This window comes from Equus asinus, chromosome 17 (assembly GCF_041296235.1).
Source record: "Equus asinus isolate D_3611 breed Donkey chromosome 17, EquAss-T2T_v2, whole genome shotgun sequence".
NCBI lineage: Eukaryota > Metazoa > Chordata > Mammalia > Perissodactyla > Equidae > Equus > Equus asinus.
The window spans coordinates 24,674,710-24,746,798 of record NC_091806.1 but is presented as its reverse complement, the minus strand read 5'-3'; the positions used below and the strand labels follow the sequence as shown (position 1 = coordinate 24,746,798).

Genomic DNA, 72,089 nt, shown 5'->3' with positions numbered 1-72,089 from the left:
TGATGGTGATGGTAGTGGAGGTGGCGGCGATGTATTGCTGATTTTTGTAGTACGGGAGGAGTTTAAAATTGAGAGACATAGAGGTTATCTATCTGTCTATAGAATAGCTCTCTATTATGATAAAAACAATAATGAACACACTGAAAATATTGTTCTAAAATCATAGAGAAATGAGTGATCTGAGAGTTAATAGCTGTCGACAAAGGTGAGGAGTAGTCGGCACTACTCACTTTCTCTGTAGGGAGTTTCCTCTCAAATTTCAAGACTTACTCTAAAACTGTAGTAGTCAGGACTATGTGTTATTAGCACATAGTTGGGAAACATGACCAATGTAACTGAATAGAAAGTCCAGAAATAGATCTACATGTGGAAGTAACTTGATATATGATGTAGATGGAATTCCACATCTGGATTAAAAAGAGGAAGCTTTTCAATATTTGTTATTAACTTAATTAGTTAGTTAAATGGGAAAAAGCATCATTGCTTACGGAAATGTGTAATGCTAGGAAGTGATTTAATACATATTCTTTATATTTTTATGTCGTAATTTATATAAAAGGTATGCATTTTATTGAATTTATCATAAATTATTTTAAATATATACTATATAAAAATAAGTTATAAGTTGTTATATTATATATGTTAATATGTCTCAAAATTATAATTTACAAATTTCTGTATACTAACTATTACATAAGATTAAGCTTGCATCTTTTTCTTTAGGTTGTTATTATTGCTTATTTATTTATTCATTTATTTTACTGTGGTAACACTGGTTTAGAAAATTATATAAATTTCCTGTGTACATCATTATATTTCAATTGCTGTGTAGACTGCATCATGTTCACCACTCAAAGACTAATTACAATCCATCGCGACACACATGTGCCGAATCACACCTTTTGCCCTCCACCCTCCCCCCTTCCCCTCTGGTAACCATCAATCTTCTTTTTTTGTTTGTCATTGTTTTTACCTTCAATTTAGGAGTGAGATTGTATAGTATTTGATTTTCTCCCTCTGAATTATTTCACTTAGAATCATACCCTCAGGGTCCATCCATGTTGTCACAATTGGCTGGATTTCATTGTTTCTTATGACTGAGTATCATTCCATTGTATATATATATCACATCTTCTTCATCCATTTGTCCCTTGATGGGCACCTAGGTTACTTCCAAGTCTTGGCTATTGTGATTAATGCTGCAATGAACAGAGGAGTGCATGTATCCATGCATTTGTGTTTTCATGTTCTTTGGAAAAATACCCAGCAATGGAGTAGGTGGATAATACAGTAGTTCCATTCTTAATTTTTTGAGGAATCTCGATACTGTTTTCCATTGTGACTGCACCAGTTCGCACTCCCTCCAGCAGTGTATGAGAGTTCCCTTGTTCCACGTCCTCTCCAACACTTGTTTCCTGTCTTGCTAATTATAGCCATTCTGATGGGAGTGAGGTGATATCTCATTGTAGTTTTGATTTGCTTTTCCCTGATAGTTGATGATGTTGAACATCTTTTCTTGTGCCTGTTGGCCATTTATACATGTTCTTTGGAGAAATGTCTGTTCATATCTTTTGCCTATTTTTAATTGTGTTATTAGTTTCTTTTTTGTTCAGCTGTATGAGTTCTTTGTATATTTTGGGTATTAACCCTTTATCAGATATGGGTTGCAAATATCTTCTCTAATTTTTAGGATATCTTTTTGATGCTTTCCTTTTCTGTGCAGAGCTGTTTAGCTTGATGTAGTCCCATATGTTCATTTTTTCTATTGTTTCCCTTGCCTGGTCATATATGGTACTTGAAAATATGCTGCTAACACTGATGTTGAAGAGTGTAATGCCCATGTTTTCTTCTAGAAGTTTAATGGTTCCGGGTCTTACATTCAAGTCTTTAATCCAATTTGAGTTAATTTTTGTGTATGGTATAAGATAATGGTCTACTTTCATACTTTTGCACGTGGCTGTCTGGTTTTCCCAGTGCCATTTATTGAGGAGATTCTCCTTTCTCCATTGCATGTTCTTGGCAACCTTGTCAAAAATTAGCTGCCCAGAGTTGTGTGGGTTTATTTCTGGGTTCTTGGTTTTGTCTCATTGATCTGTGTGTCTGTTTCTCTGCCAGTACCATGCTGTTTGGGTTACTATACTTTTGTAGTATATTTTGAAGTCAGACAGTATGATAGCTAAAGCTTTGTTCTTTTTTCTCAGGATTCCTTTGGCTATTTGAGGTATTTTCTTGTTGCACATAAATTTTAGGACTCTTTGTTCTATTTCTGTGAAAAATATTGTTGGAACTTTGATAGGGATTGGGCTGAATATGTAGATTGCTTTAGGAAGTATGGGCATTTTAACTTTGTTAATTCTTCCAATCCAAGAGCATGGAATATCTTTTCATTTCTTTGTGTCTTCGATTTCTTTCAACAATGTTTTATAGTTTTCAGTGTACAGATCTTTCATCTGATTGGTTAAGTTTATCCCTACATATTTTATTCTTTTTGTTGCAGTTGTAAATGGGATTTTATTCTTAATTTCTCTATCTGCTACTTCATTGTTAGTAAATAGAAACACAACTGATTTTTCTATGTTGATTTTGTATCCTGCAACTTTACCATATTCATTTATTATTTATAAAAGTTTTTTGGTGGATTCTTTAGGGTTTTCTATATATAAAATCCTGTCATCAGCAAATAGTGAGAGTTTTACTTCTTCTTTCCAATTTGGATCCCTTTTATTACTTTTTCTTGCCTAATTGTTATGGCTTAGACTTTCAATACTATGTTATAAGAGTGGTTAAAGTGGGCATCTTTGTCTGGTTCCAGTTCTTAGAGGGATAGCATTCAGTTTTTCTCCATTGAGAATGATATTAAGTGTGGGTTTGTCATATAAGGCCCTTATTATGTTGAGGTACTTCCCTTCTACACCAAATTTTTTCAGAGTTTTTACCATAAATGGATGCCATATCTTGTCTAATGCTTTGTCTGAATCTATTAAGATGATCATGTGATATTTATTTTTCATTTTCTTGATGTGGTGTATCACATTGACTGATTTGTGTATATTGAACCATCACTGCAGCCCTGTAATAAATCCCACTTGATCATGGTATATGATCTTTTTAATGTACTGTTGTATTCAATTTGCTAGTATTTTGTTGAAGATTTTTGCACCTATGTACATCAGTGATATTGGTTGTAACTTGTTTCTTTGTGTTGCCCTTGTCTGGTTTTGAAATTTAGGGTAATATTGGATTCATATAATGAGTTAGGAAGCTTTCCCTCCTCCACGTTTTGGAAGAGTTTGAGAAGGATAGGTCTTAAGACTTCTTTGAATGTTCAGTAGAATTCACCAGGGAAGTCATCTAGTCCTGGACTTGCATTTTTATTTTTCGGATGTTTTAAATTACTGTTTTGATTTTCTTACTGGTGATTGGTCTATTCAAATTCTCTATTCTTGATTCAGTTTTGGAAGTTTGTATCGTTTTAAGAATTTATCCATTTCTTCTCAATTATCCTATTTGTTGGCATATCACTTTTTGTAGTATTCTCTCATGATCTTTTGTATTTCTGAGGTGTCCACTGTAATTTCTCCTCTTTCACTTCCCATTTTATTTATTTGAGACTTCTCTATTCTTTTCATGGGGAGTCTAGCTAAAAGTTTGTCAATTTTATTTAGCTTTTCAAAGAACCAGCTCTTCATTTCATTGATTTTTATCTATTGTTTTTTTAGTCTCTATTTGATTTAATTCTGCTCTGATTTTTATTATTTCCTTCCTTTTGCTCATTTGGGGCTTTGTTTGTTCTTCATTTTCCAGTTCCTTTAGATGCAGTGTTAGATTGTTTATTTGAGATTTTTCTTTTATGTTGAGGTAGGCCTGTACTGCTATAAACTTTCCTCTTAGAACTACTCTTGCCGTATCCCATAAATTTTGACATGTCATATTTTCATTTTCATTTGTCTCCAGGTATTTTTTGATTTCTCTTTTAATTTCTTCCTTGACCAAATCATTGTTAAATAGCATTTTCTTTAATCTCCACATATTTGTGGCTTATCTGGAAGTTGATTTCAAGTTTCATACTTTGTGCTCAGAAAAGATGTTTGGCATTATTTCAATCTTCTTAAACTTATTGAGACTTGTTTTATGGTCTAATATGTGATCAATCCTGGAGAATGTTCAATATGATTTTTAACATAATGTGTATTCTTTGGTTTTTGGATGGAATCTTCTGTATATATCTACAAAGTACATCTCATCTAATGTGTTGTTTAATGTTTATCTTCTGTTTGGGTAATATATTCATTCCAAACCTAAAGACACTCATAAACTGAAAGTGAAGGGATGGAACAATATACTCCATGCAAATGGCAATGAAGAGAAAGCTGGGGTAGTGATACTTAGGCCAAAAAGACTTTAAAACAAAAACTATAACAAGAGAACAAGAAACAAAGAAAGGCACTACATAATGATAAATGGGACAATCCAACAAATTAATATTTGTTAAAGTCCTCTACTATTATTGTGTTGCTGTCTATTTTTCCTATTTCTAAATATTATATTTTCCTATTCTAAATATTATATATTTAGATGCTCCTACACTGGGTGTATAGATAGTTACTGCAAGTGTAATATTAATTTGTTGGATTGATCTGCCATTTAGTCCATTGAAATTTAAAGTAGCTATTGATACGTATGCTCTTATTGCCCTTTTGTTATCTTTTTTCTGAATGTTTTAGCAATTCCTCTCTGTGCCATTCTTCTCTTGCTCTCTTCCCTTGTGGTTTGATGGCTTTCTTTAGTATTATGTTTGGTTTTCTTTCTCTTAGTTATTTGTGTCTTTATTATAGGTTTCTGGCTTGTGATTCCCATGAGCTTTGCATATAATAACCTACGTATATAGCAATAATAAGTTGATGGTCTCTTTAGTTTGACCTCTTTCTGAAAACTATTCTCTTTTACTCCCCTCCTCCCACATTTTATGTTTTTGATATCATATCTAACCTCTCTTTTTGTGTTTGTGTATCCCTTACCCTCATAGCATTGAAACTGATAGTTTTAATACTTTTGTCATTTGACCTTCATATAACCTTGTAGTTGGTTGATCTGCTACCTTTACTCTATTTTTACCTTTACCAGTGATTTCATTGTTTTTTTTTTTTTTTGATAATTTCCTTATTCCTGATTGTGATCTTCTCTTTCCCACTTAAATAAGTCCCATTAGAATTTCTTGTAAGGCTGTTTTCTTGGTGATAAACTCCTTTAATTTTTGCTTGTCTGGGAAACTCTTTATCACTCTTTCCATTCTGAAAGATAACCTAGCCAGGTAGAGTATTTTTAGCTGTGGGGTTTTTCCTTTCCTAAATATACTTTAAGTATATTATGCCACTCCATTCTAGCCTATAAGGTTTCTGCTGAGAAGTCACTGATAGCCTTATGGGGTTTCCTTTGTATAGCACTTGTTGCCTTTCTTTTGTGACTTTTAGGATTATCTCTTCATCTTTAATTTTGAACATTTTAATTATAATGTGTCTTTGCTTGGGCCTCTTCGCGTTTATCCTTTTTGGTGCTGTCTGTGCTTCCTGTGCCTGGAAGTCTGTTTCCTTCCTTAGCTTAGGAAAGTTTTGAACTATTATTTCTTCAAACAGATTCTCTGCCCCTTTGTCTCCCTCTTCTCCTTCTTAGACACCTATAATACAAGTGTTTGTGTGCTTGATGTTGTCCCAAATCTCCCTTAGACTATTCTCATCTTTTTAATTCTTTTTTATTTTTTTCTGTTCAGCATGTGTGATTTCCTCTAGTCTTTCATCCAGGTTGCTGATCCATTCTTCTGTATCATCTACTCTACTATTGAGTCCCTCTAGTGAATTTTTCATTTCCAGTATGTATTCTTCATCTCCAATTTTTTTTCATTTTTTAATATTTTTTACATTTTTCAATTCTTTGTTCAATTGTTTCTCACTGAGTTCATCCATTATTCTCCCAAGATCAGTGAGCATCCTTATGACTTTTTGTTTGAACTCTTTGTCAGGTAGACTGCTTATTTCATTTAGTTCTTCTCCTGGGGTTTTGTCTTGTTGCCTTAGTTGGAAGGTATTCCTTTGCTTCCTCATTTTGCCTCTTTCTCTGTGCTTATATCTATGTAGCAGGTGGGTCAGTTAATCTCCTGATCCTGGCGATGTGGCCTTATGTAAGAGATGTCTTATGAAGCACAGCAGTGTGCTTCCCTCTCGTCACCTGTTCAAAATGTTCCAGGAGTGACCCTTGTATGGCCTACATGTGTCCTTCTGTTGTTGCAAGGTTGCTTTTGCTGCAGGTGCCCATGGAGGCGAGGCTGTTCCTCTCACCAGCTGGATGTAATTCTCAGCTACATACGGCTGCTATTGACCCTTCACTCATTTTATCAGGTTTAGGGAGCACCAGAACAGTTGGCTTCAAGGTCTAAAGTACATTACTGCTGTAGTTTTTCTCTTAAGTGAGTAGGCCCCCTGTGTAGTTGGGTGCTAGGCTCAGGGTCTTACAATTACAGTAGGCCTCCAGCCTGCAAGGCTGTTGTCAGCTCTCTCAGGATTGCTGCTGAGTGGAGCTGGTCCTAGGAATGGGAGCACATAATTGTTTCAGTCTTTGTGAGGTAGGCCCAATCCCCTGTGAGGCTGTTTGAGAAACACAAGTCTTCTGCATCAGACAAGTCCCATGGCCTGCATGTCCAAACCTACCATCAACACAGTCCTGAGCACCAGTTTCCCCATTACAGAGACCATCACACACTCCACCAATGCCCCGCACACTCCATGCATTCCTCACACATGTCCCGCCCTGCAAAGATGGACCCACTCACCTGCCTGCATAGGATACAGACACACAGTCTTTACAGGTCTACAAGTTGCCTGAGCACTTGCTGTTGGATGGGCCAACTATTCTTGTTCCAAGAATAGTCGTAAATTGGTTTTTTTGTAGTGGTACTTGTAAATAGTTGTAAATAGTGTGTAAATTGTTGGGAAGAAGTGAGTTCAGAGTCCTCCTACACCACCGTCTTGACACTAATCCCTGAAGTTTACATCTTAATACTCTTTTTTCCATGGTACAATTTTGACATTAGCAAACGTCATTAACAGAGAATTTGTCAGAGGCTGTATAAAATTTCTTACATCCTATGAGCAGACTCAGAATAGCAGTGTAAGAGCACTTCATTTTTTACTTGCCCTAAGAATAAAAATAAAATTAATAGATCTGATTAATTTTCTGCTTGAAGGTATAGCAACACAACAACAATAGTGATATTCGTTGGATTCTTATATTTCATGCACCATATTTGGATACTTTCCATATATGATCTTATTGAATTCCAAAAATAATGCTATGAAATAGACACAATATCATTTCATTTTACAGTTAAGGAAGAGATGATTTCTTTGAACTTCTGGTTTCAAATCTATGTATAAATGATTAATTTCCAGATTAAAAATCATAGAATGTGACAATTAGAAGAGACTGATAAATATCAATGACAACAGTGCCTGAAATAGACAATAATCAACAAGAACTTGTTAAATATATGGATGACTAAATAACACATTTAATTTGTTGTTCCTATCACTCCTCTCATGTTAGCAAGTTTTCTAAAAGTAAGTCTGAAATTGAACTCAGAGTACATTTCCCTCAAAATGTAATTGAGGAAAAGGTAGCTTACAAATAATAGTTGATATTCTCAACAATCCCCTGAGATGACCATATTTTGCCGTTGAATAAACTGATCCTGAGGGGAAACTTCTCTAAGCTTCCCCAACTGAGAAACAAATAGTAAAACTGAGATTCAGAGTCAGATCTGAATAAATCCAAAACCAGTCCTATACCCACCAAACCACTCTACCTCAATGTGAAGAGTTTTTTGTTTTGTTTTCAGTAGACAAGGAGCTGAAGAGAATATTTTAATTCAGATCAGAAAATTTAAATTCAGGTTGCATGAATCTTGGGATGGCAATGAAAAAGAAGCATACAAAATTATTATTCACCTACATAAAGGAATTTATGGACTTATGCTTTTGTTAACAGTCAAGGCTTTCTTGATGAGGACAGAATTGTAAAGAGCACGAAGAGAGTGTATTCCTTTCCAGGGTTGGATATTTCTTGGCTTAAGAAAATGCCTGTCAGGTGATTTCCACCAATCATCTTCCCTGCCTGAGCAGGAGTGGAGACCCTTCTGCCTATAAATTGTTTCCCAAATGTACTGTATAATTATGAGTGGATCTCAAGGAAAAAGCATTGTTACTTATATTATTCAGTTTAGTTTCCTTAAATCTTTTCACTATGGTTCAGCATTCACTTTCACCCATTTATATTCAATGAAAATGGACATATACTGTGTGATCATTTCTGTCTGGTGCCATTAAAATTATAGTCTCAAATTCCCGCTCAGAAAGAATTTCCCTCAATAGGCTTGTAATGTATATTTATGACAAAGAGCTTCAATATGATTTTACTAAATGAAATCAATCATCTATTATTCTGCATCGATTACATTAGGATGAGAAAAGGCATAGTCACAGAGAATAATCTGTAATTGGCCATAGACAAAGGCAAAGGCAGAAAGAGGAAGAGATTGGTAAATTCTTACTCTTTCAAAAGAAAATAAGTTGAACATGGCCTCTTTACCAGACGCTATACTAAGGTAGTAAAGATAAAAAAATGATAAGATAGTCCCTTCCTTTAAAAACTTTGTAGAATAGTGGAAGAAACAGATGCATATAAATATACTTATTACCACGTTATAAATTCAATGGTAGAATGGTAAACTCATGGATGAACCATAATGTGGTACCTACACAGCCTGAAAGCATTCAGGAAGACTTCCTGAAGGTATAATGCTTTGGCTAAGTTTTAAATTATAAAGGTAAAGGAAAGTGTGGAGGGAACTTCGAATTGGATAGAAGAAAAGTCCATTAAGTGTTCACTGAAATTATCTTTGCTAACCAAAGAAAATATATATATATTTTTTTTAAGAATTTTATCAACCAAATTACAACATCTCATTCTGTCAAACCTACGGGAATATTGGCCACACATCAGGTGGCAGCAACAGAAATGTGGAAATCAAAGAAAAATGTTGCAATCCATTTGCCTTGTTAACTACAGGAGTCTGCAGCACCATCCAATAAATAAAGGAACCACTTTCCTGGCATCAACTCTTCCTATTGCTTCTCCCATTTATTAGGTTCCAGCCACATGTCCTTTCTTTCTGCTACTCCAACAGGCCAGGCTTCATCCATGAAACTTTGTACTTGTTATGGATTTTCCTGGTTACACTTTCCAAAGCTCTGTATATGTTTACCTTCTTGTGATCATTTAGGCTTCAATTCAAATGTCACCTTCTCCAAGAGTCCTTTCTAATCCATTGAAGTTGACACATTAGTACAACCCTCACTTCTGATGCTGCCAAGTCATTGTCTTCTATTGTCTGACTTTGACTTCTTCATGACACTTACCAATATCTGAAATTTTTATCTATTTGTTTAGATGCCTTGCTATCTGACCTCCAGCCTAAAATGCAGTAAAGGGCTTTTTTGTCTTATTTATCACTGAAACTCCAGTTCGCAACATATTTCCCAGTAATCACATAAGATCAATGAATAAAACATTTGAAATCAGTGGTAGCAATTACTATCTCCAAATCACAGCTCTGCAACAGACCTAGAGAGCAAGCAGTGCAGAATCCAACAGGTGGACAAAAGAGCTCCAGGGAGAAAATGTGGAAATTATAGATCATCTATTGGTTGTCTCTGTAAGAGTTGTGTTTCAGTTCTGTGGGAGTTTGGGGAAAAGTAGATACTAAAAGAAAAACAAGTACGGATAACTATTAACTCTGTGAAAATCCAGTAATTGTGCAAGAAGAGAATTGCATTCACAGTATCACTCATAGTGTTAGAAATTAGTATTAGCAATTTTCATAGTTTACTCATAATATGATTCAAGTATGACTAATGATATATTCAGAGTAATTTTAACAACAAATATCAATTTGAGAAAAAATTTAAAATACCACCATATTATGCAGATAAGAAGGAAGTGGTGGTTTTGGGGAAGGGATTTCGGGATTGGTGGGATAATAAACGTTCGTAAGCACACTCAGACTGGCTCTTGTTCTTGGTCACTTGTCAGGTTCACGTCTTTTCCTTTTCTAATTATCTTCCTATTCTCTTTGTCTATTTCTCTTTTTGGTTTCTGTCATTACATTTCTTACCCATCACCAATTCTACTTTGTCTTTTTTCCACAATTCACTTAACCTTACATTGTTTTTTTCATCTCAGATTTTGCACTCAATGCCAAAAAACAAACACTCACCACTTATCTAAAAGAATTTACCAGATAACTTAATTCGAAGTTGAGACCTTGTACTAGAAGTTCTTTTCCTGATAACAATCATTTCTTCCAAGCCATACCAGATACGATTTCTTAGGTTCTTTGTAAAAGGGCACTAATGGAAAATTTAAAAGATACACGTTAATTAATTCTTTGTAAGATGTAAAAAGTCAGTGCTTCCTATTTTAGAATGACTAGATGATATTGGAGAAAAAAGGGAAATAAAGAGAAATTTTTGAAAAGTTGCACAAATGCAAATCTTTTAGCATGAATGGGAACCAATGAAGAGTACGGGAGAGTTTTCAAAAACTCTTCTAATATTTTTTCAGTTAATTCAATAAACTTTGCAGAAGCTAATTCAGACTTGAATAAGACCACAGAAGTGACTTAGTCCGGCATATTCATCTATACTAATGAAAACAGATCAAAGAGCAAAATGACAGCACAGAGCCACAGACTGGATTTGACAGAACCTGAGCTAGAAGTCGTACCTCCCTCATATCCGCATTAGTGTTTGCTCCTTGAAACCACAGTTGGTCTTTGTGAGACAGCACTTAAAAAACAAAGCAAAGGCAAAATAAATATAATAAAGAAACCACAAAACATTCCTTTTCATTATTTATTGTCAAACTAGATTTGCTACAACAAAACAGTAGGTTCTCTCTAAGAGAATGTAATGAAAGAAAGTAAACAATTTTTATCTATCCCTTTACAACATAGACTTGTCCCCCTCCTCCACTTTTCCACCTCCCACTGGCTGTAATATGGATGTAGTGATGAGATATTCTTGGTGATATGGATGAGAAGACAGAAAAACAAGAGTCAATAAATCAAAATTCCTAAAATTGTGGCAATGCTGAACTCAAATACCAGCACAGAATTTTATATAAATGAGAATTAAACTTCTGATTTAACTATTATTTTGTTTTGGTCTTGCAGAAATTGAAATCCTTACCAACTAATACAAACCTATAAGATCAGTGCTCAAATAAAAGAAAAAAGATGACTGCTCAAGATTACTATAATGTTGACTATTATATAAGATAAAACAATATCAAGTTAAAATTATTTAGAATTTAATTAATCCCTCAGAAATTATGCCCGAGGATCATGCTGTGACTTAAAAATTATGATGACAATGCTTAGATAACACTGATGCTAGCCTCTCAAGACCTTGTAAAATTGTCTTAAACTTCCTTTCCATCCATTCAATGTCATTTAGAAACCAAAATGTACATAAATACACACACAAACACCTTGCAATTCTATGGAATGCAGGTAAAAGAAAGAATTCGGTGAAAAAAGAATAAAAAATGAATTTTAAACATTAGACATATTTATTCTTTAAATTCCCCACCTGTACCCTAACCACAGAGGGTTTTTCCACTGTCTATTCTACAGACCTTAGTACCTAGCTTAAGAACACATCTCTCGCTTCTCTAATTTCTTCTCCCACTCCTATTTCTCACCTCTATCTCTTCTTTCCAGGAATGACTTCAAGAATTCCGTATTATCCTCCCCATGTTATTCTGAGAAGCTTACCTTTTGCTTCGATGTGTTTGCACGTATTTTCATGTGGTTATGTGTCTCACTATCTTTTTCTCGTCTCTTACCAGAGAACATTGAAACATCGTGTTGTGCCCTTCTATGTTTTCATGCCTGATTCTTATGTCTTACCTTCATTAATAATGTTCTACCAAGATATCTTTGTGTTTTAATTTTGTGCTAAAATGTTTCTAGTATCCTTAATATTAATATTCATCTCACAAAATCAACCTGTTGGTTTGGAACAGGGCAGATTGGATTTGAACAATTACAGCTGTGTTCCATATGATGTCTACAATTGCACACAACTTAATCTATATGAACCTCAGGATTCTTACCTTAAAAATGTTCTCTCAGAGATTTTCTGTGAGGATTTTAGAAGTTATAATGTATGTAAATATCTGAACATCTGTGAGGCATATAAGGACATGACAAGAAATTTTTAGTTTTTGAATTCCCATTCTTTACTGTTTAAAAGAAATAAAAATTCTCTAATTATGAGAATTGGTACTTTTCCTAAAATGAACCGTAATCCTTTCTATGTAGTCATTTAATTATTTCTAACCACGCACTTACTCCTATCAAATGAAACATTTGATTCCAAGTGTAGATAGTAATATGTTGGCTAGTTACTAACACACACAAAGTAGGCAACCCTACCTGTAAGAAGTAGAAAAACCAATGGGCTTTCAAAAATAAGTGAGGGAAATTGTTGCTTGTGTTTATGAATGTTTTCCCTTTTCCCTAGGGCATTTCAAAAAAACTGAGATGAGGCAATCAATTCTGCCAATTAAAAGTTCCTTGAAATAGCTCAGGAACTTTTAACTTGGAAGTTAGGAATTGCTTAAGCATCTCTTCTGTGGTTTCTTCTTCATCTATTTTCATAGTGACCTTGTCTACTACTTGCCATGCATTGCTGGGCACCATTCTTCCTCACTAACCTCCATTATTCAGCACAAAGAGCTGCATTCAAAAGGAAGTAAGTTACTCATTCATTTTACTGGTCACCAATGCAGCAAGACCATATTCTACAACATGGTATCATTGCAGTGATCACACATTAATTAGAAAAAAAGGGACATTTTTACAGCTACTTTCTTTTGCTCCTACATATTGTTTTGTTTTTGTTTTAGAAAGCTCCAAGGGCTAATGAAAGCAATTGAAGAAACCTAACTCATGCAGACAATTTACTTTCCTTTCCTACGTCATGACATGCTTTGTATAGTTGGTGAATATCTTAGTGGTTAAGTGCTTTTGATGTATTTGATTAATAAAGTAATTAACTTTCATTAAACTCAGCATACTAAACATCTTCCTCATGTATAATATTATTAGAAACTCATAAAAAGAATCTCTGGTTAAACCCATTATACAGTTGAAGGAACTGAGCCTTAGAAAGGGTAATCAGTTTTCTCAATTTGAACCACCTACTAAGTGACCTGGCTGAGATGAGAAAGCAGACTTAACTACAAATCTCTTGTCTTTAGCCATTGACATTCATGGATTTCCTCATAGTTAGTTCATCTCACTTCAAAAAATGTGTTAAACATCATCTCATTTTATGAGAGGATTAAAAATCCACTACAATGAATCAAAAATGCCCATGCCTTCCAGATTCATGGAAGGAATTTCTAATAAATCCATTATACCATTTGGCTAGAAAGAGAATTAAATAAAGTGAGTATAGTTCCAGTGAGTAATATTGTTTACACAGGGTAGCCCGTTATCTTTAGGTGAATTCTTTCAGCTTCTTCCTTATTAAAAATATGAGTATATATATTCTAGATCGTTTTCAGTTCAAATATTCTACCTTCCAAATGTCTTAATATCAATAAAATTAAGAAAATGAAAGACATAGTGAGATAGTTTATTGGGGAGTGTAGTAGACACAGTTCTTTTTGTTTCTTTGTTTTCTTCCAAAGAGCTTAGTGGGGCTCAGCTTCTACTCCGCAATTTGGGAGATAAGGGCGATTTCTCAAGATGCTCTTTAGGACTTTGAAAACAAGGAATTGGGCAGCACAACACTAAATATGTAAAGAAATAGGGCCCCAAAAAGGTAGCAAGGGAATAGAAACAGATAAATAACCAATTTATATGGTACTCCTAAATCCACTTCCTAGATGGAAGCAAAGAGCTAACAATCTTGGAGAGGAATAAAAATGGCTTGGGAAGAAGACTCTTATTTGGCAGATTGACAAAGGTGGCCATTCATGCAGTCACTGTTGACCTTGGTTAAAAGAAGGTCATTGCTCTTCACAGCATCCTGTCTTTCAAGACAAGGTTTCCTCAGATTTAAAAATGCCAGTGGTTGCTATCTATATCAAATTAAGTCTAAGTATGCTAGCAAAGCATTCCCTTCCCTCCTCATTTGATCCAGTTTACTATTTAGCCTCATCTTTTTTCACTTTCCTATTTATGATTGATATCCCAGGCACATTCAAGCTATTATATTTTGATCAGCTGTTTCCATCTTTGGGAAATGCCTTTGAACTGCTCTATCCTTTGAAATTTTACTCCACTTCCAAATACTACCTCAATGGTCACCTCCTCTGGGAGAACTACCTCTAAATCCTTTGTCAGTATTAATTTTTTCTTCCTCTTTGCTCATAAAAAGAACTAAAAAATACTTCAACTGTTTCTCTTACCCAACACATCTTATGATAAACTAGTTGCGAAAGTTTCTACATAAATAAGCAACACCCTGCATAGACAGTGGGTATGTATTTAATCGCTTTTAAAACCTACAGTGTCTTGCCTTTGATAGACCTCAATAAGTATGTATTGAGTTTAGTTAACTTAACATGTGACCACAAACATATGAAGATATTTCTATTAGTTGAGGTGTGAAGCAAGAGGCAACTTGTCTTCAACACAGTCTTGCCAGAGTGAAACAGACTGTAATGAAGATCGTTAAACAGAGAAAGTCTTCTAGGAAACATCCATTCTATTAGAATAGATGTCCCACTGTAAGGTTCTCATAATAAACAGTGATTTTAAATATATTGCAATTTCCAAATCAACGGCTATTTTCACATGCATTCTGATTTTCGAAGTTTATGCCTCAAAGCATCACATCATTTCTAAAATACTCTTTAAAACTCAGGAAAATTAACTCAACAATGAAATTACCATTGGACATCTACTTGTGGAATGTGAGACAGACATGATTCATAAACAGATGAATCAAGACTTCAAAGGCAAAGATTGGCAGTGTCACTTAGCTCTTATTCTTGACTCTTGATTGGACATTCTTTTAAAATTTAATCTACAAAACTTTACTCTGTTGTTTAAATAAATAAGCACCTTCCCTTAATAAAGATGAACAAAACGCATGATATTTTAAGCATTCTATCATAAAAGCACAATCAAATCTCAGCCTTTCAAATTATTCACATTATGATGATTCCTCATGTTTATGGATGAAAAAGAGTATGTATGTATTTTATTAATCCATTTCTTCTACACAGCTTCCCTATGAGACATACTGTATATTCATCTTACAGAGGAGAACTGAGGCAGAGAGAAGTTGAGCAATTTACTCAGTAAATCTTATTCCATAGTTCATGCTCTTTAACTATTAATTTAGCTGACAAAGGATGGAGTGAAGATCTGACTACAAAATTTCACTTCACTGAACAAGTTAAATTTGTCTATACATTGTAAAATAGGATATTTTATTATAATGGATTTCATCATTCAGTGTTCATGTAGCTGTCAACTACCTTATCAACAAAATTTTTAGAAGACAGAAAATGAGAGTTTTATTCATTGCATCACTTCTCCCATCAACAAAGTATAATGGAAAAGTATACTATATTAGGGAAAAAAAATAATAAGCTTTGAAGCCAGACAGATTTTAACCTCTCTTCTAAGCTCTGATTTTAGGTTGATTATTAATCTGTGAGTCTCTGGTCATCTTTAAAGTAGATATTATAATGTCAAAAACATAGTATTGGTGGGCAGATTAAGTGGAATAACATATAGTGAAACAGTACCTGAGCTTTGTTAAGCATTATTTTTTCTTTCTCTTTCATTCATTTGTGCATGTGTGAGTGTGAGGGTTTAAACATTCTTCAGATATACACTACTCCCAAGAAAAATATATCATATATGAATAAAAATGTTAGCCTTATAGCATTACCAATCTCTGAAAAATTTGTTTATTTTGTAAAAATGGATCAGTTTTCCTCAAAAAAAAACTACCAATTGAAATCATGATCGTTTACATGTGGGAAAAGAAATATAATATATTCTCTCGTAATTATTTTTCCTTAGGGTTGCAGTAAATACTCTTTATTTTCTTACAGATTCTTCCATCATCACATTGCTCAGTTTGTTCAATGAATATGGAATCCAATAGAGCTAACAATAAAAAAGAGAAGAGCAAGGGTTTAGAAGCCTGTCATAAAATCCTTCAACAGAGACTTTATCATTGATAAAGGAATTTATTAAATTTAGGTAAAAATCCAGGGTCTACTGAAATAATTCATTAATAAAAAAAGCATTTCACGAGCACATACCTATTCTATGTCCAGTACAATGCAATGTGATCTAAAAAAATAGAATGTCTGAGGTGTAATTCCAGCCAGCCAGTCAATGCATGTAAGTACTTGGTGAAATTCCTCTTTCATCTTAAACTTGTGTGCAGGTGGGTGTAACTATAGACTTCGAATTGGTAGTTTCAGTCATAAATGTCAATGACGTGATGAGTCATTTGTATTTCTGAACAGTATCATTGGCTTATAACTAATATATTTCCTCAGAGTCATTTGTTAGTCCACTCAAAGACATTGTCTAATACATGCTAAAATGGAGACACTTTGTTCACTTTCAAAATGGATACTCCCTTATACTTTTAGTGCTAAAATCATTATTGAACCTTTATTTGGTGCCAAGCTAGGCTGTAAAGATAGAAACATGGACTCTGAAATCAGGAAATTTGGAATAATAAACGGATTTATTTTACATAAATGAATATGTGTGTATTCTTAAATAGTAATAGATTTCTAAGTATTTGAGTAGAATCTGACAGACAATTAAATATTAAAAGTTACAAAAATAGTTGTTTGTTTATATGTTTTCACAGAATTTGTAGGCAATCTGACTTTAAAAATAAAATTATTTAAATAACGTTTAGTAATACAAAGGTTGAAAAAATCGAATGGGATAATATAGAGTTAATGAGTATGGAAATGTTACTCTGCAGGAAATATTGAGCAAAAATGTGCTCTAAGGTAGAAAAGAAGCTTTGAAATGTAACTGAGAATGTGTCAATTGGGAAAATTACTATTATAGTTCTGTGGCTTTTTGTTTTTCATTGAAAGTAACATCTACATATGTGATCATAAATCAGTTCTAATATTTGCTTTATTCAGACCCTGCTTGGTCTGACGTATCATTTTACTAGTGGCTATGGCTATGGTGGAGCAGATTCACAGAGGATGAACAAGTTCATGTCTTGTACAATCATAAGATTAACTACTTTCCTCAGAATAAATTGCTTCCTTCCTCTGTTGCATCAGCACTTGATTTTCTTATATTATGGCACTTAACAAATTGTACTGAATTTTCTCTTATCATTTGCGTCCTTTAGCATTAAAACAATTACAAATAAGTCAACATATTTAATTCTGAAATTAGATATATAATAACTAATTATGTCAAAGGACAATTGTGGGAAAACTTTGAACTATATTACAAGCAGTAAATATCTATCCTATCCTGAAAAATAGATTAATGAACAGATATGAGGGAAGGCATAACAATCTCAGACCTCAAGAGGCTGGAATGTCATTGATTAAACTCTGCAGATTTCATAATTCCTTTTGGGGCAAAAGATGTATCTTTGTAAGAACCATTCTTTGCCTGCCTCATGAGTTAATATGTAAAAACATAATTGTTTGAAGGTTCTTGTTTCCTGTTATGGCAGAAGGAGGAGGGTGTCTTATTGAAAGTGACTCTTACAAGTGGGGGGAAATAAATGGATGTCAGACATGGACATGGGGGTGTTCTCATAATTTCTCTCTCTGCTAGAGATTACAGTAAGTCTCATCAGCAGTTGTGGTCATATTTTTCTAAACCATGGGATCAAAGTCCATTCACTGTAACTACTACAGAATTATAAACTACTAAAAATTAGCTCATGACACTCAAAATGTGTATTAACAGTTTTGTGTATATGTGTACATATATAGCCATTGTCTACTGACATTGGTTAGTAGTCATATAGAAATTTTCTCAAAACACAAGAAACTGTTAAGAGTGTTACCTTTGAGAAGTGAGATTGGAAGATCAGGGTGGGGTAAAGGGAAAAGAAAATATTTCCTCTTTTACTTAATATTCTTCTAGAGACAAAATATTTTACTATAAAAATGTGTAATTTTTATAATTTAAAAGTATCTTATAAACTTATAAATGTGAAAGTGTGTAGAGGAAGAGAAATTATCCACTATACCTACATATATATCTTCCGACACTTTATACACACAATGTACTCATATGTCACATGTAAAACTACAGACTTCTTTACCTATGTCTTTAATGTTTTCTTGTTAGAATATAGCTTTTCATCATGGATTTAAAATTAACTTTAAATTCAATTAAAGTTGGCTCCAGTTCTCATAAATATATTTTATTTAATTTTCAGATAAAGATGCAGTATAATTTTACTTCAGATGTACATTTTTTCTGATCAATTTCTGAAAAGCTTGCTTCACATCCTTGTTCCTCAGACTATAAATGATGGGGTTCAACATAGGGCTTACAAAAGTGTAAAAAACAGCAATGATTTTGGACTGCTCCACTGATTTGTCTGTGGGAGGTCTAACATACATGCAGAACAGGGTCCCATAAAACACAGTCACTGACAACAAATGGGACCCACAGGTGGAAAATGCTTTATGCCTGCCTTCAGCAGAATGCATCCTCAGGATGACAAAGAGAATGAAGATATAGGAGATAAGGATTATGAGGAGGGAGTTAGAGAGGTTAAATCCTGCTACCACAAACATGGATGTCTCCTTAATAAAAGTGTCAGAACAGGAGAGTCGGATGAGGGGTGGATCAGCACAATAGAAGTGATTAATGATATTAGGGCCACAGAAGATCAAGCGGTACGTCCACATGGTTTCCAACAGAGCACTAAGGAACCCATAGACATATGGACCAGCAATGAGGCGAATACAGACCCCTTTGGACATCTTGCTGCTGTAAAGCAAAGGGTTGCAGATGGCCATGTATCTATCATAAGCCATTACAGCTAACATGTAATATTCAGTAATCACCATGGCAATGAAAAAATAACACTGGACTAAACAAGCAACGTAAGAAATGGTTTTCTTCTCTGATAAGAAGTTCACCAGCATCTTTGGAGTCACGTTAGTGGAATAACACAAATCCAAGCATGACAGACTGGCAAGAAAGAAGTACATGGGAGTGTGGAGGCGTGAATCTACTCTGATCAATACCAACATCCCAAGATTCCCCCCAACGGTGATCAAGTAGATCGCCAGAAATAACGTGAAGAGGATGGGCTGAAGCTCTGGACGATCCGTTAATCCCAAGAGAACAAATTCAGTCACCAAGGTGGAATTTCTTCTGATCATTGTCTTAGATATCATCACTGTTCACTTAAATGAATTTAAAAGAAAAATTAAGAAGTGAATGAGAAGCCCGTCATATGTTTCTTCTCTCTCTTTCTCTCATTCTCCTTCTCTCTTTTTCTTCCACTCTTAGTCACTTTCACACATAGCTATTATTACATGGAGTCTGAGACTGTAGGAGCTGGGCCTTTTAAGAACGTCATGGCCCCTATTAGGTAGGTATATAATATGGTTCAAGAAAAGAATGGCCTCTGTGACAGCAACTTGCTTTGGAATGAGGAAATTGTGACCTAAAGTTTGTCTAAAAATGGATTGAATTACCAGTTGCCACTTATAGTTCACTATAAAATAGCGGGCTTCATCCTTGAGCCTAGGAATAGTTCGGACAAAACAGTGACATGTTTGAAAACACTTTTGCAGTCATTAACAGTGTTTGCATATTTAGAAGTTCAGTCTTTGAGAACTGAACTCCCTACTTGCTGTATTAGAGGGCCCAAAATTATAGGGATTTAAAGGAAATTCTCTGCAGCCTGTTTACTGCTATATCTACAAAATACAGTAGATTCTGGTATTCCTATGTAAATAGACTACAGATAAGGACATTAAATTTGAGATTAACAAATACCCTATGTGAATTACTGATGAAGGAATTTTCATTCAGAAGAGTTGTAAGAATAAAGCAACAGTGGCATGGATAAGAGAAAGAGAAGGTGCCAAAACTTAGCTCATAGGTTTGTTTTCTTACCCATTCATTTTTTTGTTCATTTATCCCAGGAAACATTTTAAGGGGTTTACAGCATATAACAAAATGTGGGAAATTTATGCTGCTGGTGAAACACAAACTTGACTCTAAGCTTTCTAGCATTGTGTGTAAATACTTCAACCTTCCTCATTACAAAATTGTAAAAATACTGTTCAGATGTTATAAAACAAAAACTAATCAAGAGAGAGAATTATTCTTAGTGCAGAGTTCAGATGATACTATGTATAATGAAAGAATTATACTTTCAGATAATATTATCAGTTCAGATAATATCAACTTTAGTGAAAGAATAAAATTTTAAATTATTAAACCAGGTATCTGGGGAATATAGTTTCATTATGGACTCACAATGTTGTCATGTGTTATTTTATAAAGGATAAGACAAGCAATCAAAACTAAAATGCCTATGAGAGCCATTTAGATGACAAGAATGAGAGAAATGGGCTGGGTATAAGAGTGAACTGAAGGGAATGAGGGATTCCTAGGGTCAAGAGTCAGCAGCCACTCAGGCCACTTGAAATTTTACTGTATGATAACATGATTGTTCCAAGATCTTAAAAGCTTCCAATTTTAAAGAAATATCAGAATTCATTATTTTTATGTGAAACTTACCAAATACAGTGTTGGCCAATAATTCAATTTTTAAACCTATCTTTAATCAGAGCATAACAGAAACGTCTATAGGCTTGATCCATTGAGATGCAAATAAAAATTCCATGCAATGCCCATGTCACCAACTATATTTCCAGTATTTAATCTGTTCCTGGATATTGAACCAAATGCCTTCAAAAGCTAGTTACTTTGACTCTGTAATGCTTCCAGGATATTGTATGGTTTATATTGTAATGAGATAGCCTTTGCACACAAACAGCATTGAACACTACATGTGTGCAAGTCACTTTGCTAGGGAAATAAAGATTAACGGTAACAACGCTTGTCTTAAAAGATCTGGATGGTGTGTCCATGGTAAAGGAGACATATGAAGAGAAAATTAAGGTTCAAAGTGATTAGTTCATTAATAAAGATTTGAACAAAGTAACTAATTATGTTCAGGAATCATGATAGGCATCAAGGAATGATAACCTTTAACTGGGACTAGAAGGATAGCTATGAATTCTTTAGAAGGATAAGTATAGGGAGGACTTTCAGATAGAGTGATCACATGCAGAGACAGAAGACTTTGTAGAGAAATAAAAGATGTTCTACATAGATGCAAGGATGAATTTTCTATTGTGTCAAAATATTTAAGAAATGGCAAGCAGCCAAACAAACTGAAAGTCCCTATCACACGCCAAGAAGTGTGGACACTCCTAAAAGTTACGAGGTAGCTTGTTTCTGAATTTGTCTCTGATGTATTTTTTTTGCAGTGTGTGTGTGGGTATGTGTGTTACACCCCAGTTATGGTGATGAATTAGAACCTACATTCCCTGTTACTTTGAAGTAGTAATAATCTACAGGACTTAAATCTACAACTTTGGCCTTTGGGAGTAAAATACAATAATTAGAGAATTAGGATTTATGTCAATAACAAAAGTGCTCTTTCCTCACTTACCAGAAAGATGAGTTTAATTGGAAAATATTCACCTTAGTATATATAAAACTTCCATTTTAATGACATAAAGATACTCTCTAATCTTTAAATCTGTTCAACTAGTGGTTAAGATCTGGGGTTCTCACTGCCACGGTCTGGGTTTCTTCCCAGATCAGGGAACCACATCACCTGTCTGTCGGTTGTTATTTTGTGTTGTCCTGATGCTGAAAGCTATGCCACAGCTGTTTCATATACTAGTAGGCTCACTCATGGTGAACGGGTTTCAGCAGAGCTTCCAGACTAAGACAGACTAGGAAGGATCTAGCCACCACTTACAACAAACCAACCAACCAACCAACCAACAAACAAACAAATAGGCAGTGAAAACTCTTAGACGAGCAGGGAAGCATTGTCTGATATTGTGCTTGGAGGTGAGAGGATGGAGCAAAAAGACCAGGCAGTGTTCTGCTTTGCTGTATTCAGGGTCACTAGGAGTTGGCATCCTCTCCACAGCACTAACAACAACAAATGCTCTCAATACTAACATCCGTCTGATTATCATATTACACTTAACAGCTAATAAAGACAATAAAAACATCAAAGAGATTGGAATTTAATCTGCCTACTTCCTACCCTTTCCTTTAAATAGGTTCAGCAACCACACCATACAGTTTAGCAAGACGGGCAAGAATATGCAGAATTTTTTAAGTTTACTTGTTCAAAGAGCGTGGAGCATCTCAAGTGTAGTCTCAGGGTTAAGAAACCATAATTCCACCCTGAGCACAGAAATTGCTAGAATCCTTGCACCTCAAAAGTTAAACAAAACACAAGGAAGTAAGAAATATCCTGCGCTTTTTCCAAACCATCTTCATTCGGTAATGCCACTGATAGGATACTAAAGTTCTTTTGAATTTATCAGTGATTCATGCTCCCCCCATAAAAATTCCTTGGAGGAAGCACTAAGCATGGGAGAGGAACTTTATAAATGGGAAAGCAATAAAAACAAGAATAACAAAATTTAGGAATTCTGAGGGATATAGAATACAGAGCTCTGTACATCAATCACAGATGGACACAAATCCTTCTACCCTCAAATGAGCAATCTGTACAGCTGGCCCCTAAATTCTAGCACCTGTTTGCTCATCATATCATATCAAACATATAATAATTATTGCTTATTAAGCATATGGTAAATTAATAGATATGTGTCTATACCATGAGACAAGCTCCAAATATTTTATAGAGTCTCATATAATTTTCACACAATTTAATTTTTCCTAAATTATACCTCCCTAGTTTCTCCTCTCCTCTCTTTTTAAAGCTCTGTCTTGCCGTCCATGACCCTGCTCCCAAGACCACAATCATTGAGTTTCTTGCCTCGTTTACATCTTAAAGGGCAAAAGTAACTGATAAACATTATCCTCAATATCTAAATTAAAAAAGATATTTTAGATCTGAAATGCAGATATGATAAATATTGTTGTCAAACTTTAATATTTTTGGTAGATCCCTTTGATAAATTCAAACCTGTTGCATTAGAGCTAAAGCATTTTTTTCTAGTGGAAGTAAGCATCTGAATGATTTTGAAATACTAGAAATTCAACTGAAGATTACTTCTGTTTCTATAAGCAAAAGCTTATAGAGCTTGTGCTGTTGGGATGTGTCCGAGGCTTGTGTTTAACGGCTGTGGGAACTGCCTTTGATAGCTTTCTATTTAACTTTTCTGCACCCATTGTGCCCTGTAGTTAGAAAAGTTGTTTATTTATTTGTTATTTATGGAAGCAGTAGCAAAACTCATCCTCTATGACTCTTACCATTTTCTAACTCCTGTTCCAATATAGACTACCAAGTAACTAAATTATTGGAGAGATTGCTGAATGAGTTTTGTAATATTCCTGAATATTTTGCTTGCTATATAGAAAATATTACACAGAAGAATAATTAAATTTCACTGAGGCAGATGAACCAGGCATCCTTCTAAACAAAGTTTCCCTATGACATTAATATCCAATTTGAAGTCTCTGGAAAATTAGTAGTCAGTGTAGGTAGCAATGAGTTTTTTGGTCCATGAGCCTTATTTCAAGAACTAGAACTTAAATAAAATTCTACATAAGATTTCACTGGTTCGATAATGTCAAACTTCTTTCTTCTGGACTGAAATGATCGTAGATAAACTAGATAAGAGAGATGATACAGATTTGTTCATGCAGATGAGATTGATGCATAAGGATATTGGTACGCATACATGTTTATTTTTTTGTCATGTAAAGATGCAAGAAAACAAAGCATTATTTGTAATTTAGTTGGAATTATTGAGCAAAAAGCCAGAGGTGCCAATTATCATAAACTGGGAAATGATAAATATTTCTTCTCTCACTCAAAAGCAAAAAGGTAAAAATAAAAGCAATCAATCAATAAAAGTACAAAGCTCATTTGTACAAGTGTCTCTGACACCTGGAATACCGCTTGTTGAAATGTTAATTTGGGGAAAAGTTTGCCTTCTTCAGGCTCCAGTTAAAATGCAAATATCCGAGGTACAGGTAACATTGAACTGCTGTCACATTTACTAACTATTCTATGTGCTTAAGGTCATCAAGCTGTAGTTTTATAAGATGGATTGAGTGGAAACTAGGGAATACTGAAGCAAAGGAAAGGACCATATAAAATAGGAGTAAGGGTTATTGAAGTTTAGTTTAAGAAATTGAATCTAGAAATTACCTCAACTGGTCATTAAGACATAGCTGACTCTGCAAGATTAGCTGGACAAATAATAATAATATTTTAAGGTAGGAAATGAAGAAAAAGTTAGATAAGTCATGTACTTGTTAGAGGCTTGCATCTCACATGAATATTCATTTCCCAGGATAGAGCACGTTCCTTGTCTACTGTGCCATAGTGACCTCCAGCATCTTCCCCTTCTCTTGGATTTCCATTCCAGTGCCTCACAAAGGTAAGAGCAGAGTACATTACCTGATTACAATGCATGAACCTAAATTAAAGATCATGCTACACATTCTGGCTTTGTACCAGCCAATGATATATCAGTAAAAACTATTCTGTCTTCATTTAGAAGATAGTCGTTTTACCTTGATATGATGACTTTCTTTCTGTGGAATTGGGCCCTCATCTATTCAATATTAGACTTTGACTAAATGATTTCTAAAATCCTCAAAATTTATAATATTATTATTCATTATTTATGTAGCTACAAATACTATTCTCATTCCTAGTCATGTATCTTTTAGTTAATATTAAGTTGTCCGAACAGTTTTGGTCCCCAATAATTTAAAGAAATATTTATAAATTTCTATGAGAGTTTTATTTTTGCTAGAATGAGTATAATTTCTGCTTGATTTTGTCTGTCTGTCTTTTGAATTATTTGGCAAAGCTCTTAGGGGGAGGAGTACGGTTCTTTCAACAGATATTATTCTGAAAAAATTTATAAGACTGTCAAGTGCTTACTACAATATGGTTATTCAATGTGTGTTAAATTATTGAATGAATGGAGAGAATGCTATTTTTAAAGTAAAATGAGTAGTGTAAACTCATATTTCCAATAAAATTTCATATTTTCTAGTGATCAATCTGAGAAACACATACTCATTTTAACTGCCTAAGCGATTAACCACCAAATTAAATTGCTAACATTCAAAGCTACTTCTGTTGTCACCTGACTTCTACTGATGAAGATCCAAAACTGAAACCAGAAGAGAAAGTTCCAGTATAGAACTCAGAGTTTTCATTCCTACCTGACTGCAGGAAAGATTCTCTCAGGGACACTAGTGGTCCAAATGATGAGTTTCTGTGAGTGATTTATATCCAACTCATAATTTGGAGCCTTTATCCCTAAAGTATTTCTCAACACACCCTGAAGAAATAATTACTATGTTACTGCAAGAGAAAACTCCAGGTAAATAATAATTTGTGTAGACTCACACTCATTAGACTATTGGGATTTGAACAATGTGATTGCATGAGTTTGTAGTCATTTTGAGCTGATTGTTTTGGGTGATCAAGAGTTGAGTCTAATGTGGTTTTTGCATTATGGATCTCCATTTATTCAAATTAGATCAATAGAAAAATGAATAAACATATAAAATGACATAATTCATGGACTTTGATGTTTCTGTGATCTCCCCAGTCTGAATTATGTTTTGTACAGTAGCTTCCACAAAATTACTATTGAACGAATGTTTTCTGAAAAGACCTTCATATCTAGAACACAGTGATTAAATTATAAAAACCAGTGAGCAATATAATTTGGACAAGATCTCATAATGAGTTGCAGTAGTTTGTTCAAGGTATTAGATCCAGGTGTTGGAACACATTTTATGGAAAAAACTGGTGAGCATGTGATTAGCAATGTGTTATTTATTTGACCTCACATAAAGGTGAAAATAGTATGTCCACCATTTCTTCCCATTTACCAAGTAGCCAACTAGGCACTCATCCAAGAGATACAAGGATAAACATGATATAGCCCATATGCTTGTATTTCTTAGTCCTATTGTGAAGGCAAGAGATATGTGAATGCTTGAGTGGTGGCCCATTCTCCAAATGATATATTGAAGTCAAAGTTCTTACATAGTCTACCCCTACATTCTCTGTCACTCTCTCCCTCATTGACTCCTCTAGCCATATTAGTTTTGCGGCAACTTCTTTCCAAACTCAGAACCTTCCCACAGGCCTTGTCACTGCTTTGAATACTATTTATCCTAAATTTTCTTGAGTTATTACTTACTCATCATTTAGATATCAGCTTAAATGTCAATTTCTGAGAAAGGCATTTCTCTACCTAAATTAAACCTGCTCACCACACAATTGTTTTCACTTATGTTACCTTGCTATGTTACTACAGTGAGTGGAAACATGCTAAGTGCCCCATAGATATTTATTGATTGAATTTATTGGATAGAAATAGAGCAGAATTTCACCAACAAATGTGTTTTGTTTTCTTTCACCTGGTGTTTTAAAATTGACAAATTCTGCATTAAGTATAATATTATGAAATTCTTCTAAAAATCAAAATAATCTGACTTCACTTTGCTTGCATTTTGGCCTGGAATCAAATGACTGAATCTGAGCAGCAACTTCTTCCATTAAAAGGCAAATGCTCGGGTCCAGCCCCATGGCCAAGTAGTTAAGTTCCTGTGCTCTGCTTGAGGGCCCAGTGTTTCCCCAGTTTGGATCCTGGGTGCACAGATGGCACCACTCATCAAGCCATGCTGAAGTGGTGTCCCACACAGCACAACTGGAAGGACTCACATACAGCTAGAATATGTAACTATGTACTGTGGGGTTTGGGGAGAAGAAAGAAAGAAAAATAGAATATTGGCAACAAATGTTAGCCCAGGTGCCAATCAAACAAGAAAAAAAAAACAAATGCTCTATGGTTTGCCAAAAACGCCCAAACTTCTTGTTATTATCTTCTAACCTGTATCCCAACTTCACAACCATATTTAAAATTTTTAGACCACAGTATTGAACATAGTGTGAGATACACTAAAAATTTTAGTTACAAAATACAATAGGATCACAATGCAGAAAATGACCATTTCTACCTAGAAAGTCTAGCAATATAACTCACAGGTGATGACTTTATATCCACAGTGACTTGATCAAGTGAGAAAGAGAGAACAAGACAGCTTTCATATATGAAGATAGAAAGTCATGATTGTAATTGTAATCACATTTGTCCCATATGAGTTTATGTCAGCTTAGTGGAATAATCGTTTTTTGCCCTCGAAATAATGCCATCATTAACCTGATACTTAACACAGTCTGCTACATAATGAAACAACCTAGATTCTAATAAGAGATGAATGGGTAAATACATTGTGGTATATTATTAAAATGCAATCCTATCCAATAATAGAGACTATATCAAATTATTGATCCATGCAACAACTAGATGATTCTCAAAAGCATTTTGCTAAGTCAAAAAATTTACACTCAAAGGACCATATCTCCTTTGATTCCATTTATATGAAATACAGTTGAGAAAACAAGTCTATGATTACCATGGGCTGGGTATGCAGGAAAGGAACTGTCTGCAAAGGGATAAAAAGGCAATTACGGGAGTGATGAAAATGTTCCTATGTCTCAGTTGTGGTGGTGATTATATGAATGTACACATTTGTCAAAACACATTGAATTGTGCTTAAAGTAGGTAAATTTTATTGAAAGTAAACTACATATTAATAAAATAGTTTTTAAAAGTGCCTTTATGTTTTATTACCCATCAAAGAAGAGTAAGTGAAAAATCAAAGAAGTTAAATCAATTACTCAAAGGATACATATCAAACTTTAGAAACGAGGTTCAAATTCATTTGTACCACATTATTTATTACCGTACACTGTTTCCACAGGAAATAGTTGTTTGTGAAAAAATGGATGTATCCGCCAATAAAAGATAAAATCATACAATCATCTATATATAAGGACAAAAATCACTTCTTTTCATGATAGACAGTAGATAGTAGAAAAATCAAAGTCTTTTTATGGTCAAAAACATTCAACAAATTAGAAATAGAAAAAACATAACTCAAAATAATAAAGGCCATATATGACAAACCCACAGCTAACATCATAATCAATGGGAAAAGGATGAAAGCTTTTCCTCTAAGATCAGAAACAAAATGAGTGTGCCCGCTATCATCATTCCTATTCAACATAGTACTAGAAATCCAAGCCAGAGAAATTAGGCAAGAAAAAAACACCTGCTATCAAAAAGGGAGAGGTAAAATTGTCTCTGTTTGCAGATTAAATAATTCTACATAAAGAAAACTATAAAAACTCCAAAAAAACTGTTGGAATAAACAAATTTGGTAAAGTTTTAGGATACAAAATCAACATGCAAAAAATAATTGTTTTCAAATACTAATAATGAACTTATTTGAGAAGAAATAAAGAAAATCTCATTTACAATGTCACCAAAAACAATAAAATGCTTAGGAATAAATTTAAGATGTTAAAAGATCTGAACACTGAAAACAATTAGCCATTGATGAAAGAAATTGAAGAATAAGATTTACATAGAAAGCTATCCCATGTTTATGGATTGCAAGGGCTAAAATTGTTAAAATGTCCATACTATCCAAAGCCATCTATAGATTCAATTCAATTCCTACCAAAAATCCAATGACATTTTTCACAGAAATAGAATAAACAATGGTAAAATTCATATGGATCCACAAAAGACCCTGAATAACCAAAGCAATGTTGATAAAACAATCAGAAAAACAAAGCCAGAGGCATCATAGTTCCTGATTTCAAATTATTTTACAAAGCTCTAGTCACAAGATTAGTATGGTATTTGCATAACAAATGGACACATAGACCAATGAAACAGAATTGAGAGCCCAGAAATAAACCCATGCATATATGGTCAACTAATATTTGACAAGGGAGCCAAAAACACTCAGTGTGGAAAGGTTAGGTTCTTCAATGAATGGCGTTGGGAACACTGGATAATCACATGCAGAATAATTAAATTGAACCGCTATCTTACAGCAGTCACAAAAATGAACTTGAAATGGATTAGGAACTTAGACAATAGCCCTGAAACATAAAATACTTAGAAGAAAACATAGGAAAAAAGCTCCTTGACATTGGTCTTGGCAATGGCTATTTGTTTATGACACCAAAAACATAAGCGGCAAAAGCAAAATTAGACATGTGGAACTACACCAAATTTGAAAGCTTAAGTGCAGCAAAAAATACAATCAATAAAATGAAAAGGAAACCTATATATTGAGGAAAATATTTGTAAACTATAACCAAAATATTTGTAAACCACATATAATTAAGAAATAATTACATATTAAAATAAATAAGGAACTCATATAATTCAATACAAAATACCCCAAATAATCCAATTTAAAAATGGGCAAAGGGCTGGAATGAACACTTTTCCAAAGGCATAAAAAAGGTTAACAGGTACATAGACAGTGCTCAACATCACCAATCATCAGGGAAATGCACATCAAGACTACAGTCAGATACAACCTCATACCTGTTAGAATGGCTTTTATCAAAAAGACAAGCAGCAACAAGTGCTGGATAGTTGTAGAGAAAAGACAATCATGTGCACTACTAATGGGGATGTAAATTGATAAGTTACTATGGAGGACAGTATGAACTACTACAGTAGAACTGTCATATGATCCAGTAAGCCTACATCTGGGTATATATCCAGAGGAAATGAAATCATGATATCAGAGTTATCTCCACCCCCATGTTCACTGCAGTAATATTCAGCATAGCCAAGATGTGAAAACAATTTTAGTGTCCATCAATAGAGGAATGGTTAAGACATATATACATATCTTATATATATATATATATATATATATATATATATATCAGCCATATACCGAGGCTTACAGGTCAGAGAGAGGAAGTAGGTCCCTGTAGCTCAGAGGCCACAAACTGGATCCACAAACTCAGGTCAAGGAAAAGAAGGATAATTCTATTCTATCCCTCATGCTTCCCTTTTCCATACTAACCATAACACAAGCACATTCACAAGAAACAAGAAATCATTATCATGACCCATAGTTTCTGATTCCATGGAAAGCCTATGAATGAGCCTTCCATTGGACAAGTACTGCCATTCTAAAGATATTTCTTAGAGTAACAATCTGAGATACCCATGGATTTTCATTGCTATATGATTTGTATAAAAGGGAAAAAATATCACCTGTCATGGTTGATGAGTTTCTGGATAATAGTTTGTAAATCATTCAGTACTATAAAAATCTAATGGTTGGTATTTGTCATAGCATTATTTGATAATTTTGTCTTTTACACCTTTGTAACAGTGTAAGTATTATGGATGGGATGATCTGTTCCTCATTGACTTTACAGAAGAATGACAATGACTTCTGGTTTGTCTTTGAATTTCTATGCAATATTTTTTTAAGTTTTCTGAGATTGTACTGCAAATGCTAGTGGACAACTTGATACATTCTTCCAAGGCCCATATGAAATTATGAAAAGCAAAACTACTCAGTAACAGAAAGTGACTCGTTAATTTACATTGCTCATTAATTGGTCATATAATATGAATTTGTTACACAGCTGTGACCAAAGTGTCTATTTAGCAAACAATTTCTTTTGGATCACTTTCCTCATTGCTCTTTTAACATCTTTGTTCCTCAAGCTATAGATAAAAGGGTTTAACATAGGACTCACAAAGATATAAAAAACAGCTACAATTTTCCCTTGTTCGACAGATGCCTCAGAAGGGGGCCTCAGATACATGCAGAACAGAGTCCCGTAAAAGATAATGACAGCTGTCAGATGGGACCCGCAGGTTGGGAAGGCTTTGCGTCTCCCCTCAGCAGAGTGCATACGTAGAATGGCTGTGAAAATGAAAATGTAGGAGATGAGGATGATGGTGAGAGAACAGGTGAGGTTGGAACCAGCCACCACAAACATGGCAGTTTCTTTGACATAAGTATCTGAGCAGGCAAGAACTAAGAGAGGAGGGTCTGCACAGTAAAAGTGATTGATTTCATTGGGTCCACAGAAGGAGAGATGGAGCATCAGGATCGTCTGTGCCAGACCATTTACAAAGCCATAAATGTAAGGAGTAGCAACAAGAGAGAAACAAACACATCCAGACATTTTGCTGCTGTACGACAAGGGTTTGCAGATGGCCACGTAGCGGTCATAAGCCATCACTGTGAGCATATAATAATCTGTGTTCCCCAGGGCAATGAAAAAGTGGAATTGTATGAAGCAACCAGTGAAGGAAATGCTTTTTCTCTTGGATAAAAAATTAACTAGCATCTGAGGAGTGACACTGGTGGCATAACAGAGATCTACAAAGGAGAGATGACTGAGGAAGAAGTACATTGGAGTGTGAAGTTTTGGGTAACTTCTGATTAAGAAAATCATGGTCGTGTTGCCGATTACTGTGATAAGGTAGATGATTAGGAAAATCACAAAAAGGACAGGCTGCAACTCTGCTCGATCTGTCAGTCCCAGGAGAATGAACTCAGTCACTGCTGTGTAGTTTTTCTTTAACATTGTGTTTGCTTGGTTTCAAATGAGACCTAAAGTAAAGGAAATAAAAACACATTTGTCTTTTGTCATTTCTCCATTACCCTGATGATGTCATGTGATACTTCTTCCTCTCCTCTCAAACTGGTAAATACATGTTACATGAGTAGGCATGTGATCAATGTTTTAAATATCTAAATCAATATAGATCTCCTTATATGTAAAGGCAGTCATATTTTTAAATGCTTTCCTGAAAATATTTTCATACTCGAAAAGCCTTTATTTTTTTCTGCAAGTGTTTATCATATTTGTTCAATTATAATTTCCTTAAAGAATTTCCTTAAATATTGCTTTTCTTTGAAATTGTAATGCTTTGTTTTTTCAGTATACCTTTTGATGTGGTATCTAAAACATCAGTCATTGATGCTCATCTGTTTTTCAGAGCTGAATGGATTAGGGAAGTGGAACTGATGTGTGCCATAAGTTCTTATAAAACTACTATCTGTCTACCTGTCCCTGTAAACTCAAGATCATTTTCAAGCTGTTCCCTCTCCCTGAACTCTAGGCTACCTCAGGTGGCCCCGACATCACCAAATTTTACCTAACTCTTAAGACTTAGCTCAGGATCCCCTTTGTTTTATATATTATTACCCAAAGAGTAAAAATTGGTTCATGGGGCACAAAATAAAGTTGTATTTCTTTTGGTATAAAAACAGACATATATACAATACATAAATTGTCTCTTTTTCTCTATATATCTATGTATAGATATCTACATATAGATATAGAGAGATACATACAGAGAGAGACAGATATATACCACTACATATACATACACATATCAGTGTTATTCAATGTTAATGTTTGGGACTGGGGGTGATTAGGGGAGAAAATAATGTATCACAGAGTTCCCTGGTGTGAGGGGAGATGATAATGAAAACAAGCTTGAAAAATATCCCTAGATCATAATGATTTTGTTGTAACTCTACCTCTTTTGAACGTGTACAGAAATTAAGAAAAACTGTGTAACGTGAATTCAATTTAAGTTCTTTAAAGCGTGTAAAGCTCATACTGAAATAGCAATCATATTACCCATATAACTGAGACAGTACATAAGATTTCATGAAATTTATACCCAAAGTTTGTGCAGAATAAAAGTGATCACAAAGACCCTCATGGAAAAACCTACGTTTTCGTTCAGTAGTGCCTATCTATGTATGACAATGTGGTACTGACTCTTGTTAATAGCTACAGTCCCGATGATGGAAACAGGTCACTTTGTAAGGTAGTTGTAAATCCATCACTCCAGCTTCCCTGGTTATTGCATTTTCCTATTCTGCACATGAGTGCTTCGGACTTATTGACCAGGATCAAAAACTGAAAGACAGATCACCTAAATCAATAAAATACTTTTGTATTATACCTTTTTAAATTTTGTAAGATCATAGTAGTTGTCATAATAGACAAATACCCTTTGGTGCTGAGACAGTGGGTGTTTTTGTGTGTGAGAGTGGCCCTGAGCTAACATCCATTGCCAATCTTTCTCTTTTTGCTTGAGGAAGATTGTTTCTGAGCTAACATTTGTGGCAATCTCCCTCTAGTTTATATGTGGGATGCTGCCACAGCATGGCTTGCTGAGCTAGCTATGTAAGTACACGCCTAGGATCTGAACTTGTGAAACTTGGGCCGCCAAAGTGGAGTATGCAAACTTAACTACTATGCCACCAGGCTGGCCCATGGGATGGATTTTTAATAACTATCTATTTATTGAAACATTCATCAAGTTTAAAACTAAGGAATATCTCCACTTATTTTTTTTACTGTGGAGAAATAAGACAATATGAGCAATGACTATTCTGCATAGCTTATCTGAGTAATTTATGGTAATAATGTTCCTTTAAATATACAGAACACAGCATCTACATGATTTGAACAAGGAGACCTCAGACAGAAGTATTTGCAATTAGACAAAAGTGGCTGTGAAAAACCTGAGGGTTTGCATTCATGACATTCCGTCTCACCCTGAGGTTCTCTCATATAGATGCTAGTCAACCAAAGAGTCTAGAAGGTTGGTCTTTAGCTTTAATAAGTGTGATGTTTCCTGGGCATGTGGTTGTGGTTCAATTTGAAACAGAAAAAGAAATTTAGAGAAGGTATCTTCATGAAATGCATTTTGAATTAATTTGAAATAATTAATAAAGATTAAAACCTAAAAGTGGCCAATTTTCCATGAAAGGGGATACAGTACATTACATGATATTGGACTTATAATTATAAAGAATAGCATTATTAAGTTAGAAAGAACCAGACAGATTGTTTAACACAATCCTCTTTCTTTTCTTTGTGAAGCAAGTGAGGGCAAGCCTGGTTAGTTCTTGAGAGTCAACAGAGTGTAACAGTTATTGAGGTCTGCAGCCAGACTTCCTGGCTGGAAATCCCATATCCTCTTATTCCTAGCTATGGGGCTTGGGCAAACTATTCGTCTTTCTGTGCCTAGGTTTCCTTGGGCATAAAATTTGGTTAGTAGTATCAACTCCCTTCATGTGGGAGTTAATCCAAGTAAAACTTTTAAAATATTCCTGACATTTATTGAGTACTCAATAGGTTGTAGCTACTATTATCATTCAGTGAAAAATGAAGGTCTGTCTAAAACAAGACTCAACATCAAAGTGTGAGCTCCTTAGGGACAAGGAGTTTGTGGAATCTATACCTACAGTTTCAGTGACACCTAGAACAGTGCTTTCCCAAATGGAGGCAGTCAATAATTATGGAGGGAATGAATGTTCGCTTTGGTTTAGTTCCCTTTCCCGATAAATACTACTCCAGTGCATTTGTAAATACTTGTACTCTGACAGAGTAGTGGGATTTAATTCAAGATATTTGCTAATTCATCGAAATATGTTTCAGCACATAATTTTATTTTTATTGATTAAAATATTAACTTGAGATTCCAAAATATATTTTAACAATAACTAATCCTACCTGTGAAAGAAGAGTGATCCTCCAGTGATAACACGGGTGTGAAGAACCTGAAGACTTTATAATGTAATTGTTATATTGGGACCAAATCCCTATGGTTTAATTATTTCTAGCAGAAAGTCATTCAAACTGTGAACAACTGCTATCTTTTTATTCTTTTGAAAATCCTAAACTCATTGAGAACATGATTTTTGTCCTCTCCCCAATATCATCAGGGACTCAAATTTCGGAAGAATGATGCAGCAATGGGAGTCATTAATTACTTCAATTTGCACCTGAACGTAATATTTTTCGACTTGGAGGGAACATTATTAATTTCTCTTGTTTACAACATGTAAGATAGAATAGTGCATGGCATAGGAGTAAATTTCAGAGTGTGGTGGACCATGAGAAGATGAATAATCTTTTGTTGAATTTGGACTAGTTATTTACTGATTCTGAGACCTGTGCTTTATTTTTCAATAGGAATAATAATACATACCTACAGGAAAATTGCAGACAGGTGGATAATGTGGATGTGGTAATGATTGTCCGTGTTTCACTCTACCATACCCAGATCCATTGCCTTTTTTGTCTACCTAGCTCTGTCCAACTGAATAGTGATCACATCAATAGAGCACCTTCGGTGTATAGTTTCCAGCTGAGTTTTTTCAATGGGGGAAACCAGTAGGATGTAACAGGTGGGAGCAAGAGAAAAGCAGCTCAGTTTCTTTCTCATTCTCTCTCATCTTCACAATGAAGGTGCTAGAGTGGCTGCAACTTTCCAAGGAAAACTCCTGCAGACATATGTTGAGGATGAAGTTGGCTAAGGAATTACTTCCTTGTTCTAGCTCTCATTGGGCTCTGCTGACAAATGCCACTGCCCTGCCATTTCAGGACTAGGGGTGGAAATTGCTTTCTGCAGTTAGCTTCCAGGTGCTTCAAACTGATTGATTTCTTTAACTTTGCTTGTATTCTCTGTCATTTCATTAAATTCTCTTCAGTTAAACTATCTGAGTAGAATTTTGTTTTATGCCAAGTTCCTGACTCAGGTCAGAGCAGCAGAGAGTAGTTATTCAGTAAATGTTGCAGTGGAAGTAATACCAGTAATAATAATTATTATAATAATGATTATTCATTTTGATAGAGTTTGAGGATATTTCTGGGTTCACCATTGTTGGAGCTTACAGTTGTTATTGAATCACCTGCCTTCTGGATCTTGAAGCATGTGAGGACTGCACACAGGAGTCAGATATTAAAATTACTAGCACTATCAAAGGTAAACTGGGATTTGAAAAGCTACCCAACAAATTAACTCAGAGCCAAAGCCCACAGCAAGGAGATTGGGGCAGCATATCTCAGAGAGATCTCCTAATACCTTAAATCTACTTTTGCTTTTTTCTATTCATTCAGTAGTATGCCAAGGGTGAGATTTGGGCTCTTTACTTTCCCTCTGTCATAATCTACATTTTTTTCACGTCAAGCATTAATGGTAGATGGAGTTCAGGAGAGGAAGACTGGCTTAACCATATGGAAGGTAAAACAGTACTATAACATTTTTCTTATTTGTTATGAACCTGACCCAAATGTACTAGGACTTTACTCTGACTTAAAATACTACTGTAGATAAGACCCAAATAGGAAATTTTGTAGTAGATAATATACATAAAGAATCATAAACTAAACGTTTTGTATAAGTTCTCCATGGTAATGAGTCTATTTAAACTAATTTCACTTGAACTAGACTTTCAATTAGATCGGAGAGTCTAAAAAACTGATCCCTTGCAACTTTCAGTTTAATTTGTGAGAAGTGATCTTAGATTACTAGTGAAAATGAGAAAAATTACTGTTTACATGAAAGACCACTAATTCACAACCCTCTGCCTAGTATCAGTGTTTAGTTTTTCATTCAATAGCATGGAATTCTTAATTTGCTAAATATTAATTTTGGACCCAAAATGTTCTACAGATCTCTATAGCGTCAAATGAAATTGACACTAATTCTGTCCTCAGAGCACTTACTATCCTGTAAAAGAAATAGACGAGTTATAAAAGGAAGCGAGTACTGCAAAAGAGGGAAAGAAATCCACCACAGGCATTCAGAAGAGGGAAAGGCTATTCCAGCTGAGGTTATGATGAGCAGACTCACGGCAAAGATCTTTTCATTGTAAAGAATGGAATGCTTTTGTTATCTGCCCAGTATTAATCCCAATATCTAAACCAGTACTATGTGTTTTTGCATTTGCCAAGAGACATTGTTCATCTAATGATTAACCCATAAATTAGGGTCCCATCCATTAAGACGTGACTATTTAAACACGTCAAGAGTGAGTTGTAATGATGTCCCATAGGCGATTTCTTGATGAATGCTTCAGGGATGATCTCCCGAAGTTAGACATTCAAATCAAAGTTCTTCTACTTTGGGGACATTTGAGGAGGCTAAGAAATCATTACCCCTCCACAGGTAAATCTGATAGTTCTGAAAATCAATAACTCCTAAGAAATACTATTTGATTTCTTACTATTTCCCCTTTTGAAAAGAAAATGGAATTAGTAGTGGACCTAAGAACTGCCACATTAAGATAAAATCACAGGCAGACAGACTGGAGACTCTTTTTGACAAAGATAGCGGGTGACTTGCAGTATATTAGGACGTCAGGCAGGCCTTACACTGTCCTATCCCTGACCTTGGTTACAGATCCATTTCACAACACACTAAGATCTAGAGTAAGCTTTCACGTTGAGCTTTAGCCAGTTGTTGGAATTCAAAAAATCATCCATCCCTTTAATGTGTATTTTTCCTCCAAGCCTACAGCCTTAGAATTTGGCACAAGAAAATATACTCCCACTTCATAGGCTTTTAATAATTTCCTACACTTATTATTAAGAGAAAAGTTTAAAGGGATTTTTCTACATGAATGTAAGGGTAAAGGTGGAAAAGAAAAAAATAATTGTGAACATCTCTCCTCCCCCTTTCCTTTCCTTCTCTTAGGGTTTTCCAGTTCAGTTTTGCACTGAAATATGACGGCATTGCTGTACCCAGCATGACTAACAGGTTTACGTTGGTTTTTTTCCAGGGAAATACACTTTTCTCCACTGTCTTTGTGTCTCTTCCCAACATTGTCATGGATTTTACTGACCTTTCAGCTTAACCATCCCATTTGGCCTAAGTTCTCAGAAAAGATTGCATAGGGCTTGACGATTTTTGGTTTTCTTCCCCTGCATGACACATAGATCTTTAATTCTTACATATACTAAGCATAATTGTGACTGTTTTCAATAATTTTATTATTTATCCTGTAATGATTTTATACATTTAATTATTATCTTCTTTTGGAATATCCTTATTCCTACCATTTTACCACTCGTCATCCACTTGGAAAGAGAGAGAAGTACTGAATGAAGACAAGAGTCTTTTAACAATTTGGAAAGCAACCATCTAGTGGAAGTCTATTGCACTGTAGGCTGAATGTGAGATGGGAAGGAAAATTCTCAGACACCATTCAACACAAATGATCTGCACCGACATATTTAAAACTTTGAATATTTTAGTGAGAATGATGACATAAAAGTTGTTCTATATTCCTTCACTTCAGGTTTTTTTTTGTTTTTGTTTTTGTTTTTTGAGGAAGATTAGCCTTGAACTGACTGCTGCCAATCCTCCTTATTTTTCTGAGGAAGACTGGCCCTGAGCTAACATCCACGCCCATCTTCCTCTACTTTATATGTGGGACGCCTAGCACAGCATGGCGTGCTAAGTGGTGCCATGTTCGCATCTGGGATCCGAACCGGTGAACCCTGGGCCGCCAAAGTGGAACGTACGCACTTAACCTCTGGGCCACCGGGCTGGCCCCTACTTCAGCTTATAACTTGAAATATGACTATACTAAATATACTTTCACAACTGGTGTTTCTCCATGTGCATCCCAGAAATCAAATCCCAGACTATGCGTAATACATAATAGAATGGTGTAATCCTTAATGAGAAAGTTTGTTTCCTTTTCCTTCTGTTTTTTGAGTGCAAAAAGAATTCAGATAGGATTGTGAAGATTCTCAGAAAGATTGTCTCTTTGCAACCTTCCTAAAACCAACAGAGTACTATAAGAGCTAAAGTCAAAGGCTGAGGCATTTCGTTCTTCAAACTAAGGGAGAAAAATTTTGTGTACATTAATGACAGCAAGTTCTATACTTAGAGGGACTTTGTGGCAATACCTCAGAATCCACTGTAAGAGGAAGGTGTAATCTATCAGAGAATAGAATCATGTGATAAAAATGCTTATATGTGGTTTAAACATCTTGATTCAATTATCTCAGTCAGTGCTTCAACCCTGGCTGTGCATTAAAATCATGTAGAAAGCTTCTTAAAATATACCAATATGTGTGCCCCACCTGAATGAAGCTAGGACCCAAATATCAGTGTTTTTAAAAATTCTGCACCTGAACTTAATGTGAAGGCAGAGTTGATAGCCACTCATGTAAATGTTAGTTTTGTTAATATATGATTTAATAAAGCAACAGAGTTATTTCTTGAAAGGTATGAACTTTGTATGTCCCGTTCACCTTGCAAAATTTGCTGTAGTGATTAAAGGTGACTCATTTTTTTCAGTCCCCAGTCAATTTCTACCTGTTTCCAACAGTCTAACCTGCAAGTTTTAACTGTCAATTATCAAGGGTTTGGGTCAGGCACCATTTCACTAGCTTGTGTTATTAAAACAAGCCCCTGATTGTGCTCCCTGTTGTACGTTGTTTACATGGCAGTTGGAGTTTATTGTAGTAAGTCAGTCTCCACTAGTAACATCAGGGAGGAAACAAATCTACATGCTATGAAAATCAACTGATGTGAGTTGGCAAATGTACCTCATTGATTTATTTATTCAACGAATGGATGCTGCGCATCAACTGATTCAGACATTTGCCCAAGTTCTGGGGATGTGACACAAATAAATTTCCTGCCCTCATGTGTCTAATATTTTAATGAATGGGACAGACAAAAACACACAAATAAAACTTTTTATAAAAATAATAATTTTAGAAGTGATAAATGATATAAGAAAAACAGATGCATGGTTCATGAGTAACAAGCTATTCGGAATGAAGCTAATTTTGACAAGTGGCCAGGCAATGCCTTTCAGAGGAGGTGTTATTAGAAGAGCGATCTAAATGAAGTGATGAAATGAGTCACTCAAAATTATGATGGAAGAACAATCTAAGTAGAGGGAATAGTATGTGCAAATGCCCTGAGGTAAGAATGTGCTCAGCCTGTTCAAGAAACAGTTATAAGGTTAATGTGGCAGGAGAAGTAGGACTGAAGAGAAAGTGGTCAAAGAGTTCGGAGAAGTAGATAGGAACCATCACATAAGTCCTTGTAGACTCTGTGGTGTTTCTTAAGGAGTTTAGATTTTAGCCAAAGTGTGGTGGAAAATCTTGGAGCACTTAACAAAGTCAGTAACATGATGTGATTTATGTTTATAAAGACCACTGGCTTGTGTTGGGGGTTAGAGGATTTCAAGTGTGGAACAAGGAAGATCATAATAGTAGCTTAGACAAGAGATAATTTTGTCTTAGATTTGGCTGTTAGAGGAAATGCTGACAAGCTGTTTTTCTTTTCTTTTCTTCTTTTTTTTTTTTTTTGAGGAAGATTAGCCCTGAGCTAACTACTGCCAATCCTCCTCTTTTTGCTGATGAAGACTGACCCTGAGCTAATATCCATGGCCATCTTCCTCTATTTGTATATGTGGGACGCCTACCACAGCACGGCTTTTGCCAAGCGGTGCCATGTCCGCACCTGGGATCTGAACCAGCAAACCCGGGCCGCCGAGAAGCAGAAGGTGCGAACTTCACCACTGCGCCACCGGGCAGGTCCCTGGCAAGCTGTTTTAAGAATCAATGTGTAATATTTTGAAAGTACAGCAAGCAAGTCTTCCTGATAGTACAGTTTAGATTAAAGAAGTAAAGTAAAGGGTATGAGATAAATTGAAATAGGAATATGAAATATGTATAAGATATAAATTGGGACATTGTGCAATAAAAAGATATGAGTGAAATCAAAGGGGATGTTAATTGAAGAAACTAACAGGTGTTGATGATCCCCATTATGCCATGATCCATTATGGTGGTAGCCATGTTTCAGGATCAGAGGTTCTTTTTCCATAGCCTATTTAGGGAAAACAATGAGCTAAGTCAAACTTCATATGTGGTAGCCAAGTTAAGGTGGGGATAGCAAAGATGTCAGCAAAGTATGGTACATGAACTTCAAAATATGTTTTCAAATACAATGTCCACTTGAATCAGCACCACTAACCACCTGAAGGCATCCATTGAAACTCTGAGGGAAATTATGAAAGTGGTTTATTTTCATACGATATATTACATAGGTTCCTTTAATGAAAGCTGATTATCTTCCCCAAATTTTCATATCTCTCGTTTCAGATGTTTGTTCTCAATCCCCTTTTGGTGCATTTTTATGTCTACTTCTCTTGAATATAAAAACATATATGCTTAGTTTTTTCAACAGAGATCTTGATGTTTTACGTTTTAATAACTCAAATATTTCTTTCCTTATTTTCTTTTAATCAAAACAGATACTTTTATTAATGGGAGAAAAACATTCCTGATTTAGAATTTTCATTTCTTACATAAGAGGTTTATGTCATTGTTTCCATACAATATTTGCAATTATTTCTTCTTTAATTTCATATCTTACCTTTCATTTTGTGTCTACTAGCAAATTATTTTAAAATAACCACTACTCTAATATGCATGAAACTTTGTTTTCAGTGTTTTACAACTAAATTGTGGCATAAGCATATTCCAGATTGCCACACTTTGAAACTGGTCTTTATTTAAGAGGATATCACTTCTTGATATAAACCATTTTAGTACATCACTAATTTAATATTTAGGGAGTTTTTATTTTTCCCTCTTTAGGAACATCTTTATGCATATAAGTCACTATTTCTGATCAGTTATTGTATTAAGATGGATTTCTACAGTTTTGTTCTTACTTCTTTTTATATTTCTTTCTTTTTGGATGTAGTGATGTGTGAAATCACCACTAGCAAATGAGCATCCTAGTTTCCCTGCATCTTCAAAAGCATTGGGAGAATTCATTTTATTGTGTGTATGTGTGAATATATTAGATAAAAATTCAAGACAGAAAACATTCGTGCATCAGATACAATTTATTGGAACTCAGCATTAATTTATTTTACCTTTTCTCAACTTCATAGTATGCTAGCTATTATGATGGTGGTGTTTAAGCTTGAGAGGAAGAAGAAAAAGCCTGAGTAAAAGAAATATTTTGGGGCAGGCCTGTTGCCAAGTGGTTAAGTCCACATGCTCTGCTTAGGCGGCCCAGGGTTCGAATCCTGGATGCGGACAAGGCATTGCTCATTAGGCCATGTTGAGGCGCTGTCCCACATGCCACAACTAGAAGGACCCACATCTAAAATAAACAACTACATACTGTGGGGATTTGGGGAGAAAAAAAGCAGGAAAAAAATTTGTTTCTAGATTAAAACATAGTAGATAGAGATATTGATATTTATTTGCATCATCCCTCTTTCCTAACAAACAGTTAAGTTTAGCTTTGTTTACGCCTGAAGATCTCAACCTATTCAGAAGCACAGTATTTTTAAGGAGAAAAATAACAGAAACTTGAATTAGAAGAAAACTGGATGACTATCCTGTTCACCACTGTTATAGAACAGGTTTTCAATCCCTGCTTTTTTCTTATTTTCACATTCCAATTCGAACAGTAATAAATAAAGATCATTCAATTTAACATATTCGGATCTGGATGATATTGGAAATATGCCCTTTTTTGTTTGTTTCTTGCTTATAAAAGCAGTAAATATTTGTCATAGAAAATTTGTACATGGATATAAAGAATAAGTTTTACTTTTCCTTAATCCTGGTATTTTACCAAGTTATCATAATATATATTGTTGTACCCTTTCTTTTCATAAAAAGCTTTATAAAATGATTTGCCCTTTCCTTAACTGAGAACTCCTTTATTTTCATGTATGTATAACATGCTAATTCAAAAATCTGTCACATGATAGTCACATTCTCCTTATGGTCACAGCCCACACACCTTTCCAGAGGTTCTAGTTATTTAGAGCCAGCATATTGCCTGTGTTTACCCAGTTATTAAATGCAGGGAGTCCTCACTTTGCACAGTGCTGTGGAAACTGGGGCCCATGCAAAGCAGGGACACGTTTCCAGTCTGTACAGGTTCCAGTTTACTGGTACTGTGTAAAATTAAGTCTGCCTGTGTTAGTATATCACTTGTTTCCTTTTTGTCAATTATAAAACAAATCTTACTATGAAAATCTTCTCCCAAGTTTCTTATTCTGCCTTCAGCACATTCTTAAAATTGGAATAGCTGAGTAAAAGCGTACAAACATTTTCTACTCTTAAAAGCATAATGTGAAATTAATTTCCAGAGAAACTGTATGCTTTTATTTTTCTAACATCAGTGTATAAAAGTGACTGTCATGTTGAGCTGTATTAAATATGGATACTACAAAACAGTCTCTTAATTCCTGTGTTTTATTACTAACATTTTTATTCATTAATTTTAACACTTTTGTATTTTTATTATTTTTAGTTCATACCCTTTGAAAGGTGTTTATATGTTGGTGTTTAATGCTTTCTAAAACTTACTATGTCTTAATATTTTCACTTAATCTTAGGTGTGAGACGTAGAGGGAATTATGCTAAGCAAAATAAGCGAGTCTGAGAAAGACAAACACCAGATGATTTCACTTGCATGTGGAATATAAACAAACATATGGACAAAGAATATAGTTCAGTGTTTACCAGGTGAAGGGGACTGGGAGCTGGGCACAGGGGTGAAGGGGAGCACTTACGTGGTGACAGTCAAGAAATAATATACAACCGAAATCTCACATTGATGTAAATTATCATGAACTCAATTTAAAAAATTGAAAAAAATGATAAACTAAAATAAAGAAAATTGCTATTGCAATCCTAACAAACAAACAAAAATCTTTGTCAAATTGTTAGGTGCTGCTTAATTTTAAATTATTTTTTGGTCAAAATGAAGTAACTTTTCTACTGTGAACTTCTCCCTCTGCTATTAAGCTCAGAGATGTTTTCTTCTGATTATTTTAATATTTATTTTAATTTCTATCAACACAATTGTTTTCAGTGACTGAATGATTCACAGGTGAGCAGTTATGTGTGGATGTGTCAGTTCTTTTGAGGGACAGTTCTTGGCAAAACCAAAATCCAGTTAGGGATAAGATACTGTATTTAGATATCTTTGTTGAAATATGTTTTGCATTCTGGACTCTGGTATGGTATAAAAATAAATGTTTGTGTAAAACGTTTAATAAATAAGCAGCATTAATGTGCCAAGGCTACATGCTTTTCTCCTCATCTATAGGCCACCAGCACCTCTCTGCCTTTCTAGCAAAAATATTTAACTCACCTGTAACCTTTCATGCCTAAACAGTCCTCTCTAGGCCCTCCATGCCATACATCTCTTTGTCAGATCTGGGGACAAATCTATAACAATATAAGAATATAATTAAAACTAAAACGTTTTTCCATGTTTTTCCAGTAATTTGCAATGCTTATGTGCTCTACATGCAGCCACGTTTCATATTTTTGTTCACATGTACATGTACTTCATAAATTTAACTATTGCATGCATAATTTGGGGGTTAAACATTTGGGGTAGCTAGAAGCATCTGACTTGCACTTTCCTAAGATAAATTTAAAGGTAAAAAGTAATAAAGATGGAATTTGTCTACTAGAAATTGAAAGATTTTAAATTTATCTTAATTATAAGAATTTCACTTAAAATACATATATAGATGGGCCAAAGAAAAACCAGAAATGGATTCATTTAGTGTACAATGAAGATAACATTACACATTAATGAAAAATAAAGTGCTACTTAATAAACAGTAGAAGGAAAAGGGTTAAAATGTGAGGGGGAAAAGTGATATAAAATGTTACAACATAAAACAAAATTGCATTTAGAATAACTGGAGAAATTGCTACAGTATATGGCCGTGAGAAATCAGTAACATAATATACATGCTTGCTTATTTAATTTTAGAATGGAGAAAAACCACAAAACAAAACAAAAAGAGATAAAAATTAAAAAGTAAATATTCTTCATGTGAAGAATTACTAGAAACAACATGAACAGCAATCACCGAGCTGATGTATATCTTTTATTTGCTAAATATATATTTCAATTCTTTTTCTGTTCAAGTTAAAATAGAAATCTTTCATAAGAATTTCAGTTGAGACAACAAAGAAGCAAATAATCATAAATGATATTTTTAGTATTAAGAAAAGTAGAGTGAAATGGTTACTTTGAAAGTTTATTAATCATAAGTGTATGTGGTTGATGCTTTCTGAAGAAAAAATTACCTACAGAAAAATTTAGCAAGGGCTTTAAAAATGTTCAAAGCATTTGGTCAGCAATTCCACATTTATGAATCTATGAACATTCACATTTATGAATTTGTGAACTAACCAGAGGGATATGTATACAGAGATATGAGTCAGTCATAACAACAAGAGAATGCCTCAATATGATGGAATAATGGTTTGCAAGACAAATTAAGTGAAAAAGAATAAACCAAATGCACAGAGTAATTCTCTTTTAATAGGAGATTGCAAATAAATATTGCTTTTACTTCAAAATTGAACCTAATCTCATTCCAAAATTTAAAAATATTTCATTATTTTTCAATTTGCTTCTCTACAATTGATATGTAACGTTTTGGTAATTAAATTAAGCTATGATTTAATTTTGTGTATTATAACACATTAAAAATAATGTTCACTAAAGATATTTAGTCTGTATGAAAATACAAACATTGTACTCCAAGTGAAAATCAATGTTCAAACTTGTGTATGGCGAATGATTCCAATTTTGTTTTAGGAATTACAAGAATACATACGCATACTAATTTACTGAGAAAAATATAACAAAATTCAAACAGAAGTTGTCCATTGGTTTAAGACATATCACCGATAAATGTTACTTCCTCACAGCTGTCTGTATTTTTAGTTATTTATAGTGAATATATTTGATAGAATCAGCCTTATTCAATCAACTGAGATTTAAGAATGGAGCCCAATTTTCCAAAACTGCATGTCACTTGAGTGATTTTCTGGAAAATACTTTGAATGCATTAGAGTAAATAGAGCAGTTGATTTCCTATGAACATTTAGTGTGTGGTCTTAGTTAAAATCAAAGTGCATAATATTAGAATACCAAACATTTCAGAAAATTTATAAAAAGTTTAATATATGTTTCAATATGCAGCCATCTAGTTGACTAATAATGCATAGATTAATGTGGATGAATTATGTATTTCTTTATTAACCTTTTTACTGATGATTTTCTTAGTAGAAATTTTGAGAACTACTGGAACAGATGTATCTAAAGAACAATGAATAAGGAATTCTCCGCCAGAAAGATATGTAAACACTTACTTATTTGTATACTGTTTCAGGGCATTCTTGTGTCCCTAGAAGCCACTTGATAGACTCTATTAACTCTTAATAAATGTCAGTGCTACTACATAAAAACAATATATCTAGAATGCTTTATACTATACTGTGATCAAACTGGAGCCATATTCCTGGAAACTCATATGCAGGTGTTGAGAGTTTATTTTCAAAATTGTGGAGCATAACCAGTATTTATAAATGGGCCAACAGTTTTCAGGATGTGTATGACGTGGGTTGGGGGAAAATTTACAGAAAGTTATGACCTATGTGTGATATATATATTGAAAATTTCCCCAAGATTATTCAAGTAATTAGTCAGGCACCAGAGCCATTGTTCTATGCCACACATTGACGAAGAAATAATTTGATAAATAAAAAAAAGTGTAAAACTAGTTACCCTATTTTGAACCTCACTATGGCTTTGTAAACCATATAATTCAGAGAAGATGGATTTCTGATGTTTCCATAAGAGTGAGCTAATTATATTATGTACCCACAAGTAAGTAAAAATATTAAAGTATTATGTGGAATTATTGGATACTGCCAATTTATTTTTAAAGGTTCCCTGCTAAAGACAATATTTTTATTTTCAATATTACAGTTATTATTAAAACAAGTTTTCTTCAAGGTACTAATTTTGAGGAGAATTTAGTTAATGTCACTGAGAGTTCATGAAGCTAAATAAATCATGACTATAGAGTAGTAGGTTTAGCCTTTGAAGGGCGTCACTATGTCATCACGGGCATTAGTAAGTACAAATGAACAGATGCCTAAACTGCAATTTTATGAAAGAGATTTCCCTTTATTTGCTGGATGGCCTGGATCACATCCTTGCTCCTTAGGCTGTAGATCAATGGGTTTAGCATTGGGCTCAAAAAAGTATAAAACACTGCAACTGTTTTGGACTCTTCTACAGACTTCTCAGATGGGGGTCTTAAGTACATGCAGAAGAGGGTCCCATAAAATATGGTCACTGTTGTCAAGTGGGAACCACAAGTAGAAAAGGCTTTATATCTGCCTTCAGCAGAATGGATCCTCAGGATGGCTGCAATGATGAAAATGTAAGACAGGAGAATGATGAAGAGGGAGCTTAAGAGAGTAAAACCAGCAACAACAAACAGTACCATCTTTTTGACATAGGTGTCAGAGCAGGCCAACAATAAAAGTGGAGGGTCAGCACAGTAGAAATGATTGATTTCAAGGGAGCCACAGAAAGACAAGTGAAAAGTCAGCAGTGTCTGAGAGAGTCCATTAAGGAAGCCAAAAGTATAAGGGACTGTGACTAGAGAGACGCAAATGTTCTTGGACATTCTGGTACTGTAATGTAAAGGGCTGTAAATGGCTACATAGCGATCCAAAGCCATTGAAGCAAGGATATAAAGCTCAGTGATCACCAGGGCAATGAATAGAAGACACTGTGTGAAGCATCCAGCATAGGAGATGATCTTCTGGTCTGAGAGGAAATTGTAAAGCATATTTGGAGTAACATTGGAAGAATAACAAATGTCTACAAAGGAGAGGTGGCTAAGGAAGAAATACATGGGAGTTTGGAGGTGGGAGTTGGTTCTGATCAGCACGATCATGCACAGATTCCCTGCCAGCGTGATTAGGTAGATCACCAGAAACACCACAAACAGGAGCTTCTCTAGCACTGGATCATCTGTGAGTCCCAAGAGAATGAATTCCATCACTACAGTGTGGTTTTGAGAAGACATTTTCTTATCCCTTCAAAACTGAAAGTGACAAAGAAAGTGAAGAATTCTGTCTGATCAAGACCCTGCTTTTATTACTTTATTCCATCCATTTTATCACTTACTCATTGATCTATTCATGTATGAGTAAATTACTCTTTTCTTTCCGACAAACACATCAGGGTGTCCATGTAAATATTTTCACCCTATATCTCTGTTATCTCTCTATGTATATATGTGTGTGTATATATATATATATATATATATATGTCTCAAACACACACACTCACTCTCATATATATATAATTATGTATTTTTATATAATTATATTTATATTAATATATGTGTAATAATATTTTTTATATATGTATTCATACACTTATACTGTCTTCTTCAAGAACTTCATATCTGATATTTTTCTCAAATTTTTTGAAAAAAGTCAAAAAATGAAAGTCAGATATAAAAAGCAGCAAGTCACTAGTATCATTCAATGGACAAATGAAGGAAGTTGGGTTTCTAAGGTTCCTTCAGCTGTGATATCCTATTGTTTCAGATATAAAATAGAAGATAAATATTCAGTACAGCATTTTCACTTGAAATCCATAGTTGTCTGACCTTTTTTCATGTGAAAATTAACTCTTGATATATGGCTCAGAAGGTACAGAATGAAGAATAGTTCCCTCTGCTTTCTAAACTCCCCCACTCATTTTTTCATGTAAATTGTGAAATTAATATTTTTATGTTCTGGCTCCTGGGGTCACAGCAGTGATCAAGTTCACCACCATCATGGAGCATATGTTGTAGGAGGAGGAACAGATATTAAACACATATATAAAGATGTATAACATAACGTCAGTTTGAAGCAAGTATTATGAAGAAGATGAAGGCAAGATGCCCTAGATACAATTTTTTCCACATGTAAGGGATGTAATCTCCATACAAAAGAACAAAACATATTTCTGTTAGCAAATGTAGAAAATGACCTACCTGTAAAAGCTGAATTACTGTATTTCCCACACAGTGGGAAGACTTATTATGTATTTGTTAAGTATATTCCCTAGAGAATTTTTAAAATTATTCCAACAAAAAAACAGCTAAAATAGTCATTGTTCCTCAAGGGCATAACTTTCATTTAGTGCTTTGGGAACTAGATTCTCCTTTAAGGCCAACATTACTACCTAACTTATGTATACACTGCTTGGAACTGTGAATGAGGTCTTCAACACACATAAAGAATTTAACCATCACTTTTAATACTCTGGAAGGAGGAAAATATGTGTAGATAAGTTTTACAATCTTAGTATAATAAAGAACAAAGAATTCCAATCAGAAAGCTTAAGTTTTTTTCTATAAATCCTGAAATGAGGTCATCTAATAAGAGTGAGGAGTAGGAAGGTACATAAGGTGAGAGAACTTAGGAGCAGAGAGACTAAGAAAGCCATAGACTAGGAAAAATATTCACATACAATAATTCTGACAAGGACTTGTATTCAGAGTACATGAAGATTCTCCACAATAAACTGATCAAAATATGACCATCCTAATTAAAAAGAAAAGTCTAAGAGGTAAACAGACAGTTCACAAAAGAAGACATGTGAATAGACAGTAACCGCATGAAAAGAATGTCAAAATCTGCAATTGTCAAGAGAATCCATAGTTCAACTATAACGGGATACCACTTCACACTCACATCAATGGCAAGAATTAAAAAGATTCACACACAAAAAAAGATAATGATAATGTGAAGTCATTGTAACTTTTATAGTATATCACTTGACGGAGTATAAAATAATTCTACTAATTTGGAAAACTGGTTGTTCCTTACAAAATTTGGTACAAAGTTAAGTAACTTATAAAACTATGGCTCAGAAAGCATTATGCATTTTTCCAAGAGAAAAAGAAGACATATATCCACAAAGAAACTCAAACGTATAACAGCAGATACATTGATAAACAAATTGTGATATACTCAAATGGAATACCACTCAGCGATAATAATGAACAAAGTACTAATACAACTAAAATGAATCTCAAAAACAGCATAGATCTAGAGAGAGAGACTAACTTCTTATTTTGAAGAAGATTAACCTGGAGCTAACATCTGCCACTGATCCTCCTCTCTTTTGCTGAGGAAGACTGGCCCTGAGCTAACATTCCTGCCCGTCTTTCTCTACGTTTTTTTGTATGTGGGACGCCTACAGCAGCAGGGCTTGACAAGCGGCGCATATGTCCACACCCGGGATGTGACCTGGCAAACCGCTGGCCACTGAAGCGGAACGTGTGAACTTAATTGCTGTACCACTGGGCCGGCCCAAGACTAACTTTTTGAAGGGCAGAGTGATGACCTCCCAAAACCTGTTTCTCCATAAAAGCACCGAGAACACTGGCAAAAGTTGTCAAAATCGACTCTTGAGAAGTATAGATATTTACCAAAGTCTGGCAACAATTCTACGAAAATTAATTCCATTTGTTCAGGTAAAAATGTCAGAATTTTGCCAAAAAGAAGAGTTTTGTGGCATTTTTAAATGCCTTATTCCAACCTCCTCCCCACTTGCACAGCAGCCTTAAAAACTTGAATTATGATTGCATGGCTGTGCACATTGTCACACTGCATTCAAATTTCTACATTTTATTGTAAGTAAATTTACCTCCATAAATTCGATTTGAAAGTGAGTTTTGCTTTCTTCAGAGTCAACTAGATCAAATTATTCACTGGATGTTGAATACTGAGGTACTAATAAAAAATGACAACAAAGGTACAATGTTATCAGGGCTCTTCCCATACTTCAATTAAAGCAAGTCAAAAGATAAGTGCCGACAGATAGAGAAAGACAATCTCTGTATGACTCCACTCATATGTGGAAGTTAAACATGTAGACAAAGAGAACAGATTAGTGGTTACCAGGGGAAAGGGGGTTTGGGGGTGGGCACAAAGGGTGAAGGGGTGCACCTACAACATGACTGACAAACAATAATGTACAACTGAAATTTCACAAGGTTGTAAACTATCATAATCTTAACAAAATGATTAAAAAAAAAAAAAGATATGCGCTGAAACCTAATTCTTCAAACCATTTCTTCACCTCCAAAATTTTTAACAATTACATCAAGTTGGAATCCAGAAAGCAATCTGTTTTTTTTTTTTCTTATATTTTCTCTCTTCTTTGTTTCCAGTATCAAGGAAGCTTGGATGAAAAAAAAGAAGAAAATGAATGACAGAAGCCGCAGGAGGAGGGGAAGTAATTGGATGAAGAGACTGAAGTAGTATATAGGAATGGTCAAGGGAATACTTACAAACTCTCTCAATGAATCTTCATGAGGCTGTTCCTTGCTGTGTATTCCGTGCTTGGTGCCATGGAGTATGACAGGTACATGGCAATCTGTAATCCCCCGCATTACAACAGCAGAATGTCCAGGACACATTGCATCTGCCTGGTCATTTCCCCTACTTCTGAGATTCTATGGTGTGCACAACGCAGGAAATAGTGACCTCTCACTTGTCCTTTTATGGACCAGACACCAACAATAACTTCTACTGAGCCGGTCCACCCCTCTAAATGTTGACAATTTCTGACACTCACATAGAACAAACTCCCCTGCTAGTGTCCACAAAGATTTAACTCAAAGTTTCCCTATTCATCATTATCATCTGCTACATTTTCACTTACTACACAATTCTGAAGGCGTATTGCAGTGAAGGGCAACACAAACACTTCTCCACCTGTAGCTCCCCACACAGCTTTCACTGTGTTTTATGGTGCACATATATGAGAGCAGCAAATGAGTGGATTGTTGAACAAGGGAAAATTGTGGCCATGTTTTGTGTTTTTATGAGTTCCACCCTGAATCCATTTATATAGAGCCTGAGGAACAAGGATGTGAAACAGGCTTTGAGAAGAGTGTTTATGGGAAACCTTGGTTCAATGGAGAAAGGTTCTATTTTGACAGTATCCCAATGATGGAAAAAATAAGAGTCTCATAAACAATAAAAAAGTGTCCCTTGTTGGTAGTACCTGAATGAAATTCTTTGGGATAACAATGGTATTTTTTTATATACGCATAGCTTGGGATCAAGTGAGAGTCTAATGGAAACAATTAATGGAAAAGTTGTTTGGAAATGATGATTGATAGGAAATACAACAGTAGAAGTTGGCTGTTTACAATTACACATGGCTGTGTTTTTAGTTCCATTCAAGAACTCATTTCCACTTGATTAGTTAGCAGACAAGCTCTTCCTTTCACTTCCTAGGTCATCAATATTGAACATCACTGAGATACTCTTACCAGCAAAGGGAAGTGCTATGCAATATATTTCCTCAATACGAAAATGATTTACTTTCGTATAATATATTACGTGATGTCATTTAATGAATGCCGATTATCTTCTCAAAAGAAACTTATGTCTCTAATTTCAATGATTTTCTCACTGCACTTTGGTCCATATTTTAGTCTACTTGTCTTGAATATAAAACAATATGTGTTTTATTTTTTCAAGAAAGAACTTAATATTTTACATGGTTTAATTACTCTACGATTTGTTTCATTACCTTCCTTCAATCAAAACAGAATCCCTTCTCAATAGAGAATAATCAATCTGATTTAGTGTATCATTTTCTTCCTTTTGAGTTTTACATCCTTTTGCCTACTACATAATTAACAACTATTGTTATATAATTTTACATATTACTTTTCAGTTCTTGCCTACCCACAAATAATTTCGCATAATAGCTCCTCACGTATACATGAATATTTGTTTTTAGTGTTTTAAAACTAAATAGTATTGTAAGAATATTCCAAATTAATTGACGCTCTTTGAAATCGGCTTCTTTTTAATTGTATAATACAACTTAATGTGGATATTTTAGCATTTCACTTCCTTTTATTTTATTTTATTTTTTTTGAGGAATATTAGCCCTGAGTTAACTACTGCCAATCCTCCTCTTTTTGCTTAGGAAGACTGGCCCTGAGCTAACATCAATGCCCATCTTCCTCTACTTTATACGTGGGTCTCCTATCACAGCATGGCTTGCCAAGCGGTGCCATGTCCACACCTGGGAGCCAAACTTTGGAATCCTGGGCCTCTGAGAAGGGGAATGTGCACACTTAATTTCTGGGCCACTGGGCCGGCCCCTCACTTTCTTTTAATAATCAGTCAGTTTTTACTTTTTTCCTTCTTTGGGAAGGAGGAAAAAGACAAATACTGTATGACCTCACTTTTATGTGGAATCTAAAAAACTGTACTCGATGAACCAGAGAATAGAATGATGGTTGTCAGGGGCTAGGAAAATGGGGAGATGTAGGTCAAAGGGTACAATCTTCCACCTATAAGGTGAATAAGTTCTGAGGATCTAATGTACAGCATGGTGACTACAGTTAAAAATACTTTTTTACGTTCTAGCAAGTGCTAAGAGATCTTAAATGATTTCATCACTTCTAAAACAACAACAAAAAATTGTAATTATGTGAGATGATAGATGTGTTAACTAACCTTACTGTGATAAACATTTCACAATATATAGATTTATGAAATCATCACCTTGTACACCTGAAAGCTACACAATGTGATATGTCAATTATAGCTCAACAAACCTGGGAAAAAAAGCTACGTAATAAAATTTCAAGATTAAAATCATAAGGTTGTGTTCTATGACAACAAAAATAAATTACAAATATGTAACAATGAAATAAGTTTTTAAAGTCAAAATATAAGGTAATTATGCACTCTCTGCTAAATAACCCATAAGTTAGGAAGTCAATGGGAAAACAAAAAAATATTGCAAACTGAATGACAAAAAATACTAAAATTAGTGGCTTTCAGCTTAAGCAGGGTTTTGGTGAAATGTATAAACATGTATAAGAAAAGAAACAAGATTCCAATCAACAATACAAATTTTCATTTGAAAAATGAGACGATAAGATAAAAGACAATCCTAAGTAAATTCTAAAGTTTTGAAAACAGAAGGCATTCATTCTTTTCCTAGACCTGAGTTTGTGGACCAAGGCTTGCAAGCCATAGGGAGAAAGTATGTCCCCATAGCTCAGAGGCCACAAAGTGGACCCACAAACTCAAGTCTGGGAAAAGAAAGATCATTCTATTCTTCTCTCTTCCAAATCTCATACAGGCCATTACACATGCATATTCGCAAGAAATAGGAAACCACTGTCATGACCCATAGTTTCTGGCTTTACTCAGTAAGTAAAAAGAGAAGTACAGAAGGGTATTTCTTAAAGACTCTTAGCGCCAAAAGATAGATGATAGTAAGAATGGAACAAATTCAAGGAACTGAGCTGAGAGCATGATTGTCCTGTTTACTATTGTAAAAAAGACCACACCGGTGTTCCAGTGCATACCAGCTGGGAATTTTCACTTAGAGCAGTGTTCCTAAAAATCTAATGTGTGTACCAATCACCTAGGATTTGACTAAAACAGAGATTTGAATATAGTGGACCTGAAGTGCAGAATGTTATGCTACATTTCTAACAACTTCCAAGGTAACACTATTCCTGCTGGTCCATGTAAACATGTTGAGTGACAAGGGCCTAGACTAATAAGTGCAGCTCATTTCTCCCCAAACCTGAACTTTTCAGCTGAGATACTTGAGACATATCCTGAGAGAACACCAAAACTCATAATGAAAATGCAGACATTTGAGCCAAAGATTCACAGTTACTATTTATCGGAAATTGGAGACACTGCCACGTTAGTCGCCATATTTCATCTGAGGACATTCTTCAAGGCCTGCTTTACATCTTTGTTCTGCAGAATGTAGATGAATGGATTAAGCACTGGACTTACAAAAATATAGAAGAGAGTTATTATTTTGGATTCCTCAATAGTGTTATCTATTGGTGATCCGACATACATGCAGGAGAGAGTTCCATACGATAGAGTAACCGCCAATATGTGGGAACCACAGGTAGAGAATGCCTTGCACCTTCCCTCTGCTGATTTGATTTGGAGACGGGCAGCAATAATGATGGTATAAGATACCAGGATGATAATGAGGGAGTTTGAGAGGTTGAAACCAGCTGATATGAGCATGGCATGCTCTTTGACATAAGTATTAGAGCAACAAAGCTTTATGAGTGGTGGGTCAGCACAGTAAAAGTGGTTGATGACATTGGATCTACAGAAGGTCAAGTGGAAGGTCAGGAGGTCCCAGACCAGCCCATCTGAGAAGCCATAGACATAAGGAAGTGTGTCTAATTAGATGCAGACACGCCTGGACATTTTCACACTATAGCACAGAGGGTTGCATATGGCCACGTATCAGTCATTTGCCATTGTTGAGAGCATGTAAAACTCATTGAGGAGAAGTGCAATGAAAATATAACACTGTGTAAAGCACTAGTGAAGGTGATAGTCTTCTTCTTTGACAAGGAATTACTCACCATCTGTGGTGTTGCACTTGAGGTGTAGCACAAGTCTACAAAGGCTTAATTAGTGAGGAAGAAGTACATGGGCCTGTGAAGGTAAGAGTCCAGTCTGATGAACACCATCATGCAAAGCTTTCCAAAAAGGTCTGACAAGGTACAGAACCAGAAACAGCACAAAGAGGTGAGGCTGGAGTTCCGGGTGATCCATGAGCCCCAGGAGAATGAATTCTGTTACTGTGATATCATTTGTGATGGACATTTTCTGAGAGACTGTGCCTGTAACTTAAATAAATGAAAATAAAGCATACTTGAAGGTACAAATCATAATACTGACTATTGAAATGATTTTTCTCTAGATTTCCATATGTCATTCAGATGAATACTATCATAACCCAATTTTGTACTTTTACTAAGCATTATTTCAGTTACCATTACACAGAATTACTATTATAAATGTATCTCTATGTCTACAGTTTTACCTATAACTGTACCTGTAGATAACTATACTTATACATATTCCCACAACCAGATACACAACTGTGGTACATATTCTCTATACCCCTGCACTATTTTTCACCTCTCAACTCTACTCATTCTGTAAGGCCTGGTTTAAAGACAAGTTCTTTCTGAAGCATGCCTCACTTCACTCCCACCATGAGATTGAATTAATCCCTTTCTGCTTTCTACTTTCAGCGCACTCTGTAAACCTCTAATTTATTCACTAGCACATTACATTGCCATAGTAAATCTACTTTCTATTCATACATTCGTTCTTCAGGGTCAGGGACAAAGTTCAGTTTATTATTATACTGTGACTTCCAAGCATATGCTTATATATTGAATTTGAAAAAGAAAAAAGTAGCATAAGCATTAAAGATGAATTACTTGAAATGTTCTACTCATATCTGTGTCTCCATGGAGCTTTTCGTGATGTACTATCCTTAGAAGAATTAGTGCTTTTAAACTTTAGTGTACAAAGCAGTTGCTTGGGAAGCCTGTTAATCAAGAAAATTCACAGAATGTTTAATTTCAGAGAGTCTTATGTGGGATACTGGGATCTTCATATTCAACAATTACCCAGAAATTTTCAATGCAGATGTTCCCAGTATCACACTTTAAAAAGGCACAGCCACAGTGGTACCATAGCATATGTCAATAAATGAACAAATAACCATTAAATCAAATAAAGTCTTATGCAGTGTTTTGAGGACGATATACAGCAATGAAGCAATTTATTGATAAAGAAAAGAAATAAGTTTTTCATGGTCCATAGTTATGTTATTAATCACAACTTGTCTCTATTAGAGTTATTCCAATCCCTATGGCTTTTCATCTCATTCATGTCACAACTAGAGCGGAATTCCCTCTTCTTTGTCTCGAGATGCTTTTATCTTTTGCCCTTTCTCTCATACTTCATTTTTTTTTAAACCTCCACATTCTTGCCTTATTTCAATAATGAGTCACTAAAACTTACTTTAGTATAAATTTTAGAGAGGCAAAGACAGCTCCTTTTGGCACCTATATCTCCTTTACCAAGAATTGTAAGTACTTAAAAAACAATTGCTGACTACACCAATAATAGTTATTGATGACATAGCATGATCTTTAACCACGAATCACCGCTTTTTCCCATTTGTAAGTGGGATTAACAATATCAGTTTGGCCACCTCTCAAGTCATGTGGACATCAAACTAGATATCCATAGACAAGTATCTATTGATGTTGAACACACTGTGTGATTAGGCATTGCAGATGCAGAAATGAACAAAACCTTCAAACCCCCTGCCCTTCTGGCATCCACATTCTAGTGGGGAGAGACAGCTAGTACTGTAAGTAAATAAATAGTGTTTTGAATGGCACTGTTATATAGAAAAATAAAGAAAATGGAGTTTGGAGGAAAGGGTGTTCACATTTTAAATAGTAACATCAATGAAGAATTCATGAAAAGCTGACTTCTTTAGCAAAAAACTGAAGGAGGAACAGAACAAGCATTAAGGCTATTTTAAAAAGGATGTTCTAGGAAGGATAAAGATCAGATGTAAAGACACCATACGTGATCTTTCTGGGGAACTGCTAGTGATGTGTGTGTGTACAGAATTCATGCAGAAGAGTGAAGAAAATCCAAGTGAGACATTCCCTAAAACATAAATGTTTCATTTCATTGAAATTCTGTTTCATCTCTACCCAAAGACTTTCCTTCCACAAAAATAAATGGCCTACCCTGGAGAAGAGGAGTCAGGGGTTAGTTGCAGTCCTTTCCATAAGTATGTAACAGGAAGTACTCTGTAGCCAGAATATTTATTTATATGACAGCAGCAAGGAGACTTAGGAGATATTTTCATGTTCATCTATGCCTAGAAAACCCCAGAGAGAGAATAGGCAGGGGTTACCAGAATAGAGGAAAATGGAAAGAAAAAGATCAGGATTTGAAAATTTCAGATGTTTAAAGACAAGGAAGGAAATTGGAGTTGAGGGCTTCATTTGCAGAAGGACTCGTTTGTTGCATGTCAGTAATGACTGCCTGTGGGATGTGAAATGGTCCTGACTCATAAGATCAGTGACCTGTGTGGGACCCAGAAAAATCTAACTGACGTAGAACAGAAGTACTGATAAGAGAACAGGCAAAAAGGACTGAATATTATATGCTTACAGAAGAAAGAAAACCATAGCCAATCTGACTATATGAGTCAGGCCAGAGCAAAAGGTGAACATCTTCTGTACAAGGGACTTGTGGGTTTACTAATTCACAACCAAGGATAACCTCTACCTGGTGGATAAAGAACTCACAGAGGAGTAGCTCAAGGACTATAGAAAGATACAAATTGTGAAAACTACAACTAGGAGAACTACATAGTCATAGTGCAAGACAAATAAAAATGTAACTGATCCTTCTTCCAAACTTATTCAAAATTTCAAGACTGTGACACCAGATCATTAAACCAAACTTGAGGGACTTCTTAAAACAGAGCCCTGCCAACTGCACAAGTTGCGTGTCCATGAGGCCAGCCTTTCCTGGAACACATAGGCTATCAGAGCTGACAGTGGGGATATGAAAGGAGAAGGACAGCACCTTAACCCCTGCTACAATAAAGAATAGAAGAAGAAGGAGGATGAGGGGGATGAGGTGGAGGGGGAGGGGAGGGAAAGAAGAAGAAGGGGGACAAGGGGAGAAGAGGGGGAGGAAGAGGAAGAGGAAGAGGAAGAAGGAAATGAGAAGGAAGCTCCAAAGCAAGGATTTAGCTCTGGTGAGATCCTCTAGATGGTAACTTAGCTCCATAAGCTAGCTTTGTTTTCTTGGTCATTTGATTACAAGTGAATGAGAAAACACTTTAAGGAAAATAGGATTAGAGTCGGTTTTGCAACATTTACTATACCAGGAAAAATAAAGACTTATGTATGCAAAAGCAAAACTTTAAAACATTGAAAGAAAAGATAGGAGGATATCTTTATATTAGGAAAGAATTATTTAGACAAGACATACAATGCGCAACCATAAAGAGAATATTAATAAATTCAAACTATGTTAAAATGAAAACCTTCTGCAGCACTAAATGTATCATGCACAGAAATGAAATACATATTACAAACTAGTTGAAGATTTTTGCATTTCACATATCACTCAAAGATTAGTACTTGGTTCATAAAACATAAGGAACTATTACAAATGTAGAGAATAAAAAAAATAACCTCCTGAAAAGTAGGCAAACAATATGGACATACAACTGACAAAAAGAGAAACCTTGAATTAGTATCAAAGCATTTAAAAAATATTTCACTTGTAATGATGATTCGAAAACTTATACAAGAAATGAGAATCCGTTTTCTACCCAATAAATTTGAAAACATTTTAAAGGTCTGACAATTTATTGTGTCGAAAAGATTGTGGAGTAAAGGCACTCACACTGCCTTGGCAGGAACGTAAATTGGTAAAGCAAGTTGGTGATATCTACTAAATTTAAAGATACTTATATCTTATGACCCAGATATTACAATCCTAGGTATATCCACGAGAGGAATTCTTGAACTGCTACACATTCCAAATTCCACAAGAAAATGTATTGCTGGATTTTCATATTATCAGGAACTGGACAAATGTAATTGTCGATTTGTAGTCGAAAGAATAAAAATATTGTGGCATATTTATATTGCTATAGAATTATCTGTGAAAAATGCTGCTAAATGAATCAGCATGGATAAATCTAATGATGTTTAGTGAAAAATAAAATAAATTACAGAAGGATACACAGAGTGATTTCATTTACATCAAGTTTTAAATCTACCAAAACAATATTATAAAGTTCTGTGGATTCACAAACACCCAGTAGATGCCAAAACTCTATATGGGGATAAGAAACATTAAATTCATATCAGAGTTGAATGTAGGAAATGAGAAGAGAAAGAGAATCAGGCAAGGGCTCAACTGGAAAATACGGAGTATCTGAAATATCTGAAACAGAAGTAGCATTGTGTGAAAACTTGATGATTAGTTATGCTTACATAGGTGATCTTCATATTATTTTCTGGTTTGGGCTGTGTGTTGGAAATAGTTCATAATAAAAAATTAACAAGTGAAACCACGAAATCAGTTTTATAATGGTGATACATATTAGTAAATTTTAAAAAAAGGAAAAAATAATTTTCTAAAGGAAATTTGACATTTCCATCTTAGAGTAACAATCTGGATGCCCAAAGATCTTCATTGCTATATAACTTGTATAAAGGGAAAATAAATAAAAACTTACCTGATATAGTTGATGAGTTTCTGGAAAATAGTTTGGAAATTACTAAGCACTATAAAAATCTAACAAGTTACCATTGTTACAGCATCATTTGGTAATTCTGTCTTTTATAACTTTGTAACAGAATGAGTAATATGGGTATATCCAACTGTTCTTTATTAATTCTATAGAGCAAAAACAATGCCTTTTAGTCTTGTCTCTGAATTTTTATGTGGTATTTTTTAATTCTCTGAGACAGCAATGTAAACACTAGCAAATAATGTGAGACATTCTTCCAACACACATGTGAATTACAAAAGACAAAAAGTATTCAATGACAAAATGTGATTGATTAATTTAAAACGCTCAATAATTGATCAGATAATATGGCTATATTACATACCTGTGACCAAAATGTCTACCTTATTTAGCAAACAATTTCTTTTGGATCACTTTCCTCAATGCTCTTTTAACATCTTTGTTCCGAAGACTATAGATGAGCGGGTTTAACATAGGACTCATAAAGATATAAAAAACAGCTGCAATTTTCCCTTGTTCGACAGATGCCTCAGAAGGGGGCCTCAGATACATGCAGAACAGAGTCCCGTAAAAGATAGTGACAGCTGTCAGATGGGACCCGCAGGTGGAGAAGGCTTTGCGTCTCCCCTCAGCAGAGTGCATACGTAGAATGGCTATGAAAATGAAAATGTAGGAGATGAGGATGATGGTGAGAGAACAGGTGAGGTTGGAACCAGCCACCACAAACATGGCAGTTTCTTTGACATAAGAATCTGAGCAGGCAAGAACTAAGAGAGGAGGGTCTGCACAGTAAAAGTGATTGATTTCATTGGGTCCACAGAAGGAGAGACAGAGCATCAGGATGGTCTGTGCCAGACCATTTGCAAAGCCATAAATGTAAGGAGTAGCAACAAGAGAGAAGCAAACACATCTGGACATTTTGCTGCTGTACAACAATGGTTTGCAGATGGCCATGTAGCGGTCATAAGCCATCACTGTGAGCATATAATAATCTGTGATCACCAAGGCAATGAAAAAGTGGAATTGTATGAAGCAACCAGTGAAGGAAATAGTTTTTCTCTTGGACAAGAAATTAATCAGCATCTGAGGAGTGACATTGCTGGCATAACAGAGATCTACAAAGGAGAGATGACTGAGGAAGAAGTACATTGGAGTGTGAAGTTTTGGGTCACTTCTGATTAAGAAAATCATGGTCGTGTTGCCGATTACTGTGATAAGGTAGATGACTAGGAAAACCACAAAAAGAACAGGCTTCAACTCTGCTCTATCTGTCAGTCCCAGGAGAATAAACTCAGTCACCACTGTGTAGTTTTTCTTTAACATTGTGTTTGCTTGGCTTCAAATGATGCTCTAAAGTAAAGAAAATAAAAGGGCATGTGTCTTTTGTCATTTCTGCATTACCGTCCTCATACTATCTGATACTTCTTCCTCTTCTCCGAAACTTATAAATACATGCTACATAAGTAAGCATGTGATTGATATTTTAAATATCTAAATCAATATAGAACTCCTTTATATAAAGGCTGTCATATTTTTAAATGCTTTTCTGAAAATCTTTTTGTATTTGAAAAGCCATTGTATTAGCACAAGTCTTTATCATATTTGTTCACTTACAATTTCCTTAAACACTGTTTCTTTGAATTTGTAATCCTTTGTTTTGTAATATACCATTTGGTGTAATATCCAAAGCATCACTCCTTCACACTCATCTGTTTTTCAGAGCTAAATGGACCTAGGGAAGTGAAACTGACATATGGCATACATTCTTGTAAAACTAGGATCTGTCTACCTCTTTCTCTAAACTCAAGATTATTTTCAAGCTATTATCTCTCCCTGTAACATCTGTGCATTTTCTCCACTCCAGTATACTTCTGGTGGCCCTTATGTCACTAAATTTTACTTAAATTTTAAGATTCTGCTCAAAGGATCTCATTTGCTTTGTGTATTATCTTCAATTATATACAGGCACAAAATTTGGTTCATGGGGCATAAAAGTAAATCAGTGTTTTTGTATAAAAACAGATGTATATAACCTGCATAAATAATATGTGTGTGTGTAGCTATATACATACACACATATTGGTGGTATTAAATATTCAGGAGGGGAGTGATAAAATAGCGTATGAAAAGTCTCACTGGCCAGGAGGAGACAATCATAACAAAAGGCTGACAAACATATCCCCACATCATAACAATTTTTTGTAACTCAATCTCATTTTAACCCTTGCAAAAAGTAAGAAAAACTCCGTAACAGGAATCAATTAAAGTGTTTTAAAACAATTACCTATACGCTGAGACAGTACATAATATAAAGTACACATGCCAAAATTTGTGCAGGATAAAAGTGACCAGGAAGACCATAGTGTAAAAATCGACATTTTCCTTCAATAACACATACCCATGCATGTCAATATGATTCTGACTCTTTCTGATGGCTGGAATGCCAAGGATTGACACAGGTCACTTTGTAAATGTACCACTCCACCAATCTTGCCCATCACATAATCCCATTCTGCTCATGAGAAGTTTGGACTTACTGACCAGAGTATTAAAATGCAAGATAATTCTCTTAAATCAATAAAATCATAAGAATTTTGTGTTTTTCTTTTTTTAACTTCATAAGAACATGGTAATTGCCATAATAGACAAACACGCTTTGGTGCCGTGATGGTACATTGTCTCTATTTTTTAAACGTTAATTAGAGCCAAAATAATTAATATCTTCATTCATTTTTTTTATTGTGGGGAAATTAGCAATGAAGCAATGGACATTCCACACAATTTAACTGAGAACTTCATGGTAATAACTTTCCTTTAAATAAACAGAACACAACATCCTACATAATTTGAGGAAGGAAACTTACAAGAGAATGATTTGCAAGTGCACAGAAGTGGCCCTGGGGATGCTCGAGGCTTTACACTTGTGACATTCATCATCACCCTGAGGCTCTCCCATGTAGATGCTTGCTGCCACTACCTAGTCACCTGAAGAGTCTAGAAGGTTATTTTTTAGCTTTAGCAAGGGGGATGTCTGCTTGGCATGTGGTTGTGCTTCCATTTGAAGTGGATAAAGAAATTTAGAGAAGACATTGTCATGAAACGCATTTTGGCTTACCTTTAAATAATTAATATATATTATAACCTAAAAGTGTCCAATTATCCATGAAGAGGGTATAGACCATTACATGATACGATGCTTCTAACTATAAAGGGTAGCATTGTTAACTTGAAAGGTGCCAGAAAGATTACTTAATACCACCCCCTTATTTTTCTTCATGAAACAAGAGAGAGTAAGTATGGTTAGTTCTTGAGAGTCAGCAAAGCGTAACAGTTACTGGGGTCTGGAGCAAGACTTCCTCGCTGGAAATCCCATATCCTCTAATTCCTCGCTGTGGGGCTTGGCAAAGTTATTCATCTCCATTGTACATTTATAAATACGAGTACTCTGAGAGAATAATAGAATTAATTCAAGACATTTGCTACTCCAGTAGAATGTTTCAGCCCATAATTTTATTTTTTTAATTAAAATACTTCTTTCAGATTTTAAACTACATTTTAACAATAGATAATCTTACCTGTGAGTGAAGGGTGATTTCCCAACGAGAGCATGAATATGAGGATTTGAGGAGTTTATAACGGAATTATTACAAATCCCAATGGTTTAATTATTTCTACCAGAAAGTCATTCAGGCTATGAATAACCACTTTCTTTTTTATTCTTTTGAAAATCATATACATCTTGAGGACATGATTTTTACCCACTCCCCAATACCAGCAGGGGATCAAAGCTCATGAGAGTGATGAAGCAATGGGATTCATTATTTATTTTAATTTACCTCTGAATGTCTTAATAATTTTTGACTTGGGGAAATATAAGTTATCTTGTTTATAACATGTAAGAGAAAATAATGCATGGTGTAGGGAGAAAGTTTTGGCGATTGGAATACCATTCGAAGACGAATTAACTTTTGTTGAACTTGGACTAGTTGTTTACTAATTTGAGCCTTGTGCTTTATTTTTCAGTAGGACTAATAATAGGTAGCTATGAAAACATTGTAGATATGTGGATGATATAGACGTGCTGTTGATTCTCTCTTTGTCACCCTACCCCACCCAAACCTATTACCTTTTCTTCTCTACCTTGCTCTGTCCACCTGGAGTTTCACCCTTAGGGGTCACAACAATAGAGCTCCTTTGATATCTACTTTCCAGCTATGTTTAGCCAATGGAAGAAATAAACAAGATGCCAGAGATGGGAGGAAGAAAATAGTAGCTCAGTTTCTGTCTCATTCTCTCCCAGCTTCACAATGAAGGTACCAGAGTGACTGCATCCTTCCAAGAAAAACTCTTGTGGAGGTGTGTGTTGGAAAGAAGGTGGCCAGGGACTTTCTTCCTGGTTCTAGCTCTCAGTGGGCTCTGGTGACAAGAGCCACTGCCTGGCCATTTCAGGACTAGGGGTGGAACTGTCACATAAATAGAGTCACATAAACAAATAATCATTTCTGAAGTGATAAATGGTATGAGGAAAAATAGATCATGGTTCATGATTAAAGAGCTATTTGAAATGGAGTAACTTAGACAAGTGGCCAGGTAACGCGTTTCAGAGAAAATATTATTAGGACAGAGATCTAAATTACGTAATGAAATGAATCACTCAGAGTCTGACAGAAGAACCTTCTAAGCAGAAGGAAGAGTATGTCCAAAGGCCCTGAGGTAGGAATCTGCTCAACATGGTCAAGAAACAGCAACAAATTTAATGTGGTAGGAGCAGAAGGACTGAAAAGAAACTTGTCACAAAGTTTAGAAAGGTACATAGGAAGGTATCACATAAGTCCTTGTAAACTCTATGATGTGTCTTAAGAAGTTTAGATTTTTGCCCAAGTGGGTTGGAAAGTCTTGGACTATTTTTCCAAGTCAGTAACATGATGTGATTTATGTTTATAAAGATCGCAGGCTTTCATTGTGGGATAGAGGATTTCATGTGTAGAAGGAGAAAGATAATTGTTGTAGCTTGGTCAAAAGATAATTTCATCTTAGGCTTGACTGGTAGCAGAGGAAATACTGACAAGCTGTGTTAAGATTCAATATACGATATTTAGAAGGTAGAACAGACAAGATTTGGTTAAATACAAGATGGTTAAATACAAAGTGTGATATCAAGTGTATGGGATGAATTGAAATATAAGTATGAAATATATATAAGAAATATAAAATAAGTTGGGGCATTGTGCAATAAAAAGAGATTAGTGAGATCAAAGGGGATATTGGTTGAAGAAAAAGTACAGACTACTAGTTGTTGATTTGGAATAAAGGAGATGGTATGGACAGAACACAAGGCGACCAGGAGAGCTTCACGGATATTGGAGAGTAAATAAGAAATGAGGAAGAACTTGAACCTGAGTAATCATACAACAAGCTCTTAAGAAGTATATGCTACTGCAGTTAGAGAAGGTTTTCCTCCGCTGACAGTGATAGAACCAGTCGACAGAGAGTCACCTGTTCTCCCTGTTCCCTGATCAAGCACTTACATCATGATCAGAATATTGCAGCAGCTGTGTCTGAGTATCAGGGGCTCTGATTCCATAGGCTAATTAGGGACACCAATGATCAAATTCCATATGTGCTAGCTGAGTTAAGGTGGAAGTGGCAAAGCAGCCAGCACAGCATGATGCAGAGACTTCAAAATATGTTTTTCCAATATATTGTCCACTTTAACCAGCCCCATCAGTTTTCAAAAGAATAAAGTACTACTTTCTTTTAATACTTAGGAAGTTTTTTTTTCCCTCTCCTTAGGAAAATGTTCATAAGTGTAAGTTAGTGCTTCTGGTAAGCTATAGTATTGTAAGATAAATGTCCACAGTTTTATTCTTATATCTTTTTTTTTTTTTGAGGAAGATTAGCCCTGAGCTAACTGCTGCCAATCCTCCTCTTTTTGCTGAGGAAGACTGGCTCTGAGCTAACATCCATGCCCATCTTCCTCTACTTTATATGTGGGACGCCTACCACAGCATGACGTGCCAAGAGGTGCCATGTCTGTATCTGGGATCCGAACTAGAGAACCCTGGGCTGCAGAAGCAGAACCTGTGCAATTAACCACTGCGCCAGTGGGCCGGCCCCTACGTCTTTTTATATTTCATTCTTTTTGGATGTACTGACATGTAAAATCACCACAAGTAAATGGTATACAAGTTTCCCTACATCCTCAAATGCACCGGAAGTTCTCACTCTACTGTGTGTATGTGTGAATATAGTAGATATAAATTCAATGCAGAGAACATTGATCCATCAGTTACGATTTATTGCAACTCTAACTTGTTTCAATTAATCTCAATATCATAGAATGCTGGCTAAATGAAGGCAATGTTTAAGCTTGAGAAGAAGAAGAAGAAAAAATCCTTTAATTGGAGGAACTTCCTCTTGTGAAGGAAACTTCCGAATGAAAGAAATATTTTCTTTTCCGGATTAAAACATTGTAGATAGAGATTAATATTGACTTTCCCACATCAACCACTCTTAACAAACGTAAGCATAACTTATTTACCCTGAAGAAACTCAAAATATTCAGAAGCACAATATTTTTAAGGGGAAAAATAATAGGAGCTTGAATTAGAAAAACATGGATGACCGTCCAGTTCAACACTGATATAGTACAGGTTTTCAACCCCTGCTTTTTCCTACTTTCATGTTTAAATTCTAATATTAATCAACAAAGATCTCTGAATTTTGTATCTTGGGAACTGAGTGATATTGAAAACGTAGTTTTTTGTTTGTTTCTTGTTTATAAAAGCAATAATTGTTTATTGTGGAAAATTGGTACATAGACATAAAGAACAAGTTTTACTTTTCCTTAATCCCAGTATTTTACAAAATTATCGTAATGCATATTTTGGTGTACACTTCTTTTTTCACAAAACGCTATACAAAACCATTTACTCTTTCATTAATTAGGAATTTCTTCATTTTAATGTCTGTATAACATTCTTTTTTTTTTTGCTGCAATAACGTTGGTTTATAACATTATATAAATTTCGGGTGTACATGGTAAAATATTTCGAATTCTGTGTAGGTTACATCATGTTCACCACCCAAAGACTAATTACACTACATCACCACACACATGTGCTTAATCACCCCTTGGGCCCTCCTCCCTCCCACTTTCCCCTCTGGTAAGCACTAATCCAATCTCTGTTGCTATCTATTTGCTTGTCATTGTTTTTATCTTCTACTTATGTGTGAGATCTCTGCATAACATTCTAATCCAAAAATCTGTCCTGCTATAGTCCCAATCTCCTTATGATCACAGCCAATACATCCCTCAGGGATTCTAGATATTTATAGCCAGCTTGTATTCTGTCTGGTGTATGCCCACGCCTAACTGGCTGTTAAATGCAGGCAGTTCTCACTTTGCACAGTGCTGTGGTGATTGAGACCCATGCAAATCAAGGACACGTTTCCAGTCTGTACAGGTTTCATTTAACCTGGTACTGTGTAAAGTGAGGGCTACCTGTATTTAATACCTAGCTTGTCTCCTTTTTCTCAATTATAAAACAAACGTTAGTACGAAAATCTTCTCCCATTTCTTATTATACGTTCAGCGCATTCTTAAAATTGAACTGAGCAAAAGGATGGAAACATTTTTAAGATTCCTTAAAACATAGTTTCAAATTGATTTCCAGACTCATCCTTCTTGACACCATCAACATAGAAAGTGCCAGTCTTTTTGAACTCTCTTAAATGTAGATCCTAAACAAAACAATCTGTTAATTCATATTTCTCCTTATTAATATTTTTATTCATTGATTTTAGCATGTTGTATTTTTATCTATTTTCTCTACATAGTCTTCAACATTTATTTGTATGATGGTGTTTTAGAAATTCATATGATATCTATAAACTTATCATATCTTAATAAGTTAATACCTTACCTCATCCAGGGCAAAAACTTGCCAAAATATCAGATGCCTGTTTTACGGTCAAATTCGAGTGACTTGTCCACTGTGAATTTCTTCACTGCAAATAAGCTCAGAGATATTTCTTCCAATTATTTGAAAACTTAATATTTCTTTTAATGTGGATCATTACAATTTTTTTTCACTGTTTGAAATGACTCCCAGTTGAGGAGTATGCGTGCTCATGTCCATTCTTTTGGAGAATAGTCACTGGAAGATAACGTTGCACAACGGACATGTAATGGTATAATGGAAAAATAAATGTTTGTGTAAAAGTGTTAACAAATACACAGCATTAATGTGGAAAAGGTAAATGCTTTTCGCTTCGTTTATAGGCCACAAGCTCCTCTCCGCCTTTCTGGCAAAAAAAACTCCTTAACTCATCTGTAACCTTTCTTCCCTAAACAGTCCTCTCTGTGGCCACCTCCCCATTGGATCTAGGGACGAAGTCATAATAATTCTATTAATCCCAAAATACTTTCCATGTTCCTAAAGTAATTTCATGGGTATATTTTGTGTCTATAGCCATATTTGATCTTTATTAATATGCATGCATAGACTTTCTAGAGTGAGCATTCACATGCATAATTTCTGAGTTAAACATCAGATAGCTAGAAGCATCCATTTTGCATTCTCCTAAGATAAATTCGAAAGGGAAAAATAATGAAGATGGGCTTCCTCTGGCAGAACTTAAAAACATTTTAAATGCACATTAATTATAAGAATTTGGTTTAAAATAGAATTATACATTGGTCAAAGGAAAAGATGAAATAGACCAAAATAGGATTCACTTAGTGTACGATAAAGGGTACTTCTCAAATCAGTGGGGAAAAAAGGAGTTGCTTAGTAAATAATAGAAGGAAATGGGTTAAAATGTGAAGGAAAAGTTATGTACAACATTACAGCATACAACAAAGTTGTATCTAGAACAATTCAAAGTATTCCTACAAAATATGATTATGAAAAATGAATAACATAAAGATATTTTCTTATTTAAATTGAAAATTCAGAAAAGGTACAAAACAAAAACTTGATAAAGTTTTTCCAAATATTCTTCATGTGAGAAATCATCAAAAATAACACGAAAGCCAACCAGCAAACGGATGTATTTTATTTGTTAAATATACATTTCAAAACTGTTTCCATTAAAAAAAACCCAGAATACTTTCTCAAAAATTTCAGTTAAGTAAACTTAAATAATATTTTCTAATATTAATAATGGTACAGTGAAATGATAATTATCAAATATTTCTTGTCACAAGTATAGTGTTAGAAATTTTGTGGAGAAAAATTTACCCATAGAAATTTAACAGGAGCTTTAAAAATGTTCAAACCAGTTAATTCAGTAATTATACTTCTAGAAATGTATCTTAAAGGAACTATCATAGAGATTGTACATAGAGATATGACTCAATCTTAAAAATAGTAGGATGCATCAATATGATGGAATGATAGTTTGCAAGATAAACCAAGTGGAAAAAAATACACCAAAATGTTGACAGCAGCTCTCTTTAGATAGGAGATTGCAAGTAAATTTTGCTTTTATTTCAAAACTGAAACTAAATCATATTCCAATTGAGATGTTTAGTCTTAATTACTCAAATGACTTTTGAGTCCTCTTGGAAACTTTCTATATCTGAACACTTTGAGATAAATTAAATCATCTTACATTCTGTCCTTAAGAAATATTCACTGAAGTGATGGTGTTTATTAGTTTAGTTTTATCTTATTTATTGACTTTTGGAGAAATATATGTTTTCTGTCTTACAATGTTAAATGTATACCTTGATGAAAATAGAAGTGGCATAACCAATGACAGAAGTAAGACATGGTTAATTAATTCAACAAAGAGTACAAAATGTTGCTTCTGAAACCAAGGCAGAAGGTCAGTCTTTTTAAAGTGGTTGTCATTCTCTTGTGATTTAGTCTCTGCAAAATGCTACAAAGTCTAAAGCTTGAAATGTGCTAATCCAGAATTAAAACATGCACTTATTTTACGCTGATAATTGAACTACATTCTCTCCAGTGAACCACTTAAACGCTGGAGAGTAAATTAGGGATTTAGAGAAGTGCAAAACATATTTCAAGATCCTCAGACTCCATTGAGCATGAACTTGAATTAAATGGTGCAGGACTCTTCAGATCCTGCCTCCAAACTTCAGAATTCCACTTAAAGTATAATCCCTATTCATATTCAGCTCTCATAATATTCATTAGTTAATTCATTCAACAAATATTTAGTGAATTTGTTTTATGGAGCAGACAGTATCCTTGGTACTAGTAGAGAAGTCAACAAAATCAATGTTGTCCATTCCTTCATGCAGCTTACAGTCTGGAGTGGGGGGAAACAGCTCTTACAAAGTAATATAACAAAGTGAAGTCTAAGACCTATTTAAGAACTACAAGTCTTATTTGATCTGGCACTTTTTACAAACACCTCCCTGAATCTATTTTATTCCCTCCTTTCATTTGCTCACTCTGGCCCACAATACCGGACTCCTTACTATTCCTTTAACAAACCAAGGAGAATCTTGCCTCAAGGATTTTGTATGTACTGTAAGTATAACTGGAATGTTCTTCCACAGACATTCATATGACATTATCCCTATTCTGTCTTTGCTCAAATTTTATTTCCACAGAGAGCTCTTCTCTGATGTCATCACTCCCTATTTTATTGCCTCCTTTACTTTTCTTCAAAGCTTCACTCATATCCATGTCAAATACACACACGCGCGCACACACACACACACACACCCCTAGGCATACACGTATGTACATTTGGGATAAACAATAATGTCTTCCTCACTTGAATATAAGTTACGTGAGATCATTGTCAGTTTTCTAACCTGCTACATCTCCAGTATATGTTTCATTGCTAGTTTTTTATTAATAGTGTTTTTAACAGCTGTATTGAAGTATGCATATGCCCAAATTGATCAAATTATATATATTAAATATGTGCAGTTTTTGTATATCAGTGAAGAGTTTTTAATGAATTATGAATAAATACAGATATTAAGGGTGTCCGTTTTCTTGTTCCAAGCACAAACTAAGGAGGTATGACAGAAAACACCTTTTATAACTTAACATGGAAAAGGAGATATATATATATATAATTATTTTTATTTATTTATATATATTTATTTATTTTATTTATTTATATATTTATATATATATAATTATTTTTATGAGGAAGATTGGCCATGAGCTAACATCTGTTGCTATTCTTCCTCTTTTTTCTTGAAGAAGATTGTAACTGAGTTAACATCTGTGCCAATCTTTCTCTGTTTTGTATGTGGGATGCCACCACAGTATGGTTTGATGAATGGTGCTAGGTCCATGCCCGGGATCCACACCCACAAACTCCAGGACGCTGAAAAGGAGTGTGCAAACTTAATGACTATGCCACTTGGCTGGCCCCTGGAAAAGGATGTTTTAAGCTCAATGGCATACAGGTATGATACTAGGATAAACACCCACCTAGGAGTACAAAAGTTGTGATTATTTTATAGCTGTATGAGTATGGAAACTAAGTAAGGAATGCTAATGTCTTTATCCTTTTATATGTCAAAAATCCCTAGATGTGAGGTTTTCAATTCAATATATCAATCTGCAACTCAAGAGAGAGAGAAGGACTGGAGATATGGATTTTGGAATCATTGAAGACTTCTTAGGTCATGTAAGAAGTGGGTGAATGTGGAGAACAAAGGTACCAATGAACCAATGTAAAGAATTAAGTCTTTGGCTCTGAGATTTGGAAACCAGCAAGAGAATGAGAAAAAGCCATCAAAATTATCTGGGAAGAAATGGCAGTAGAAGTAGAAGCAAAATGAGAAGATTGAGGTGATATAGAAATCTAAAGAGGGACATATTTTGGGTAGCTGAAGGAGTTAACCTTGATAATCCTCCTGAGACATCAAGTAAAAGAAAGATAGAAGAGCAGTCTTTGCATGAAATAGAGTTAAGGTCTCATGTTTCCTTCACAAAAAATACAATTGGAACATGTTATGGGGTATGAGGAAGTAGAGACAATGACTAGAGGTATTTCTTTTGAAAAGATCA

General features: G+C 34.8%; 4 protein-coding genes and 1 pseudogene across 4 annotated transcripts; all 5 read right to left on the bottom strand.

Annotated features, from left to right (window-relative positions):
- Window positions 1-18,552: 18,552 nt before the first annotated feature.
- LOC106844057 (olfactory receptor 5M5) lies at window positions 18,553-19,491 on the bottom strand. Its single transcript, XM_014861389.3, has one exon. The coding sequence runs from the start codon at window positions 19,489-19,491 to the stop codon at window positions 18,553-18,555; it is 939 nt and encodes a 312-aa protein (XP_014716875.1).
- An 11,387-nt stretch (window positions 19,492-30,878) lies between these two features.
- LOC106844109 (olfactory receptor 5M5-like) lies at window positions 30,879-31,817 on the bottom strand. The gene has a single exon (XM_014861417.2). It carries the CDS (start codon window positions 31,815-31,817, stop codon window positions 30,879-30,881), a length of 939 nt encoding a protein of 312 aa, XP_014716903.2.
- Window positions 31,818-47,023: 15,206 nt separating this feature from the next.
- Window positions 47,024-47,968, bottom strand: LOC106844111 (olfactory receptor 5M10). Its single transcript, XM_014861418.2, has one exon. The coding sequence runs from the start codon at window positions 47,966-47,968 to the stop codon at window positions 47,024-47,026; it is 945 nt and encodes a 314-aa protein (XP_014716904.1).
- A 6,691-nt stretch (window positions 47,969-54,659) lies between these two features.
- LOC106844112 (olfactory receptor 5M11-like) lies at window positions 54,660-55,580 on the bottom strand (annotated as a pseudogene).
- Window positions 55,581-60,462: 4,882 nt separating this feature from the next.
- On the bottom strand, window positions 60,463-61,401 carry LOC106844113 (olfactory receptor 5M5-like). Its single transcript, XM_014861419.1, has one exon. It carries the CDS (start codon window positions 61,399-61,401, stop codon window positions 60,463-60,465), a length of 939 nt encoding a protein of 312 aa, XP_014716905.1.
- Window positions 61,402-72,089: the final 10,688 nt, after the last annotated feature.

Excerpts from the sequence above, each read along its gene's own strand:
- LOC106844057 (XM_014861389.3), bottom strand. The coding sequence starts at position 19,491 with ATGATCAGAAGAAATTCCACCTTGGTGACTGAATTTGTTCTCTTGGGA.
- LOC106844109 (XM_014861417.2), bottom strand. The coding sequence starts at position 31,817 with ATGTTAAAGAAAAACTACACAGCAGTGACTGAGTTCATTCTCCTGGGA.
- LOC106844111 (XM_014861418.2), bottom strand. The coding sequence starts at position 47,968 with ATGTCTTCTCAAAACCACACTGTAGTGATGGAATTCATTCTCTTGGGA.
- LOC106844113 (XM_014861419.1), bottom strand. The coding sequence starts at position 61,401 with ATGTTAAAGAAAAACTACACAGTGGTGACTGAGTTTATTCTCCTGGGA.